This window comes from Chionomys nivalis, chromosome 6, assembly GCF_950005125.1.
Source record: "Chionomys nivalis chromosome 6, mChiNiv1.1, whole genome shotgun sequence".
NCBI lineage: Eukaryota > Metazoa > Chordata > Mammalia > Rodentia > Cricetidae > Chionomys > Chionomys nivalis.
The window spans coordinates 56,815,760-56,887,652 of record NC_080091.1 but is presented as its reverse complement, the minus strand read 5'-3'; the positions used below and the strand labels follow the sequence as shown (position 1 = coordinate 56,887,652).

Here is a 71,893-nt window from a genome sequence, read left to right as displayed (position 1 = left end):
TGGTCTACAGAGTGAGTTCCAGAACAGCCAGAGCTGTTACACAAAAAAACCCTGCCTCAAAACACAAAACAAAAAAGAAACAAATGAAAAACCACAAATTTGGTAAGTTACAAACCTCTTCTTTGAGGCTGTTTGAGGCTGCAGAGATGGCTTGTCATCAAGAGTGTTTGTTGTTCCTCCAGGGGATCTGAGGAACACGCACGTGAAGCAGTTCACAATCACCTGCAGCTCCAGCTCGAATGAATCCAACATCCTCTGGAATATGGGGCGCCCACCCACACATAGCCGATACTAACACATACACATACGTATACACACTCAAACATAAACAAATAAACCAACAAGTAGACAAACTATTCTTTCACAATTCTGGAGGCCAGAGACCCAGTACATCAAGGGCTGGCACCCTGTCTTTTCCCATGAAAGATCCGAGAGAGAAATTTCCATTTCCTCTTCCGGTCTTTGTGGCTTCAGGCAGCCTTTGGCCTACGACTATATTACCCCGGTATCTGATTCTGTCTCTACAGAACCTTCTCTTCTGCTTTTACAGGGACACTTGACACTGGACTAAGGTACTTATCTGAAGAGTGAGACAATTGCATCTGCAAAGGTCACACTGACAGGAATTAGCATGCGAACATATTTCGAGGGCCACAATCTATCCCTCTACCAACACTAGTCATTTTGTGTGTGTTTATTTTTTGAGACGTGGTTTGTATCCCAGGCTGACCTTGAACTCCTGTGTATTTGAGGATGACTTAAGCTGCTGACCCTCCTCTTTCTGTTGGGAAATATTGGAAGGTGTGTGATTTTTGTTTATGCTCTGGGAAGCTGTGATTCTTTGTCTGAAACCTGGTGGTCTAATAAAGAGCTGAATGGCTAATAGCGAGGATAGGAGCAAGGATAGGCAGGGCTGGCAGGCAGATGGAGATGGAGACATGTGCAAGAGAGGGCAGGAGAGTACAAGGGAAGGAGTTCAGGGGCTGGATGCCCAGTTACCCAGCCAGCCAGCCAGCCAGTCAGCCAGCCAGCCAGCCAGCCAAGTCAGTCATGGAGTAAGAGTGAAAGTTAAGATATACAATTGAAGAAAAGGGAAAAGCTCAGAGGCAAAAGGTAAAGGGGATGATTTAAGATAAGAAAAACTGATAATTTAAGATAAGAAAGGCTGACAAGAACCAAGGTAAGCTAAGGTGAGGCATTCATAACTAAGAATAAGCCTCTGTGTGTGATTTACTTGGGACCTGGGGGTGGCTCTCCCAAAAAGCCAAAAGAGTAAAACAGGGCACAACATCTTTCTACTTCGCAGGTGGTGAAGTTGCAGGTGAGTGCCACCACACCTGGAACACAGTTTTTGTTTTGAATGTTATACCTTTGTTGAGGCCACTGGGATGATGACCCTTTGGCTTCTTATTTCCCCTTAACTGTGAAGAACTACCTTACATTCTTGAGAATGCTGTTCTTCACTTTGGAAAGGGCCACCAGTTGGGAGGGATGTAGCATAAATATTAAATACAGACACCACCTACTAGTTGCTAAAAGTCCCACATGGCAGCACCTAGAGGCGACTCTGCAGAGAAAGACAGCAGCGCATAAAATAAACTGGAGCCTGTGACACCGACCAGCACATACAACAACACAAAGCGCTGCTCAGATACAGCTCCTTTTCGTCCTTGAGCCTCAGAGTGGAGACTCTCATGTTCCTTCAAGTATTGCAACACTGTTATTTGTTCCTCTTCTGGGTGATAGCAGTTGGGAATACAATGGCTAGCCAGCAGGACCATGGTCCCTTCCAGTTATTAATCCCTCCCCCCTTTATTATTGTGTGAGTGGAAGGCACTAATTCAAATAAAGGGTCTCCTATAGTAGTTGTGGCATTATTACTAGCCTTAAATTCTGTCCGATCCAAACATCTAATTATAATTAATATAGTATAATTATAGTAGGATGCTTGGTCTTATCTGTTGGAGATCTCCAACTCTGAGGTGGCCAAGGGACTGCTGCTTCTTACAGTCTGTTATTTCTTCTGTCCTCATCTATCTTTGGTAATTCTTCACATCTGATGAATAATTTTCAAGTCCCTGGATTTTCAAAGCCAAAAGAAGGAAGGGGTTCGAAAGACACCCTTTCCTTTTTCCATCTCATTCTAGTGCCCCTTGGTTAGTGCATTCCAGAAGAGACTTGCCTTGTCTTGGTGTTACTGAATATCATCTACACATTGGATAATATGCTTAATCTAGAATGTCAAAAACAAGGGACTGGTGTCCTTAAGACTCAAAGAAATTCCAAATTCTAATTCTAAAAATGGGCCAGACAGACCTCAAAGTCTCTTGGACAAGAGGTGTTCTTTATTGGGTGTTGGGGCACCATTGTCTAGATCTCAAGATTAAATTTTTTTTTCTGTGAATGACTGTTTTGCCTCTATGTCTGTGGGTATGTGTACCACCTGCCTGCCTGTGGAGCTCAGAGAAAGGCATCAGATCCCTTGAAACTGGTCGTAAGCCTCTTTGTGGATGCTGGAATTGAACTCCCTGGTCTTCTGCAAGAACAGCAAATGCTCTTAACCATGAAGCCATCTCTTTAGCCCTAGGTCTTAGGAGTTTTAAACCCAAACACAATTGCTTCCTCTCCTTTCAGCTAAGGTCAAGCAACCTTCCAGTTCTTATCTGCTATGCCCTCCCTCCAAGGGCAATATAATGGAAGGGCTAGAAAGACTTAGGCTGATACAGATGTTATATAATGTTTTCCAGAGGACACTGTACCTATAAATACACTCCATTTTGATGTATAAGTTTAAAAGAACCCAAATGCAACACAGTTCCACATGGGCTTGGAACTCTCTTTGATGTGTATCACTGGCTTATGAGCTCCTGCCACATCCATGGCCTCTGTATGTCAACTCCACTCCCCTGAACATGGAGAGATGTTTCTAAGCTGTAAAGAACTTGGAATGCAGTTTTCAAAAGTACACTTTCCAACGCTGAAGAAATTTCGTGAGCCTTATGGTTTGCCTAAGGGCAGATGATTTAAAGATCTCTCTGTGATCCGTGAGTGACTGGAAAGCCGATTCACGAGTCCGACACTATTATTCCATAGAGCTGCTTCAGAGGAGGAAGCTGCTGGGGGAATGTTTTCCTCCGAACGTTTTATGCCTGCTGAAACAAGTCAAAACACCCAGTGTTCTTTGTGTTCGAAGGTGACACTGGTACCAGCATGACTGTCAGCTGCTGTCAGTCCCCAGCTTTGGAAGCAATGTCACCATGCTTTAGTTTGCTCAGCATGTCTTTGAAGCATCGCTGGGTTGTCTCTTCCACAGCTCGTCGTTCAGCCAAATTGCACTATTTCAGCAGGAAGTCAGCTAAATACTTAAAAGCTCGTGGGACAGTCTTTTCCTTGTTGAAGATTTCAGCTTGTGCTTTTCAAAGTGTTTCTCAGAGAGATGGCATCAACATCCCCTGGGGTTCCCAGTGCATCTGCAAATTCCTGTACCTCATCATCAGACCAATAGACCAATAGGACTGCATTTTAGACACCATCCCACGGTGACCCCTCTTCGCTGATGGATTTGACGTTTGAGCTGAGGGGTTCCACACTCGGCACCCATACTTAGCTGAGTTGACGCATCTATCTTTGTTTACATGTGGGTCATCAACAATCTTCAGAAGCTAGTTTGCAGGGTGTCTCCACAGGGAGGCACATTCATCTGACGCCAGCTTTCCTTCCAAACCCTTTCAGTGACATCCTGTACAGTTAAATAATGTCTTCCTAAATGACTAGGCAGCCCCTAAACAAAGAAAACGACCAAATTCATAATGTAAATGTATTCTGGAAGAAGACGAGTTTGAATAGTGGGAGCTGAATTACATGTAATCTTCAGCAGTCAGAGAAAAAGCCTCCAATCTGACTGATAGATGGAACCCTTTCTGGTATATATTAAGAAAACACAAACAATGACCCACTGGGATCTTCCTTCTGAGATCAGTCAGTTACAGGTCCAGTCAGGGCACATTGCTCTGCCCTCCAGTTTTTTTAGATACCATCCTGCTGGCTTAGAGCACCAGTCCCAGCCATAATTCTGTTCAACTAGTGTGTGTGTGTGTGTGTGTGTGTGTGTGTGTGTGTACACATACACATAGAATTGGGATGATAATCTTGACAATCTCCAGATGTATTCTACTTTTTTTTTTGCTTTGCTTTGTTTTTGTTTTTTTTTTTGTTTTGTTTTGTTTTGTTTTTGGACCGCCTCTCTTGGCTGCCTAGCAAATCCTACATCTTTGCCTGTCCATGTCTCCCCAGTGTTGGAGTTTTACGCCTGTGCTACCATGGGTGACTTTTTACATAAATTCCAAGGGACTGAACTATGTCCTCATGCTTGCAAAGTAAGCACTGTACTGACTGAGCTACCGTTCTAGCGCCCTTGGATGCTCTATCTTCTGATTTTGAACAATTATAGATTTGCAGGGAATCTCTAAACAACAAAATCAATAGTGTTTAGAGAGAGTTCATATACCCTGCATCCATCTTCCTCAATAGAAATTGGTGTGACTATAGTATATTAGATTGGGAAACAGATACTGGTCATTAGAATGATCCACAGGGCTTATGAGTGTTTATCAGTTTTGTGTGCACTGTGGGTATGGCTGGTGTGTTCTTTGCTGTGCATTTTATCGCAGGTGTGGGTCAGGAGATCCACTAAAAGGTCTCCTTCATAGTCATGCCCATCCTTTCCCACCCCCATGCTTAGCCCTAGCAATGATAATCTATTTTCCATCCCTGTAACTTCATACAATCATTTTAATAGCATTTTAATAGCCTTGAGGCAAACTCCAACCAAGCAGCGCTGCCCTCCTGGACCATCCAAGCATCTCTCAAGACACCAATTACTGTTTTGGTTAACACTCTAGTTACAAAGTTGCATAAAATTTTACTGGTCAAACTATAATCCTAATTTCCTAAAAGTGTTCTTTTTAATGTATGATTTTGCTGAGTGTGTGGTTTTTTGCAATATCAATTCTGTGTCACGGGAGAAATATTTGCATAGCAGCTGGAATAATAGAAGTTTAGCTTTTACTCAAAAGAATGGAAGGAAAATGTTTAGTAAGCATTTTGTCTTTTTTTTTTTTAAGTCAGGATCTTATGTCTCACTTGTTGTGTAGCTGGGGCTGGCCTTGAACTCATTATCCTGCTTCCATCTCCTATGTGCTGAATTTATAGGGGTGCACCACTGTGACCAGTCATGGCAAGCATTTGTTTTAAATTACAATTCTTGTTCATAAACTTCCAGACCTGCTCTTTACTATGGATACAGACCATTAGACCATTTTTGTTACATTAACAGAGTATCAGAGACTGGGTGCCGTATATGGAATGAGGTTTATTTTTGCTTGTGACTCTGGAGGCTGGGAAATTCAAGGCTGAGAAGCAATGCATAGTAGGGACTGATGTTGATGCACTGTGAAGTCCAGACACGGCAAACAGTATCACATGGGCAGTGGAATGCATACAAGCGATATAGCTGAGTTGGTGTTAAAACAGACCCCCACACAGATGACCCCTTGACCCATTAATCATTAATCTTCAAATGGATTAATCTATTGATGGGCAGAGCCCTCCCAACCTAATCCTCTCTTAATGGGTCCATGTCTTAATCCTGAACAAAAGGGATTTCATTTTAAATATGAGCGGTGGTGGAGGCATTTAGAGCACAGCAGTTATCATTAGCTTTCATCACAAACTCTACCATCACTTTGACAACCTCACAGATGACGACAATCTGCAGTTTTCATTTCAGCAGAACTTCGCACGATGAATCTTCACTGAAGAGTGTTTCTAGCCAGGTGGTGGTGGCGCATGCCTTTCATCCCAGCACTCAGGATGTAGAGGCAGATGGATCTCTGTGAATCTGAGGCTAACCTGGTCTACAGAGTGAGTTCCAGGATAGCCAGGGCAACACTGTAAAATCCTGCCTCGAAAAACAAAAACAACAACAACAACAACAAAAGGCTTAGGGTTGGTGAGGTGGCTTGTGGGGTAAAGATGCTGTCTGAGGATGAGGATACAAGTCTGACAACCATAGTTTGATCCCCAGAATCGACCTAAAGGTGGAAGGAGAGAGCTGACTCCACAGAGCTGCCCTTTGACTATGTGCTCTTGTGGCAAGTGCACCTCCCACCCTCACCCCCACAAATAATGTGATTCTTTTTTTAATTGCTAAAATCCTGCACAGGGAAAGTAATTTTACTTTTTGGTTTTCATTAAAAGTTCTTAAGAAACACACATGTAATTTTTCAAAGAAAAGGTAACTGTTTTGTTTCTTTGTTTGAGGCAGAGTTGCTCTGTGCAGCTCTGGCTGTCCTGATGTCCTGAAGCTCTCTATGTAGACCAGGCTGGCCTTGAACTCACAGAGATCCTCCTACCTCTTCCTCCCGCATGCTGGTATTAAAGGTGTATACTGCTATGTGCAACTTTTTTGTTTACTTTTTGCTTTTTTTAAAAAAAATTAAAATTATGGTAGGGAGCAAGGGAGAAGGGGATACCTAGGCATCGAAGCAGAGATGTCTCATGAGAAAAAAGGATGAGGTGAGTACTCAATATGGTGCTGATGGTATTTTAGAGATTAAATATTGCTTGTCAAGCTGTAATAATGGCAAAGAAATTCATGAGATCATCACAGAAGGGGGGTGGAAAGATTGTAAGATTGTAAGAGTGTGTTGTGGAACAATCCTTTTCTACACAATGAATATGTATTGCTCTCATTGGCTAATAAAAAGCTGACAGGCCAGTAGCTGGGCAGGAAGTTAGGCAGGAAAGTCAAACAGAATGATGGGAAGAAAGAGGGTAGAGTCAGGAGAGATGCTAGCCAGCTACCCAGGAAGCAAGACATGCTAGAGGACAGGTAAAGCCATGAGTCACTTGGCAATGCATAGATTAAGAAAAATGGGTTAATTTAAGTTGTAAGAGCTAGTTAGTAATAAGCCTGAGCTATCAATCAATCATTTATAATTAATAAAAGCCTCTGTGTGGTAATTTGGGAAGCAGCTGCCTATTATTTGGAACAGGCAGTCGGGTCAGGAAGCATCTGTTTTCAAGCGTGGATGTCTGAGGTGAAACAGTATTTGCTGAATGTAACAGCACAGTTGCACACGTGAACTCACAAACTGCATGCACAAGGTCAAGCCACCCAAAATTCCAGTGTGGATTGGTGAAGGCTCGTGAAATCTTACCCCCAACTGAACAGCCATTGGCAGTTGATGACTGCTAGGAGAAAGAGAGAGTCAGTTTCTTCAGGATAAAGGCCCTAAGATGCTATTCATGCTCTGGTAGGTGGTCCTACACCCATATACATACAGGCAGCATTGCATGGACTCAGTGGGTATTACATTTAAAAGTCAGAGAACACATGAACTTGTGTGGTAAAGTATGGGGATGAATAAGGGAGGAACTGAAAGGTAGGGAATGTAAGGTGGAATGGATCCAAACATATTATATGCCCATGTGAATATCAAATAAACATTTGATATAGATAGTGAGGATCTGCAGATCTGGAACGGGGCCCAGCTCCTCCGTAAGTTCTTTGTAATGCAGATAGCTTGAGTAGAAGGCTGGAATAGCATGAATTCCTGCCATTTATCCTCAGCAATCATGTGTCAACTTGTTCATTTTAAGGCAAATTTACATCGACAATTATTTTTTTTTTTTTCGAGACAGGGTTTCTCTGTGGCTTTGGAGCCTGTCCTGGAACTAGCTCTGTAGACCAGGCTGGCCTCGAACTCACAGAGATCCGCCTGCCTCTGCCTCTCGAGTGCTGGGATTAAAGGCGTGCGCCACCATCGCCCGGCGACAATTATTTTTAAAGAATCTAATATGATCTGCCTCAAGTTTCCTAAGTCTGCAGACATCTGGATAGCATTTCCCACTCGCTCCTGTTGCTCCCCTGGCCACACCTTTTCACAGTTACCTGTAATTGGCAAGCTTTATGGGTGAATATGTATGTGTGTGTCTGAGGTATTTGTGTGTCCAATATTCATGTGTGGGTGTACTGTGTATGTAGATATGTAAAGGTCAGGGGTCAAATTTGGGCTTCTTCCCCAACCACTGCTTCCTTATATTTGTTTTGAGAACCTGCGACTTTTCCATGAACTCATCTAGACTACCTCTGGCCAGCAAGCCCCAGGGAGGCCAGCCTCCAGCTCCACAGCCCTGAGATTACAGAGGCTGTCACCACGCCCAGCTTTGCAGATAGAGGTATGAATTTAGGCCCTCAAGCTTGCATGGTAAGAATTTGACTGATTTGAGCCATCATCCAACACCCCTTAGCAACCTTTCAACCTTTAGGTACCCTAAAATACAGTGGCTTAAAATGACCACCATTAATTTTGGTCACAGTTCTTACTTGGGCTCAGTTGAGCAGCTTTATTGCTCCTAACCAGGTTCAAACTAGGTTGCTTTGTCTGTGGGTGCTGGCTGTTGACTGAGTCATGACAGAATTCAGGGTCACATGTTTCTTATCATTGAGCCATCTAGAGCAGGGCTGTTCCCATGGTGGCAGAAAGATTCCAAGCGGAAGGGCAGTGTCAGCCCTTGTGGGCAAGCTCTTTGTTCAAGTCCGCTTTCATCCAGTTGGTCAGACACAATGACACGGCCAATGCCAGGGTCAGGGTGGGGACAGGGAACAGAATTGCCTAAGGACACCCATGCTGCAAGCAGGAAGCATTGGCTGGTGCTTTTGAAATCTGACTACAGAAGTCCACGCTGGCCTTTGAAGCTGGCCCAGAAAGGTCTACCAGGCTTGTTTTTATCACACACAATGGCTCTTTCACTTCCCTCTTCCTGGAACTTTCTTTTTCCATGTCTTTGTCCAGAACTCTAGTGTGTTTTGAAATGCTTCCTCTATACTGTGTGAGAGCATTTAGCCATGTGCCTTGTGAGCTACCTGCGTTTATTCTCCTACAGGACACCACTCTGTCTCAAGGGACTTGCTCATTTTTGCATACCTATAAGGCCAAGCAAATATTAATTGCTACTGTTTTATTTTTATTTTTTGATATAATATATTTTGATCAGTTTTTTCCATTTCTTCAACTCCTCCCAGAACCTCACCTCTTTACCCACCCAACTTTGTCTTTCCATCCGTCTGTCTTTGTTTTTCCTTCCTTCCTTCCTTCCTTCCTTCCTTCCTTCCTTCCTTCCTTCCTTCCTTCCTTCCTTCCTTCCTTCCTTCCGATTGTCCTGGAGCTCTATAGACCAGATTGGCTTCCAACTCACAGATTTGCTTGCCTCTGCCTCCTGTGTGCTAGGATTAAAGGCGTGCACCAACACCTGGCTTCTCTAGCTCTTTCATAAAAAAAAAAAAAAAAAAAAAAGACAAACTAACAAATAAAACAAAGCAAAAAGAAACCCACAACCAGGTGTGGTGGTGCACACCTTTAATTCCACTGCTTGGGAGGCAGGGGAAGTTGGATCTTTGAGGTTGAGACTAGTCTGGATCAAAACCTACAAAGAAAGCTTGTCTCAGAAAAGAAAAAAAAAATCAAATCAAATCAAAATAAAACAAAACAAAAAAACAAAAACCCCAGAGTAAAAAATCAAAACAAACAAACAAACAAACAAATACCAGTAAGAAGAAGCAAAAAGAAAGTGGAAAGTCCACAAAACAACAACAAATAAAAACAAAAACAAAACCACTATGCAGCAGGAATGGGGCCTCTCGTGGAATGTGTTTCATATGCCCTGTGAGGCTCCATGGAAGAAAATGGATTTGCTCTTGGCTGGCAGATATCAATTGCAAACAGCATCTTGCTTAGGGGTGGGGCTCCATGTCCATTTCCCCGCCTCTGCCGTGGACCTCTGCAGGCCGTGTGCATGTCGACTCCGGTGCTGGGAGTTCATAGGTGTACAGTTATGCTGTGTCTGAAGGAGACCATTTCCTGGGGCTCATCCATCACCTCCGGCTCGTACAATCTTTCTGCCTCCTTCTCTACATAGATTTCTGAGCTTTGAGGGGGGCAGATTGATGAAGACATCCCATTTAGGACTGAGTGCTCCAAAGTTTCTGACTCTCTGCCTGTGGTTCAGCTGTGGGTCTCTGTGTTAATTCCTACCTACTACAAGAAGCAGCTTCTCTGATGAGGCTCGAGTGAGGCACTGATCTATGGGTATGGCAGTGTGTCATTAGTGGTGACTTTATGGCTGTTCCTCAGCAGAATACTATTAGGTTTCCCCCTAGGGCCTATGACCTATTTGGTCTTGGCTTGATGGTAAGGTCCTATTGCTGAGGACAACACTTAACTTATGTCATGTAGACTCTTCACTCCTGCTGACTAATGTTCATGGTGCTGGAAGGTACTCTTCATGCTACCAGAGGAGGCATGTAATCATCAGTGTCACCTAGCTTCAAAACCTGTGACCTATAGCAGTGACTTGCCTGTAAGATGTACTGGTGAAACAGTGCACAAATGTCATGGGCTTAACGGTGATGGCTAAAGAAACCCCATTTTATTCTAAGCGTCCATCTTGGTACCCACTAGTCATTTGTCTCTGACTCAGTGTCCCTCATCCAAAAATGTCCAGCCGTGACTATCTACTCTTTATGATATGATTACCTGCTGTTTTTGACTTCCGTAACTTGCTTACACAGATAGCCAAAGATTGTTTTGAATCACTTAATTTGGCAGAACAGGTCAGTTTTTGCTTGCTTGCACAGACATCGAATGTCTTCTTGTGGTTTGCCCTTTAAAAATTTTTCCCTTATCCCTCTTTTTACAGCAATCTCAAATTTGGCTCAGAGATTATTCATTCTGCTAGCAGCTAATCAAAAATCATCTAATTACAATTGGATTGATTCTATGCTCTTTCCCCAGGGGTTACAAACTCCATAACAGTAACCGAACACTTTTTACTTGGACTTAAGGCCCATTCCACAAGATGGAACCCAAGATCACGAAGCTAGGGCATCAGGGCAAGCTTTGCACCCCCTAAGCTAGGACATCAGGGCAAGCTTTGCACCCCTATCTTTTGATCTTGACACTGTTAAATTAGTCAAGAACTAATTCCTACTAGTTATTTAGGCTTGTTATTTTATGCACGTTTAGCTGCCACATAAAGAAAGTTTTCCCACTGATTCCTTTAAAGGACAGGGAACTGAAGCACAGAGACATGACGTCACTTAACCAAGATCACGAAGCTAGGGCATCAGGGCAAGCTTTGCACCCCCTAAGCTAGGACATCAGGGCAAGCTTTGCACCCCTATCTTTTGATCTTGAGCCTGGCTGTTTCTCTTAGGCATCGACTTGAATGAAAATAATTGCTTTTGAATAAGCCTCATGTAGCTAACTAAGAATTGACCAAGGGGGTGTGCTTTTGTCTGTTTTGACTGCTGGTCAGGCTTTATGAGAGTAGAAGACAATTGAGGGTTAGTGAATTCCCACTTCAACCTCAGATTTTGGATTTAGATTCATAGTGTAATTAGGGTAAAGCAAGAAGTTAGGGAATTGGGAAAGGGGGGCAGATTCTCAAAAAGACAGCTGAATGCTTTTAAATACTAACACATTAGCAAGCAGTTCTCAAACTGCTTGTCACTGCGTAGTTAAAAACAAGCAGCTTGGGCTGGATGGGACACATCTTTAATCTCAGCACTCAGGAGGAAGAGGCAGGTGTATGTCTGAGTCCTAGCACAGCCTGGTCTATATAGTGAATTCCAGGCCAGTCAAGAGTACAAAGTGAGACCCTGTCTGAAAAAGAAATAGACCACACACACACATCCAACAACAACAACAACAAAACTAATAACAAACAAACCAACCACAAAATGAAAAAAGACACAGCTTAAGAGTTTAAGGTAGCTGTGGAACTAAGAGAAACTGGTGACAGCAAATACAAGTGCCTTGCTGGTCAAGGGCACTGAAGCTAGAAGGTGAAGTGCATAGCTCTCTTATCTCAAACACCAACCTTAGTTTGGAGCCACAGGGAACATCCTTTAGCTGTCTGCAGCAAGAATAGAATGTAGTTAAATTTTTCTTCCTCGGTTGATTGGAGAGGCCTGGGCATAACTTTTGCCATTATCCACTGTACAGTTTTAGTTTTAATAAATGCTTCAGTGGGCAAAGACTCAAGGTAGCTCTTTCTTATTATTTTTTTATTTCTTCTAATATTTTAGGGTGGCTCCTTCTTTGTCCTTCCCCAGCTTACCAGCTGTCCTTTCTTCTATGCTGTACTATCATTTCCCCCAGTTTTGGTTTCTTTAGAGGTTTCCTTAATCTTCTAGTTTCCCTGACATTTTGTACGGGAAGGCACTCTAGGGCAGGTGCCTTTAATCTTAAACCACTTCACCCGAGGATTGAAGTGATTTTCCAATTGTCAGGGAACAGATTCACAGATTTTCCTTGGGTACCTTAGAGACCTGCAGGCTCAGCTGAATTGAATCTCTACAACTGACATTGCAAAGGGCTCAAAAAGAAAACAGAGGGCTAATAATTGATGTAAGAAATAAAATAGAAGTGGGCAATTTCCAATATCAAAAGTGCCCTAATAGACTTAAGTTTACTGCATCGCAAACAAGCTGGAGGCCCCTGGTCCCTGGCCCCTCCCCTAGCTGATGCCTGCCCTCTCTGCACTTTTATATTAGCTCAGGTCGGGAAGGGCTCAGAGGTAAAGAGGGCTCATTGTTTTTGTAGAGAAACCTATTTTGGTTCCCAGTGCCCAATATGGTAGGTTCCCAATTTCAGTCACCCCATAGATTCAATGCATTCTTCTGACCTCTGGGGGCACCTATAAATACATACCATGCATTTACACAGACAAATACATATTCACACAAATAAAAATAAATATTAAAAAAAATACGTCCTCTGTGACTGAGCCTACTACATGTCTGAGAGAGGGGAGGGGATCTCAAGCCCCAGGAGGAGGGGGTGTTTGGGGTGGGACTACACTATATGCTGAGCAAGCACCCAGCCACTGGGGAAGAGAACAGTTTCCCCTCCCTCCAGTCCTCCCATTCCCTCCCTCACCCACCCCCATCCACTCCTTTGTTTCCATTTTAAAAAATTGAATAGACCTTGGTGGCCAGCTTTAGAATGTGTTCTAACAGTTCAGCAAGAAAGAAGGACTAGGGGAGGTCAAAGCCTACCGGAGTGCTTGGGTGTGCTAGAGCCCTTCGGGGTCCTCTCCAAATGGAAGGTGGATTCAGACTGGGACACAGGGAGATACAGGGATGAGGGAAGTGGTCACTCCTGACACAAGACTGGAACCAAGGCTTTATATTAGCGGGGATACATATTTGAATCCCAACTAGTCACCTCTAGGTGGCAAGGCTTTGGCCCATTACCCTATTAAGATTGTTGAATTCAAATTCAGAAGCACCCTTGGTCTGATCAAAATTGTAAGGGTCATTGCTTCTTTTCAGGGAGGGATGGACACAAGCGAAGTGATTGTGCCGAATCGCTTATGATTGCTTGTTCTCATAGCTGCGAGTGGCAACACCAGTGGTTTCGATTCCCTCTGCCTTTTTCATAAGGTTGAAATTGCTTAGGTGTTTTAATCATTGGGGCTAGTGATAGATGGTCCATGTAGCATTCACTGTGACTGAGAGAAGTGAATGGCGTTCGATTAACTTTGTCCTGGCCTATACCGATGCAAGAATAAAAAGAAAAGAGGCCAAAAGTCAGGGTCTATCTAAATGAGAAGGATGTGAGCAGACTTAATAGCTAAAACAAGCAGATGGTGACCTGGGTTAATGCCTGGAAAGGGAACCATCTACTTTGAGGTCCCTGGCTTGTTGTGAAGGTCCTGTGTAGTATACAGCTTTAGAAGATGGGCTGTTTCTGAGAGATCTCTTTAAAATCCTGTTTGGAGTATCTTGCCAGGTTAACTTTTCATTCTGATAGAATTCTGATCTGCTTTCTTAATTGAGCTCTTAAAAGATGTCAGTACGGGGCTGGAGAGATGGCTCAGTGGTTAAGAGCACTGGCTGCTCTTCCAGAGGTCCTGAGTTCAATTCCCAGCAACTACATGGTGGCTCACAACCATCTGTAATGAGATCTGGCGCCCTCTTCTGGCATGCGGGCATACATGAGGCAGAATGTTATATACATAATAAATAAATAAAATCTTAAAAAAAAAAGATGTCAGTACACGAAGAAGAGAGTTTCATTCTGGTATTTCCATACATACTTTGTTCTTGAGCCCCTTTCTCTCTCCTTTCCTCCATCTCTTGCCTCCCTCTCAGTGTTCCTTTCCTTCCCCGAATAGCTTGCTTGCTTCATGTTGCATGCATTCTGTTAGCCTCTCTCCACCTCCGTGACAGGGCAGGACAGTGTGCAGGTTCACTCATCTCCTGCTCTTGCTGAGGCCATATCAGGTTTGACTGGAAAATCCTAGGGAAAATTATCTGAGTCTATTTCAGGTACTTGAGGCCAAGATGTCCCAGCTAATTTATCTTGGCTTCTGTTAAGCTGCCTGCTTGTGTAAAACCTCCCCCTCCAGCTAACCTCTTGTCTTAGCTTCTTTTAAACTGCTTGCTTGCACAAAACCTCCCACTGCAACTGCCAAGCAAAATAACACGAGTTGGTTTTTGCCTTTTAAAGTTGTTTGCTCTATACATTTGGGGCTACACTTGGGTCCCACATACCTGAGTGTAGTCCCAGACAGTTGGAATAAAGACTTTTAATTGACTATACTGTATCTGAGTGGTCTTCTTGAGTGGTCTCCCCATTACACCTCCCCCTTAAGATTTCTTTTTCTCAGTTTCACGAACCCTTTCTTTGTTCTGTATCTACCACCTTCATATATATGTATATGTATTAAAATCTATGATCAAATATGAAGAATATGCCAAATTTATCTTTCTGAATTTGGCTTTTTCCCTCCCTGAACAATAGTTTTCAATTTTATCCATCTTCATAAAAATGTTATGATTTAGCTTTTCTTTATGCCTGGATAAAATTCCACTAGGTATAAATACTTCAAATATATTTATCCATTTATTTCCTGATGAACATATAAGCTGGTCTTTAATTTCCTAAACGTTATGACTGGTGCAGCTATGATGTGGATGTTCAAGTGTCTGGGTGGCAGCCCTACGGTACTACTTCTAAGGCTTTCTTTGCTTTTGGAGACAGGGTTTTACCACATAGCCCTGGCTGGTCTGGACTTTACTACATAGACTGGGCTAGCTTCAAACTCACAGAGATCTGTCTTTCTGCCTTCAAGGGCTGGGAATCAAAGACACATGCTCCTTGGCCCAGCCTTTATTTTTTTTTATTTTTTTTTTTTAAAGATTTATTTATTATGTATACAACATTCCTTCCATGTATGCTATTTCATTATAGATGGTTGTGAGCCACCATGTGGTTGCTGGGAATTGAACTCAGGACCTTTGGAAGAGCAGTCAGTGCTCTTAACCGTTGAGCCATCTCTCCAGCCCCCCAGCCTTTATTTTTAATTTTTTGAGAAACCTTTCTGTTGACATCTGTAGTAGTTGCTCCATATTGCTTCTCTGATTGTGAAAGAGTCCAAAGACTAACTCTCTGAAATTTCACTCTTGTATTTGATGTGGACTGTACCTAATAAAATTCATTCCAGTGAGGCCCAAGAACAATATTCCTGTATCCTCCCAAGACATGAGCTTTCTTTGTTGAAGATCACGATGAAGAAAGCGGCTGCTTGGGAAGATGCAGGAATACTAGGACAGTGGTCTGGCAATATGGCTACGTACTGAACACAAATTTTGTGCAATTTCACTATATCTATGTGTGGTAGGGCAGATTCTATTACTAGAGGTGAAATCTCTAATTATGAGACTTCCAGCCAAGGATTCATAGGAAATAACCTATGTATCTTTAGAGTAATGAAGTACACAGTCATATAGATTTATGGAAGTGGTGCTTACCTTTGGTCTAGAAAGTTTAAGGATGTCTTAAAGTTTTGCTGATTTAAATGTGAGGATATTATTCACTCATCAAAAAGAGTTTCAAAGGCAGTGAAGTTTCTGTAAAGATTACACAGTCTTCACAATTGCAACTGAGTAAGGGATAATACCTTACAGTAGAATTGCATGATGTATGTGTCTTGGTCATTACTGAGATTTTCTTTTTTAATTTTCAAGACAGGGTTTCTCTGTGTGCAGCCATGGCTGTCCTGGAACTCACTTTGTAGATCAGGCTGGCCTCAAACTCACAGAGATCTGCCTGCCTCTGCCCTCCTGAGTGCTGGGATTAAAAGTGTGGGCTATCACTACCTAGCAGGATATTTTTCCCTTCCTTCCTTCCTTCCTTCCTTCCTTCCTTCCTTCCTTCCTTCCTTCCTTCCTTCCTTCCTTTGACCCAGGTTAAAACAAAATCAGATAACTTTCAGTGACTGTCCAGGTTGTTGCTTTTGGCAAGGAAATACGGTAGACCACCCTGAAAGCAGACATACAATAGCTAGAAGATATTTTAAAAGTCAATCTAAAAATGGTATAAAGGCTAGTGAGGTCACAGTTCAGCCCACTATTTAGATTTTTCCTAGACTATGTTGTAGGCAGGTTACACATGATCCTCAGTTGACCTCAGTGATATTTGTACAGCTTCACAACTAATGTTGACTTGGGAGAGGGACCAGTTTGTCTATGTTACAATGAGTGACTTCATAGAGACACGTGATATCCTTTGAAGATATCTGATAGCCTCAAGCAACTGCCCTTGGAGGCCCAGGATTAACTCAGTAAAAGGTCCAACTACACTTCCCCTACTTTTTCTTTTCAAAGGCAAGGGATGAAACACTGGTACTGTACAATGAAGTCTTTGAATGGCAGAAGAGCTGTGACCTTTCTATGGTCAAGGATTATTAATGGGTAAAGATTCTGGTTTGGCACCAAGACCTCTCAGAACATTTTCGTTATTTACCACATATCCCCTCTTTTCAAATGGGCCTTTATTTTTGTCTGGCTGTCAACCTAAGAAACAGGAGTGCATCATAGAATCCCTGACTTCTAGTCCATTTTGGTTGTGGGTTCCAACAGAGATGAGAAACTTTTCTCCCCTCAAACATCTCAGAGTCATGGGGAATTTATAGGCCATGTTTGCTGTCTTGCTCACACCAAATACGTATGTTCTGCCATTAGTGAATTCTTCCATTGTGTAGAGTACTACATTCTAAAGATACCCTTATGAGTGAGTAGTGTTAGTACAAGGTTCTCAAAGGAATTCTGTAGATCTAAATGAAGTACAGAAAGCTTTAGAACTCAGGGAAAGCTGGGCGGTGGTGGCGCATGCCTTTAATCCCAGCACTCGGGAGGCAGAGGCAGGCGGATCTCTGTGAGTTCGAGACCAGTCTGGTCTACAAGAGCTAGTTCCAGGACAGGCTCCAAAACCACAGAGAAACCCTGTCTCGAAAAAAAAAAAAAAAAACAAAAAACAAAACTCAGGGAAGACACTCCCGAGGCTCTTCTTCCAATAGTAGGGTGATGGATTCTATTACTGCAGATTATCACATAATTTGAAATGAAAAAAGTACCACGAGATAAATTCACCATAGGAATAGGTAGGGCTCTATCACTTTGTAAGGTTGTCAGGCAGCAGTAAATGTTGAAACATATCAAGGCATGGATGTAAGTTTCTGGACTCTGACAAAGTCTGGGGACGACTGAAACAACATGACTGGAGCGGATCAGAAATCTTCATTTCTTAAGGATTCCACACAATGACACTTCTGCTTTCTCTGCCCTCTCTCAAAGACCTAGCAGTGCTCCTGCCTCTGAGAGAGTTTACCTAGCCCAAGTCAACGCTCCTTTCCTCCGGCCTGAAACCCGCTAAACTTACCAACTCCCTTAGGAATGCTCAAGGTCTCCAACTTCCAGGGTGATGGTGGTGGGGGTGTGTGTGGAGTGTGCGAGGTGTGTGTGTTTGGGACGGGAAGGCAAGTGCTCGGGTAGTCGACTTTGCACGTGTGCGGAAGCCGAGTCCGGCGGCCTGGGGTATTTTGGGTCCACGGCCGCCCCGTACCGTTCGGGCGGCGCGTTGCATCCTGGGCCTCGGCGTGTAGTTTGTGGGAGCTGTCATGAACCCCGAGAGCTTCGCGGCGGGCGAGCGGCGAGTTTCGCCGGCATACGTGAGGCAGGGCCGCGAGGCTCGGCGTGCGCACGAGCACCTCATCCAGCTGCTTCTAGAGCAGGTATTCCCCTGCCTCGGTGCCCTGGTTCTGCGTCTCCGGGGAGGAGAGGGTGGGGCGGGACGGCGCGCTCCTCGGTGTCCACGGAACTGCCAAAGTCCGGGTCTTCGCCAGCCTGGGCCGGTCGGGGAAGGCACGGTCGGGAAGGCACGGTGTGTTGTTGGTAAAAGCACTCCACCCGGCAGCTTTCCGCCCCGACCTCTCAGGCGGGCCTCGCTCCTGGCCGCAGTGCTGAACTTCAGTGCCCCCGAAGTTTGAAAACTCCTCATTGAGGGCATCGCCTTGACCGTTCCGTAACTTAACTGGGATTTAAGAATCCTAGCAAACCTAAGTGTCTGGATTCCATCTATTCTCAGTCTCTAGCTTGTAGTCAAATAGAATACGAACGTTTGGTCAGCTGGCAGTTTCTTTATAGTTGCTGAGTCTATTTTTGATTTGGGGAGTCAAGGGGCATAACACAAAACACATTAAAAATTACAGTCCATCGGTGTGGGGTTTTAGGGAATGATAATTTTCCTGAGTATAAATATCTTCATTTTTTTTTTTTTTTTTTTTTTTTTTTTTAGGGCAAGTGTCCAGAGGATGGCTGGGATGAAAGCACACTTGAGCTCTTTCTGCATGAGCTTGCAGTCATGGATAGCAACAATTTCTTGGGTAATTGTGGGGTGGGAGAAAGGGAAGGGAGAGTGGCCTCTGCTTTGGTTGCTCGTCGTCATTACAGGTATGTTTCTTATGCCAGTTGTGAGAGCCTTTGGGCCCCTCCCCCAGGTGGAGTGGGAGGAACTTAAAAATGGTTATGGTATTCATAGTAAATTTGAAAGTTTCCACTCACAGTTTCTCCCCGGACATGGGAACCAAGTGAAACGAGGAGATGGGAACACTCTGAGCAGGTGCTTCTCATGCCAGAGTTGGAGTTCTAATATGTGATGGTTTCCCCTTCAGACACTTCATGGTCAACAGTGCTGTGTTCTGATAAATATTTAAACTAGGAAATCTGCTTGGTTCTAAAAACTTAATGTTGTCAATACAAAAGACACCGAGTTCCTCTCGAGATACTAACAAGTGACAGGTGACACCAAATACCACGTTGTGGTGTAACAGTTTCATGAGCTTTTTATAATGAAATAGTCACAGAGCAAAGAAAATACTAAATCATAGACCAAGACTTTCAAAACACACTGGTAGAAATATGGAGGTAGGCCAGTTACAGCAAAGCAAGGCAATCCTAGTATTGCCTAAGGATCAGATAGCCTCTGGGTAGGTGGAATACACTCCAGGGTCTCTGTACGTTCCAGAAGGATTTCCCTAATAGTCATGAAGGTGACAGCCCACACACAGGGGAGACATTTTGGTTCTGAACCTGCACCTTGCCAGCTTACCCCAATCATAGTAGGTAAGACATAGAATCATAGAGTGTTTAATGAGGGTGAGACTTTTTTTTTTAAAAAATTCAGTTGACATAAATCATAGTTGTCTTTCTTTTGACAAGATAGTCTAATTCTCTCTTTGATTTTCAAAGACAGAGTCTCACTGTGTCACTGTGGCTGTTCGGGAACTCTCTTTGTAGATCATGCTGGCCTTGGATATATAGAACTCTACCTGCCGCTACCTCCTGAATGGCAGGATTAAAGACATGTGCCACCACACCCAGTCATATTTCCTTCTTAACTTGCAGGTTTTATTGGAGGGTAATGAACTTGAGAGCATAGTTTATCAGTATCTGAATCCCACTTTATAAGTACTTCTTTTTGTTGTAATCGATGGAGGAATGGGTGTATTAGATGATTACATTATTTGCATTAGTTTTGAAAGTTTTTTTTAACCCATCCTGAAAAGTGGTTTAATTTTTCTTCCAGACCTGCCTCTTAATCCTGAGTGCCAGAATTTAAGGCATGAGCCACTACCTCCTGCAAAAAATTCTTTAATTATTAATTGATAGTGCTTTTGGATATGATTGCTTATTTCCATCTTCTACCCTTTCTGTGAGAAATATGAACTCTTAAAAACATTTTTTTTGATTTTTAAATCAAAGTGCAGTTTTAGAGGCATACTAAAATTTGATTTTAACATGAACTATGATAATGAGTATGGATGTAAGTTTCCTGTCTAACTGCCCTGGTAACTTGGTTCATATATAATATATGTAGAAGACTCACACATAAAGTGTGCTCATAGGGAGGTACAGCACTAGTGCTCTGTGATACGCTCCTTTTACACAGTTTCTGATCTACTTGACTGTAAGAGATTGAGTTTACAGAAGAATTATTTCTTTATTTTAAAGAACATTCAAAGGCATCTGTCAATGTGTGTATAGGGCCATCCAAGACAAGTAGATTTGTACACTCATTTTCAAGAAACATAATTAAAAAAAATTAGAACAGTTTTTGCCAAGGGTGGTGGTACTGCCTGTAATCCCAGCACTTAGCAGAAATGGGGAGGGTCTAAAGTATAGGGTGGTCAGTGCTACCTAGTGGGATCTCATCTCAAAAGGCCACTGTCACCACCAGCAGCAAATCAGGGCAGTTTCTGAAGCATCTCATTCAGGTCAGAATCTGTCCCGCTGTGGTGGAGGAAGGGAAGAGGGAATAGGATGTTCCCTGTACCATGGTTTTAAGCCGATTACTCCAAAGGTTAATGGCTTAAAATGATGACTATTTCTTCAGTTCTGTACATTAACTGAGCTCAGCAGCTCAGTGTTTTGGGTTTCTCGTGTAGTTGTCAGATGTTAGCTAAGAGTGTAGTTTTGTGGAAGGTTAGAGTCGGCAGTCTACTAAAGATGACTTGGTTACGTGGCTGAGGGCTCAGCTTGTCTCTTCCCGTGAGGATTTTGAGACACTAGCAAACTCCTCAAGAAATCTGATGAAGACTTTAGTGCTTCTTATGACCTTCTAGAACTTAGAGGCTCCAGACAGTAACTTCTGAGTCAACCAAGTCAGTATGAACACCCCTACATACGGATTTAGATAGGTGAGAGGTTAGATTGTCTGTTGGTGTGGACCAACAGGAAAGCAGAAATTGATATGGTGGTCCTTGGGGATTACTCCACATTAGTCATTCATGAAGTGTGCGTGCAATAGTGGAAGACCGCCACTGCTAGTTTTTGGTTATTTAGTTGTAAATATGTGTATTAATTACTTGAACACTGAATGTATTTGTACAGTTTTTGGTCCATTTTTTGCTTAGGTTCATCCATGGAATTGGGCGGTCTGGTGATATTTCTGCTGTGCAACCAAAAGCTGCAGGCTCTAGCCTCTTGAACAAAATTACCAATTCTTTGGTGCTTAATGTCATCAAGCTGGCCGGTATGTATCATGTCAATCATAATGTGACTTGTGAGTAGACAGCACACTAGTTTTTTGTATTTATATCTCTTAAAAGCAACATGAATTTGCATTTTTAAAAGTGCACACATGTAAACCTGTTTCAGACAGGATAGAAAACCACCCCAGGGATGACCTTTAACCATGGCTTTCATGAGAGCAAATAAGAAAGAGAAACACCAGGGTTACAGTCCGTGTTATTTTATGAACCAAATTTATCATTTCTTCCAGAAGGATGTTGGCTTTTCATTGTTTTGTTTTGTTTATGAGATAATAAATTGCTTTATTTCTTATTTGTAGGTGTTCATTCCGTGGCCAATTGCTTTGTAGTTCCTATGGCAACTGGTATGAGTCTAACCTTGTGTTTCTTAACATTGCGACACAAAAGACCTAAGGCCAAGTATATCATATGGCCGCGGATAGACCAGAAGTCCTGTTATAAGTCCATGGTCACTGCAGGTAAAAGACATGCAGCATATGTAATGTTTTAAACATCCAGTGGGAAACTCAGATTTTTATATAGAGATAGGTAAATGAAAAATTAAATGTACTCCATATTCATGCTTTAAAGAAATTTTAGTAAAGTATTCATAAAATTTAGCACATATTTTGTTTTAGCAATTTGTAAGCTTATGTATACTTATATTTACCATTAAAGTTTGCATAATTATTTGTGGCGTCATCTTTAATTATATGCTAGTTAAGTGTAATACTTCAGTTAAAAATCTGAAGGACTCTTGGGCCATGAGATGGGTCAGTGATCTCCAGGTGACTGAAATTTATAGTTTTCTTTAGCAGTAAAACACAAAGTTTATGGGTATGATTTATTTATTTTAGCATTTGAATTTTATTATCATTTATGTCTATCTCTGAAAAACATAAACTCAAGTGAAATTGAAATGTTCCCAGAGAATGAGTAGAATGAGTAGTCTTCGTTCTTTTTTTATTTATTTTTTTTTTTTACAGAACTTAACTGGACTAGTAGTCTTTTTGGTTATCAACACCTGAGCAATTAACTTCTGTAGGCTTCTGGTTAACATGTGTTTTCCTTATTTTATAGACTCCATTCCTTTTCATTTCACAGTGCTAAAGATCCAGTCTGGTTGCTGGTTGTTCTTCACACCCTTTTGACTTGTTTCTGATTAATGTCAGTTCTGATTGTCTTAGAGTTTCTTTTGCTGTGAAGAGACATCATGACCACAGAAACTTTTAAAAAGGAAAACATTTAGTTGGGGTGGCTTACATTTCAGAGGTTTAGTCCATTATCATGCTGCAACATGGTGGCATGCAGACAGACATGGTGCTGAAAAGTAGCTGAGAGTCCTACGTCTGGACGCCCAAGTAACAGGAAGTGGTCTGAGATACTGTGTGAGGCTTGAGCATAAATAAGACCTCAACGCCTACCCACAGTGACACACTTCCTCCAACAAGGCTGTACCTACTCCCATAAAGCCACACTGCCTAATAGTGCCACTACTTATGAGCTTCTGGGGGCCAGTTATATTCAAACTATTATACTGAGCCATCTTTTTTACTAGAGGAAAAGCTTGTCAGTGAAATAAATATTTAGAGTTCTTTTGTACAATTGCCTTGCTTCTTAGAGTTCTAGAATCATCTTGCATTTAATTGACACTAATGTTTAGATTTCTGGTTGACTTGGTTAGGTTTTGAACCAGTGGTGATTGAAAATGTGTTGGAAGGCGACGAGCTGCGTACTGACCTGAATGCCGTGGAGGCTAAAGTCCGGGAACTCGGGCCTGATCATATTCTGTGCATTCATTCTACTACATCCTGTTTTGCTCCAAGGGTCCCTGATAGGTAACTGACTTGTGAATATTGGTCTTTAGATGCTCTTTTGAATAAACTTTGTCCACTAATTCCCAAGCACGACGAGATAACACTTGGTAGTGAGTAGTGAATGTACTGGCCTGAGAGAATAAATCAATCCTAGGGATACTTATTGTAGTGGTTTGGAGAACTTTGATGCTGAAGGAAAAACAGCTGATGTGAAGGGGGAGATCCCTGTATCCAAATCTTAGTACACCTTACTTGTCTGCTTTCTTGTTCTTGCTGCTTTAAGTCTCTCACTGTTGTTGTCCTCACTGCTTCAGCCTTTCCAAGTGAATTGCTGGCTTAGTAGTTTTCCCGATCACTATTTCTTTGGCTTTACAATTCATTTACTAAGTAGGAACGATCGTCACTAACAGATTATAAATAAAGTATTTTAGGATTATTTACATGTCTTTGATTGGGAGATTAAGCTAGATATGTAAAGTGGTTGATGATAATATAAATTAGAAAATTAAAACCATGGGGGATGGCAGATGTTCATTTTTCTAAAGGATAGCCACAGGTTTTTTTTTTTTTTTATTTTGAAAATGTCATAGGGCTTAAGTTTATTGACAGGAATTTCTGTTTTTGCCAGAAGCTCTGGCTTGTTCTCATTTCAACATCTTTATTAGAAGTGCTAATAATTAATAAGAATTGTGTTGACTTTGGACTCTGGTTGCTAAGCTTTTGTGTTTGTGAACTCATGGTTTGTCAGTGATAGCCACATGTTAACTTTTTATTATTTTACAGGCAAATTTTGAAAGATCATATTGAAACCATACTCTTGAAAATTTGCCTTGGGTCATTTATGAGCCTATAAATTCTGTTTTAAAATTATATTGCATATTCTGTAGTAGTTTATTAATGACCAATCATTTTAAATTTCTTTTTTTTTAAGCTTTATTTATTCATACACAGTGTTCTGCATGTACGCCTGCCGGCCAGAAGAGGGCACCAGATCTCATTATAGATGATTGTGAGCCATCATGTGGTTGCTGGGAATTGAACTCAGGACCTCTAGAAGAACAACCAGTGCTCTTAACCACTGCTCCATCTCTCCAGGCCTCATTTTAAATTTCTAAGCAACAAGCGTGTGGATGTTTGTATTAGCTGAATTATTTTTCTCTGTGGAGTTTTGCTTCATTTTGAGTCATATTTTCAGTGTATGGCGCTGTATTGTTTTACACATATGCCTGATAGAAAAGATTCCAGAGAATTTAGTAGTTGGAAAGTTGTCACTTGTTGCTTTTTGTTGTGTGATGTAATGATTGCTTTTGGTGAGTGAGGTTATGAAAATGGCAGTATAAAGTTAGTGTATTTGATCTTATGATTTTATAATCTTATTTTTAGTGGTATAGTATTTATTTTGTTTTTATTGGTCAATTATCGAAAAGTATTGAGTAGGAAATCCATGTAAAAGAAATATTAAAAGAATGTCACTTTTGATAGCTATTAAAATTAGCTTCTGATTTAGAATACAGTGGAATTCACATGGAAAATCTGTTTCCTGCTTTTCTTTGGCTTTCATTTAATACCTCTTTTATGTCCTATTAAAACATCTGATTAATGTAGATCATTTAAAAGCTACTTACAGGTTTGTCGTGTTTTAGATAACTTTAGTGTTAGGGACCTTATTTTCAGGAAAGTCACCCTCTCACTAGAGCACACACGGAAACATGCCTTTCATCTTCTGAAGAGTGTATTTATGTGTGTTCTGTAGTAGGAGGTGCAGGCGGGCCTGCTTTTCATCCGCCCAGCTTCTGCACGGCTAGCTTTACACCCGAAAATAACAACACAGAAACTGTATTCTTTTAAACACTGCCTGGCCCATTATATCTAGCCTCTTACTGGCTAACTCTCACATCTTGATTAACCTATTTCTAATAATCTGTGTAGCACCACAAGGTGGTAGCTTACCAGGAAAGATTCAGCATGTCTGACCTGGCGGCTGGCTCCATTGCGTCTGACCAGAGAGGAGAGACCTAATTTTCTGTTCTATCAAAGGGCCAAGGCAGTTTCTTTATTAACCAATGAAATCAACACAAAACAGAAGACCCTTCCACATTAGTGTTCCAATTCTATTTTGTTAGTAACAGAAGAAATCTTGGTATTGATTGTGAGACAGGTGTGTGTGTGTGTGTGTGTGTGTGTGTGTGTTTGTGTGTGCCCCAATGGTTGATTTTAGGCATCTTCCTCTATTACTCTGCACTTTATTCTTTGAGACAGGGTCTCTCACTGGACCTGCAGCTCCCTGTTTCAGTTCCAGTGGCTAGCACTTGAGCCCCAGCAATCATCCTGTCTCTGCCTGCCTAGTGCTGGGATTATAGGCACACACTGCCTTGCCTGACTTCTTAATGTGGGTTCTGGGGAATTGAACTCAGGTCCTCATGCTTGCAAGGCAAACACTTTACTGACTGATTGATCCATGTCTCCATCCCTAAAGATTGTTTTATTCATGTCTTAGTCAGTGTTCTATTGCTGTGAAGAGACACCATGACCACAGCAACTCTTATAAAGGAAAACATTTAATTGGGGTCTTTCTTACAGTTTCAGAGGTTTAGTCCATTATCATCATGAAAGGAAGCATGGTGACATGCAGCTCTAGACCTGGTGCTGGAACAGTAACTGAGAATTCTATATCCAGATTTGCAGGCAGCAAGAAGAGACACTGGCCTGGCTTGTGCTTCTGAAACCTCAGAGCCCATCCCTAGTGACACATCTCCAACAAGGCTACACCTCCTATTCCTTCTCAAGTAATGCTACTCCCTGATGACTAAGCATTCAAATTTATGAGTCTGTGGGCCCATTATCATCCAAACAACAGTTCATAATACTTAAAGGAAGCAAATTGAAAGTTTCTGGCAATGAACATGATCTTATTCCCATTTATAGTTTTAAAACATACTTGTTCACATCTAGGAAAAAAGATATCTCATGCATACCACTCCTTTATTTACTTACTTGAGACGGTCTTGCTATGTATCTCTGATTGGCCTGGAATTTACTGTATAGAATTAGCTGGCCTCAAGTTCACAGAGATCCATTCGCTTCTGCTTCCCTGTGCCATGTATTTTAAATATCTCCGTTTGGAAAGAAGCATAGAAATGCTTTGCTTCCAAATTCTATTTGTGAAACCAAACTTCTTTTTAGAAATCAATTTTGTTGCATCACAGTTATAGTTTTGCAGTGTACTGATGTTATTTTATAGGTGACTTTAGTCACAAGCAGTATTGGGTTTTGAGAAGGAACCTCTGCTGTATTGTGGTTCATTACCATATTTAACATAAATTAGACTTTTAAATGTCTTTTTATGAGAAGTGTCAAATGAAAGAGTAAAAAGGATAGATTTTAAGCCAACAGTATTTTAAAGGATGTATCCAAGTTGTTAGACAATGTCAGTGAGTTTTGGTACAGGAAGGTTGTAGTTCCCTCCCCCCTCCCCCCTTTTTGTCTTTTTAAAATTAAGGTTTACTTGAAAGTGTATTTTTTAAAATTTTGTGAGATTTCTTAAGGTTTCCAGATATGCTTATTTATTTTCTCAGTACTAGCTTCAGTATTGTGAGTAGTCAAAGCAGTAAGAAGGGGAATCGCAGCCCTTTGTGAAGCATCATCTAATCTCTGTGCTTTGTAAGAAATTTGGAAATTACTGAAAAGTTCCCATCGTAAACTTCCGTTTTGTTTTGTTTTTCTTTGAGACAGGGTCTCACTATGTAGCCTGGCTGGCCTGGAACTTGCTGTGTAGACTAGGCTGACCTCACACTCACAGTGCCTCCGCGTATCAAGTCATAAGCTTTTCAAAATATGTTTTTCCTTCATTTATTAGTAACATTGAAAGGCTTTCTAAGGTTTTCTAAAGTGCTTGCTGTGTATTTCCAGGCTGATGAATTACATGCAAAGATACTACAGAGGGAATTCAGTTTGTCATCCCCTTCTCTCTTTCTTTACTATACTTTAACACTATTGATAAAAACTTTCCATAATTATTATAAAGCACAGTATGAGTATGTCTCTCTGTAAATGTTTATGTTTATAGATTAGAAGAACTGGCTGTGATTTGTGCTAATTATGACATTCCGCATGTAGTCAACAACGCTTATGGATTACAGTCTTCCAAGTGCATGCATCTCATTCAGCAGGTGATTTATTATATTAATATTATATATTATAGGATTATGACTTTTTTCCTACAGTCTAATACAGTGAAAGTTATTTAACTCTCTCTACTTTGGGGAGCATTACCAGTACTCTCTTGGTAAAAGTCATTGTTCCTTGGTAGTCTAATGGTAATTGAATAGTAACTTTTAAAGATTTGTTTATGCATCTATTTTGTGTGTATACACGTGTCTGTATGTGTAAGCGTATGCATACCTATATGTCTGTGTGTGTGTGCTTGTTCTTGCTGTGGGGGGCAAGAAGAGGGTGTTGAGTGTCATTCTTTTGTTCTCCTACTTCATCAAGGCGGAGTCGCTCTGAACCTGTAAATTGAATTTTCTCAAGCAGGCCGGAAGTCAGCAAGCCCCAGTGGTCCTCCTGTCTTCACCCTTTTTGGAGCTAGAGTTTTAGGTGTCCGTGAAATGCCTGACCCGTTACATGGGTTCTGGGCTTCAAACTCTTCTCCTCATGGTTGCACAAGTGTTCTTCCTGGATGAGCCGTTTCTCCTGCCCTGGAAATAGCTTTGATGGCCCTGAATCAACACAGAAAGATTTCAGTAGCATTCTTAACTTTCTGAGATTTTTTTAAACCCTGGATGCTCATTTTTCTAATGTATTGAATTACATTATTGTTGATTATATTTTATATAGAAGAAAAAGAAAACAGGAAGAGTAAGAGTGAACCATGTAAACACATAAACATATTTTCAAATCTTAAAAAAAATACAAAACATTTAAAAATACTAAAGGTTCTAAATACTCATTTAGTAGCTGCTGCTCTATGACCTTTACTCATTCACTCTTACCTTTCTTTTGGTGTCTTTTCATCATTCCTTAACTTTTCAAGGCGGCCTCACAGGTCTAGGTGGACCGTGTTTGGTGCGAATGGAGCAGAAGAAAGGGGTACAGTGTTCCGTGCTGGAACTGGTGAGAGCACTTTACATGGTGACTCACTTTTATTGAATTGCCCTCCTTTCCTCTTCTTCTAATTCCTAGGACTTAAGAAAATTACTACATTTATTTGTGTGTGTTCATGCTCACACATGTGTGCCGTAATGTGCTTAAGGAGGCCAGAGGACAACTTGTAGGAGTCAGTTCTTTCCTCAACCATATGTTCCAGAGCTAGAACCAGGGCTGTCAGGGTTGGTGGTGAGTACCTTTAACCACAGAGTCATCTCACTGCTCCTTCCCCCTTTGTATCTTTAACACTTTCAAAGTTCAAATGCAGCCGGGCGGTGGTGGTGCACGCCTTTAATCCCAGCACTTGGGAGGCAGAGGCAGGTGGATCTCTGTGAGTTCGAGACCAGCCTGGTCTACAAGAGCTAGTCCCAGGACAGGAACCAAAAAACTACGGAGAAACCCTGTCTCGGAAAAAAAAAAAAAAAAAAAAAAAAGTTCAAATGCATTAGCATCTCTAAAAGTTAATAAAAGGAAGGAGTGGGTGATCATAGCTATCTTTATTTTTAATCATAGCTATCTTATAAGTACTGCTAGTCATTTATAATGAACATTTTTCTGTTTCCGTGAATGTACTGTTTTCACATAGTTTTAGATACTGTGTATATTTAACAAAAGACGTTAAGCCTTGTTAGTTATATGTTTATACTTTCTGCATGCCTATATTTGTTTTCACACACATCATTTTAAAGATTTATTAATTTATATGTGGGAGAGAGGTGGCCTGAGGAGGTCAGGAGAGGCATTGCATCCCTTGAAACTGAAACTGGAGTTTAAGGTGTTCGTGAGCTGCACAGGTGGGTGCTGGGGTCGGTGTTCTGCTCTTCACACTAGAGCAGCTGTGCTCTAACTGCTTTGCTATCTCTGCAGCCTGAGATGAGTCATTTACTCAGATGTTATTCCCTGATTGAGAATTGCTTAGGGTTCTGGGGCTCACAACATACTTTTGAACACTTGGGAGTAGAGTGATAGTGGTATACTAATGGAGGGCCAAACTGAGGGGAGCAGTTGAGGAGCTGATGGGAAAGGTATCCTTGGGGCTGCTCTTCCTGGCACACCACTTTGTCGTGTGCGCGTGCATGTATGTGTGTGATGTTTCTCAAATGCAGATGCTGTCTCGTAGGTATTATATTACTTTCTAAAATGGACTTGTCTTTAAGTAGTAAATAAACATTTCTGCAGATTGGCCTGCATGAGGAGAGGGCATGGCACTGTTGGTTTAAACAACATAAATGTGTAAGTCTTGTTGAGTTCTGACTGCTATTTTGTGACATTCTAAGTAGAGTTAACTTTCACTCATAACTGTCATAATACAGACAGCTTACCAAAGACCTACCATGTGTGGTAGGCATCCGGTCAGGCTGTTAATGTTTTAAAACTAATCCTATTAAGATGTATTTTCACTGTTCCTGTTTATATATGAGGAAATATGCTTAGTGGTTTAAGCGTTTGACCTGTGTCTCACAACTGCTGAGGAAGTTGTATACCAGTCTGCCACCAGGGCCCCCAGTTTACCTAAAACAGAACAAAGCCCCAAGAAAGCAATATCACAGTAACCATGTAATTAGTGAAGAAAACTGTTATACCTGAAATGTCTTAGCACTTTTAAAAGATGTCCCAGAATGACTTGGTTCTGAGCAGATAAGATACTCTGTTAGTATGTTTAATCTCAAGAAGTACACTTGTGGTTCTGTTTGCTGAAATGCCTAATGTGAGATGTCAGGACAGATTGGTAGAGGCATGTAATAGAGCTATAGAAATGTGTGTGGGACCGACGGTTTAGAATGGAAGGTGAAGTTCCAAAATGTGGGAAGCAGCGACTTCACTTGTTAAGAACTGGCGCAAAGTAGCTGTTACTGCTACTTACCCACACACCCGATTGTTTCATTCAGTGGATTTTCTGACTTCTCATTAGTATGTGAGCTACCATAGTATGTGCCGGGGACACAGCGTTGCAGCCTGTTTCCCAGCAGCCTCCATCCTGCTAGGTTTTTTATTTTCTTCCTTAGTGGCCATTTCTGAATGTTTTTTGTGAAGGAGTGTGCAGTCTTCATGGTGAAAGGGTGGGTGTAGCAGTCTGGAGTCTGCTTACCCTTTCTCAGACCGCCCACTCCCAGGTCAGGCTCATGCTCCTCTCAGAAAGCCTAGACGGTATTTCTGGACACTTTCAACCTGGCACCACTTGCTGTGCTTTCTCTTCACTTATTCTGTTGTTTATGCTGTCCCCTCCTTCTGAGATGGGTTTCTTCTGTTCATAGTCTGCTAGGAAATAGAGTCCCGGCAAGAGTAAGGCTGAGACAGTCGCAATGGTCTCTGACTGTCTGTTCCCCTCCGTGGCTTCTATTGCCTCTACCTGTTGCCTGAATCTGGTCTCTCAGATTAGACCAGCTATCTGCGATTTCCATTCTCCCTGAGATGCAGAAATGGGGAAGAAGTGTGAAAACGAAGGTCAAATGTGGTTATAATACTAATAGGAATGTAGATTGTGAATACAGATTGAAAATCTGTGGCTGCAGATAAAGAAAAAAACTATGTGAGTTGAAATTTAGATGGTATCTCCATTTTTAAGAGGAGAAAATTGCAGCACATTAGACAGAAGGTCATAGCGTGTCAGATGGGAAGCAGAACTGGGCCCCACATTTCTAGCAGGTCTGTGTCCAGCTGTGCTGGGTATTAGACTTCCATCTGAAGTTCACTTGCCTCTGAATGAGACCATCTAAGATCACATGTTAAGGATCACAAGTTATGGAGAAACACTGATTTTGGAACTTCCAGGAATATACAGATGAAATTGCCATTGGTTGATGATAAGCATAGAATTTGGCTTTTCTCTTTTGTGATCAGAGCCGTCATGAAAGTAGAGCTTGTTTAAAGGCTGGGCTTGAGCTTTATGCCTGGTCTGTATGAAGCCCCTGGGGTTAATCTCCTGCACTGTAACACAAACAGACAAACCCAAAAGATAAAAAACCTTAGTAGATTTTCCTAAGTATCAGAGAGAGACACTTAATTTTCTAGCTGCTTGGTTGGCACTTTGGGCAGCTGTAGTTTATTAGATTCTGATGTTAGGTATTTAAAACTACTTATCACCATAGACCTTATAAAAGTCATAGGTGTGGGGCATGGGAGAAATGCTTTGTCTCATACTCAGTTTTAAGGTAAAAAGCTGTTTCAGGGGAATTCCCTCTTGCACTGGTAATGACACCCCACCTGCTTTATGCAGGCTGAGTTTAGTGATTAATCTGTGAAAGCCGATGTCCACTGCAGTGTGCTGGGTGTTGCGCGCCACCCAAGCTGGAGTTCAGTCTGTAAACCCTGGACTTGCACTGCCACAGAGAAAATTTCATCCCTTCACCTGCCTTTAAACAAATGTTTATGCACTGTTTCTCATTTTTACTTTTTAATTAAGGTAAAATTAGCCTTTGTAAATGTGGGAATGAAATTAAATTGTATGTATCATTTTGTACGACATTTTTGTTGTGGCCTTTGCTTGTTAATAGAAGTTGTTGTCTGTCCTAGCGACTGACATGTGACCCATATGTTGTTTGATTCTAGGGGGCTCGGGTTGGTAGAATCGATGCTTTCGTTCAGAGCTTGGACAAAAATTTTATGGTTCCAGTAGGTGGTGCTATAATTGCTGGCTTTAATGAATCCTTCATTCAGGAAATTAGCAAGATGTATCCAGGTAAATAGATAACTTGTTTTTTGGAAAAATTAACTAATGAACAAAAATATATGTGCATATATTTATAGTCTGCTGTGATGAGTTGATTTCTCGAGTCTCCCCCATCAGTCCTCCTGCATATGCCCTGTCCCTCTGTTTTCAGGAAGAGCTTCAGCTTCGCCATCCTTAGACGTTCTCATCACCTTGTTGTCACTGGGCTGCAATGGCTACAAGAAACTGTTGAAGGAAAGAAAGGTGAGGCTTGTTGAATGCCGGTGTTCTAGCCTGTATATCTCACTTATGCAGGAGCCACTGTGGGGTTTCCATCTCTTATTCGTCCTGTAGAAGCTAATCATCCCTTCTGTCCAGATTCTGAGAAATAGTTCAGATGCATTATTTTACTATTAGTATTTGTTATTTAGAAACATCTGTATTGGGAACTATTTGTTCCTTTATCACCTAAAGGTAGAGGGGCTCTCCTATTTTGTTACTAATTTTTATTAAATAATTTTCTTTTGCATTTATTTGTGTGCTCACGTGCACGTGCCATGGCACGTGTGGTGGTCAGGGTCAGTCTGTGGGTACAGAGATTGGACTCAGGTCATCAGGAGTAGGAGAGTCGCCTTGCCTTTTACCTGCTTTGCAGGCTTACCAGCTCTGCCTTTTCTTTTAGGACAGGGTCTTGTGAGGCCCTGACTGACTGGAGCTTGCTTTATGTAGACAAAGCAGTCCTCATACAGTGGGCAGTCCTCCAGCCTCTGCTTCCTGAGTAGTGGGGCTACAGGCATCTGTCACCACTTCTGGCATAGAGGCTCTTGAAAGAGTAATGGAAAAGTTTTCTTTTGAGTGATTTGGAAGCCTGAAGGCTTGTTATGGTATGAAGGACTAGTCCTCAGTGGAAGAGCCAATAGGAGTCAGCCACCTCCTTATTCTAAAATAATAAATCCCTCCATCATTGCTGAAATGCTGGACTTATGCTGGCCTTGAAAAGAAAAGTGATGAACTTTGTGGTTCCAGCTACTGAGGAGGCTAAGAAGAAAGATCACTGAGCCCAGGAATTTTTGGTCATCATAGTGAGAGCCAGTCTTTTAAAAGAAACTAACAGATGCTTCATTCGTAACAGTTCTCACCTTCCACTGTGAGTACCAGGGACTGAGCTCAGGTTGCCAAGCTTGCACAGCCGGCTCAGCCATGCCACTGGTCCCCTGCTAGGTTCATTGTATCCATTCTTTGGTGTGCATCAAGTTCATTTGCAGGGATTGTCTCCATTTTGCATATGAAATTGTGATCTGGGAAGATGAGCTTGCAGAAGGATTGACTGGCCACTTTCAAGTCCCAGAACTGCTGGTGAAGACTGAGTCTGGGTGCTGCTCAGGCCCCTATGTATGCTGTCTGAACCACTGTCTTCTCATGTTTGCAGTTACTTCTACAGCACCGAGGGAGTGATCGATCCTTCTTCCTAGGCATTTGAGCCATAAAGATGATGATTGATCTTGTGACCCTCCCATTCTATCTAGAGGAGGTATTTAAACCCCAGAGGCTCTCAAATGCACTAATTGATTTTATTTAAAATTCTTTGTATAGAATTACTTAGAACAAAGCCTGTCTAATGGAGTAATTTCCAGAATACTAAAATACTGATCTGAGAACTCTGACACTGCATGAAAAATAATTGTTCTTTAATGTCTCCACATAGTAGGTCTTCCTGCAGAAAATGTGTGTGTCCTCCATAAGTACAACTGCGTAAATGTAGCATAAATATTGTTTTTTTTATATTGGATTTGGTGCAGAAATGTAGCCTTTTTTTTGTCTAAATGGACTCTCTCTGCTGTGAACATCTCATCATGGTAGTTTATTGGCTCAGCTGTGGAGAAGCCGAGGCAGAGCTATTTTGCGCCAGCCCGAGCTATTTATAAACCATCACTGAGAGCGCCTTTTTATGTTACTGCTGCTCTGTGAACTAAAAGAAGGGTGTTAAAGGAAAACTTGGGATTTCTTTTTATTCTGTGCCCTTATTCCCCACAATGGTATTTTTAGAGGTTATTTCTTCCAGCAATATCTCTTCAGGAAAGGCTTTACCTTTGTCATATTGAGCAGACAAGAGCTCAGCTGGAAGCCATTCCTTTCCTCAAGCTTTCCTTTTTGAAGGGTGAAAGGACCAGAGAGTGGAACTTTGTATGTGAATTGAGCCTCTTTGCCCTTAGCCCCTTCCTGATCAGTACATCTACTTCATAGAGGGAGGAATGACCAGGAGTTTAACGAAGAGGCCTCGAAGAAAAGAGGTTAAAATACAAGCGACTGTTTCTTTGAGTTTTCTTATGCAAAAAGAAAGATCAGCCTTAGAAGTTTGTCCACTTCTGCCTTGCTTCCAAAGAAATCCATTATCTGCCCAGCTCTCCTTATAGAAAAATACTTTGCTGACCAGGGTGGCAGACCGTCATTTATTGTTGCAAGTATCTGCTGAATTGGGCAAGTTCAGAAGAGGGGTGTAGTAGAATGGCTGTTCTGGGGCTAGAACTTGTGAGCTGATGCTTAGAGGATAAACCATGTTCTAGAACACTAGATTGTAACAGCAGTGGCTTAGCCAGAGCTAAATTTGGAAGAAGGAGTTTGTGTCCTGAAAGTGGAATTCTTGAATCTCTTGTCAGTGTCTGATTTGGGGCCTGGTTATGAGACTTCAGCACCTTGAAAGCAGTGTTTTTGCCACTGAGGCAAGCGTTGTTGAACATGTGTCAGTCCTTGGTGGCAGCCACAGTGAAGACCACAATATTTAGTATCATTTTTTTCAGCTGTGGATATCTCTGTGTGTGGATGTGTATCCATGCTGTTGTCCATCTGTCCACGCATGGTTCCTTACCTTCTGAGACAGACATGGAACACCATTTTCTCCTACCCCATCACATGATGTAGCGTGTTGCACAGACATTTTCTTGGAAGTTTGATGAACTATGCACATCTGGGTTCTAGTGAGGGATAGTCTGGATGTTGGGTTTCAGTCTGCGGTCCAAAGCCTTACAAAAGATAATGCGTAATATAATTCAGTTCCTTTTTTCATGAAAAGTATAAGATTTTGTGTTTAAATTCTAGAAACATAGCTGACATTAGCATTCAGGTATTCAGTTCTGTTTATCTGTAGTGAGAGTCTTTTAAAATTAAGTTAAATACAGCGCAAAGGACATAGAAAATCAATATTATTTCATTTCTTGAAAGTAAGATCTTTCTATACACATTTGCTTGTGCTGCTTATAAATCTCTCCTGTTACAGAAGTATTTTATAATAAATGTCAGTTATAGATTTAACTGTAGCAGAAAATAGTACAAGCTCTGGAGCACCTTCATGCATCAGGTAAAACTGCTTAGCTCAGTGTTAGTGTAGGATCGCCATACGATACCCTGAGAGATGTTTTAAAGTGTGGTGATATTAATAGGACATCAGGGCTCTACTCCGTGGCCTGTGTGCAGTTCAGTGTGCTGCAGTGAGGCTAGCTTACCTCCCACAGCCTCTATACGCAGTAAAGACTGTAAATATTTGTTGTTGAGCATGAGCTTCATTCGAAGATAGGTTTTAAAAATTGAGTTAAACACTAATGATATATGAGACTTAGTTACCTTATGATTATCTTTATAGTAAAGATTTCTCTCCTTATGTTAGTTACAGAAAAGCTGATTTCTGGCTAGGGGTGGAGACATGTACCTGTAATCCCAGCACTCGGAAGGGTAAGGTAGTCTAGGCTTCATTGCAAGACCAGATCTTAACAGATAACTCTGAACCTCTGACTAGCCAGTGATTGATAGAACTGATTGAAAGTACTTTATTAGTGGATTAGAATTGAACATGCACAAATTCAGTTTTCTCTCAATGTTTTATGTGCATGATTACATTTGCAGGTACCCTCTAGGTAACTTTTCAGGAAAAGTTAGCTCAGGTACAAATTAAGTTCTCATTAGGGTCCACTCTACGGATGTGACAGCCACACTAGATAGGAGATTATTTTAAACTGGGCTTCTGCACTGAAGTACATAAACTGAAGGACTTTGTTTCTTTAACAATAAATGAAATGAAAGGTGAAGGTAGCCTTGTTGCTAGGGGGACATAGGGATCCATAAAGGACAATTCTTGGCAGCTACTGAGTGTTAGACATACTGATGAAAGTTAGGATTTTATAGATAAAGAGACATTATCATCTCGTATCTATGTGGAAATAAGGGACTGTTGGTTTTTTTTTTAATGCAGAGCATTTAAAATTAGCAACTTGTGTACTTTGTAGTAGATGAAAACACACACAGAACCCGTGAATTCTACTTTTAGGGATTGATGCCGTGGTAAGAGATTGTGAATTTTTCTAGTTGCCATACAGTTCTTGGTGTTTTTACTTTTATTTGATTCTTACGTGTGCTACGTTTTGAAGGAGTATTAGAATATTGATTTGAGGATAATTCAATAAAATCTTTTTACAAAATGTCCAATAAAAGATACCTTTTTCACATAACTTTGTCCCATTTGTGAAAATGACCACAGTTGTCTTTAATATTTTTCAGATTATGTTTAATTATAGTTTGATGAAGTTATAAATTATACAGGAAAAAAATAAGTAAGCAGAAACATTTTTTCCATAAACTTTTTGGCTACTTGTATAAAGTAGAATACTGATCTTTCAATATGAGGCAGATTTATGGGAGTTGTATATGATAATTGTTGCTGTCGTTATCAAGTGTAGCTTGCACAAAGGGATGTATTTGGAAATACAGGCAAACACTGAATGTTAATAAATGTGCTCAGAAAAAAATAATCCATTAAAAATATTAGTTACTAGATGAATTACTGCCGAACACAGCTCTGAAAATGTAGGTGCTGTTGAAAGTAAAGTAATGAATAGAAAGACTTGAAAATAAGGACTGAAGAGATTCTCTTCCAGAGGACCTGGGTTCGATTCCCAGTACCCACATGGCATCTCACAGCCCTCTGAAACTTCAGTTTCAGGGGCTTTCAACAGCCTCCTCTGGCCTCCACAGGCACCAGGCACACAGGTATACATGCAGACAAAACACCCATATTTTAAAAAATAATGGAAAATGTTGTATATTTTCAATAGCTCATGATTATGATAATATATAAAACATATTTATAAATATAAAATAAATATATGTATAAATATATAATATATTTTTATATACATTTTATTATATATTTATGATAAGAGGATGTCTTACCACATCTATCAGATAACAATAACAATTTTTTTTATAAAAAGAACTAATTTAGTGATCTAATATTTTTTATTCTGACATGCTAAGAATTGTTCTTATAAATTTAAGAATGGTGATTAGTATAACATTTTAGGCGAGAATATATTGTCAGCAAGGTAAGGCCTTTGTACCTGTAAGAAACTGGTAATTCATAAAACTGGACAGCATTCTCCCTCCTCTCTTAGTTTTTATCTGTTACCAGATAGTGTTGCTCATCTGTGGACTTTAGACCCGAAAGCTGCTGAGAGAGCTACCTTAGGGAGAAAGCAGAAGCAGCTTTTGTGGCCTTTGAACTCGAGAAGTGTCATTTCTGCTGTTAGCCTTGGAGTCTCTTTAGAATTTATGTTTAACTGTGGATGGAGGTCAGTAAAGTAGACTCATCCAACTGCAGATGGATTTGGGTAGGTTTTCATTTTTGCACCTTTTCAAAAGCAGAAGCAGAAGAAAATAACTTTTCAGTTGAAATAGCTGCTGACTCCGTTATACTGCTGTGTCTGTGCGTGTGACATTTTAGACTCAGAAACATTTATTACACTTTCTGCTATTGGCAAAGTAGAGTAAGTTTTAGTTTTGGTTATTGTAGTCCTTGAGATAAGAGAATTGTTCATTTTAGCTATGTGTACCTTAAACAGAATAGATTTGTGGCTGGGGATATAGCAGAGAGGTAGAGCACTTACCTAGCATACACAGACCTCTAGTTTGACCTGGGGACACACACATGCATGCAAACACACAGGCAGTATACTTTTTAAACTTCCACTTACTATGTAACTTGCATAGTAAATGGATCCATCTTAGCATTGGAGAGATTTTCTTAGTAGTTACAGGAGGAGGTCATCTGAGAAGAACAGGAACTAGTGGTGTAGAAGGGCCTCTGTGTAGAACAGTGCAGAGGATGAAGAGTTGTGCTGGTAGCGTGTGCAGAAATAGATGGCTGTGTCAGTATATACTTAAATCCCAGCTACTTAGAAAGCTGAGACTGGAGGATCAGAATTTTACCTCTTACCTGGGCGACAGTGCAATATGCTGGTCTTCCCATTAAAAGAATTCTGAAGTATCAACTCTGAAAGTTCTGCAGAGATGCGATATATTATAGTTCAAGACCAGCAGTGGGCTGGGCTGTCTTTCCCCCTGTCTGCTGTTTGCAGTGGTTCTGAATCTCACTGTATTGTGGCAGAGGAGAGACATGGGAGATGGTAGATAGCATACATTTCATACCAGTCAGGTTTTGTATTAAGATTGAGTTGTATTTATTTGCGGTATTTTTATTTCAGGAAATGTTTGTGTATTTGTCCACCCAACTGAAGAAGTTGGCTGAGGCCTACAATGAAAGACTGCTACAAACACCTCACAACCCTATATCTTTAGGTAATTTTCTTCCTTAATAAAAGAAAGTATGTCTGAAATATTCTTAGGAGGAAGTTGTCATTTATAGAAATAATGAACTTGTTTTGATTATGCTGATATTTCTAAATCCATCCCAATATTAAGTGATAACTTAAAACGTACTTAGCCTTTAGAAATGTTTTAATGTTTCTCTAAGGTAAAGCCTGTTTAGTGAAGGAATCAGAGTTAATAGTAAATATAACGAATATACAGATAGTAATTTAGGGCTTACCTCTTATAATGAAAATCTGTTCAGTTAACAAAGCTCCAGCATCCAGCATAGCATTGTCAGTGCCTTTGCTTATTTTCCTCAGCCTCTGCTGTCATCAATTGATCTGCTGATATAAGAACTAATGTTTCAGTTATGCAGTTCAGGTGCTATTGAAGAGACTAGTGAGCTAGAGGGGTTTCCAGTGGTTAACATGCTGCTCTTCCAGAGGATTTGAGTTCAGTTCCCAGCTCTGTCAAGGTCAGCTCACAACTGCCTTTAACTCCAGCTCTAGGGAATCTTAACACCCTCTTGTACATGCCCCAAAACAAACACATAAATAAAAAGCATTTTTAAAAAGTCAATAATTGACTTTTACATACCTAAGTATTTAAAAGCGTCATAATTAGTTTGTGAATATGTTTTATATTTCTCATCCAGTTCAGAAAAGTGAATCATTTATAACTGAAGCCATTTTGGAATGTGCATTCATGGAGAACCATATGGGTACCAACACCTAATAACAAAGTCCCTAATTTTTTGTCCACATAACAGGTGGTGTTGGGAATATCAGTTCTGCCATGTTTTAGTTGCCAATCCCTTTTCCCTATCTCTAAGATAGAGATAATAAATAATCTATCATGCAAGATTGCTTAGGAATGGTTGAGACCATTGTTTTAGGATTTCTATTGCTGCAATAAAAATACCATGGCCATAAAGGAAGTTGGGGAGAAAAGGATTTATTTGGCTTACACTTCTGCATTGCTGTTCATCACTAAAGGAAGTCAGGACAGGAACTCAAACAGGGTAAGATCCTGGGGGCAAGAACTGATGCAGAGACCATGGAGTAGAGCTGCTTTTTGGCTTGCTTCCTGTGGCTTGCTCAGCCCACCTTATAGAACCCAGGACCACCTGCTACGGGATGGCACCACCCACCATGGGCTGGACCCTCCTCCATTGATTCCTAAATGAGAAATGCTTTACATCTGGATCTCATGGAGACATTTCCTCAAGTAAGGCTCCTTCCTCTTTGATGACTCTAGCTTGTGTCAAGTTGGCACATAAAACCAGCCAATACAAAAAGGGTTGTAAAGTGTCTAGCTTGGCAAGCCAGTCTTCAATAAATGATGGCCATGGCAGTGGTGGGAGCCAAGGACGCAGTTTACCATGAGGTCTCAGAATGACAGTTGTACATTTGTGTATGTAGGAGTTAGTCCTACTAAGATAATATGCATACATATTGCTTAAGTCCTTCCAACTTGGTTGGATTCAATTAGCAGCTCCATTGATCATGGTGATACGGAAATTTTGTCCATGGTTTGTAAACTTGTTTGCTTAAATTGTGCTTGTCTGATATGGAAACAATCCTTGCTGTAATTTATCAAATGTAGTAAAGTGCTCTTATGCTATGGAACAACGAATGAAAGTAGTTTATCATTATTTGTCTTGGGTGGTTTTTGTGATCCCAAAGCTTGTTGAATTGTCCTTGTTTTGTTTTCTCCTAGCCATGACACTCAGGACAGTAGATGAACAGCATGACAGAGCTGTCACCCAGCTTGGTTCAATGCTTTTTACCAGACAGGTTTCTGGAGCCAGGTGAGTAGCTTTAAGAGATGAGTTTATTTGCTTTCGTTGTCACCTCTAGGCATATGCGTCTGCCCCTCAGCCCGCAGGGACTTGTGTAGTTTTTTTGACCTGTTTTGGTTTCATCGTATGGTTTTACTAATGGATTTTCAAGGTTTTTGTAATCTTAATAACTTCAAAGCTCCACTTTCTGCATTTTAAGAACTTGAATGTTCAGATGGAAGGAACAGTTTATATGCATGCCAACAAGTGAAAGCCTGGTGATACAAGTGTTGTCTGAGACAAAGGTGCTGTCATTTTGACCTTGGTACCTTCTGGGTTTTGGGGCTTGGATTTCTACTGATTCCAGTTTCTTGACTTTTCCTTCTTCAACTCTTCTTGTCCTTTTCTGTCCTGCATGGTGATTTGGTAAGATAAATATTCTTTTGTCTGACTCCTTAACCCCACCTTACACCACATAAGGGTTTCAGGTTCTATTGTAATAAAAGTATGTTGACTTTTCTTTCAAAAGAAAAGTAAGTTTAATCAAGGACTTCTCTTCAGTAGTCCTTCACTGTATACTGAGCCATGCCTGAGGCTTCACTGTGGCCAAAGAACAATTAGGTAATGAACCTGTGAGACTGTTAACACCCCACCTCTGGACTCTGGTCAAACTACAGGAAGACAGGAGTCTTATTTGTTTAACTACCTCTCTGGATGAGGAGTCGTTACAACTGCTGCTGCTGCTCCTGCAGCTCTAGAGATTGAACCTAGGGCCCAGGGCATGTATGGTAAGCACCTGACTACAGATACATCCCCAGCTCTCTTTCTGTTTTCAGACAGGTTCTCACTAAGCTGTCCAGGTTGAACTTGAACTTGCTATTTGGCCTCGAACTTTCAAGACTCCTGTCTTGCAAGGTCCAGCTTCTATGTAGATTTTTGTCTAATTCTTTGTTAGCTGCACTGTCACATTATAATAGTAGACTAGAAATAAGTCAGTTTCAAGTGGGAAAGTTGCTAAGGAAATAACTGTTTTCTAATTGTTGTAGTTATATTTCTGTTGCTGGGATTAAAACACTCTAACCAAAAGCAAATTGGGAAGGAGGGTTTCTTTAGCTTATATTTAGAATATATTCCAGGTCATAGTCCATCATTGAGGGAAGTCAGGGTAGCATCTCAAACAGGAACTGCAGTAGAAACCATTGAGGAAAGATGCTTTCTGACTTGTTCATTAACGTGTTCATTCAGCTAGCTTTCTTAAATAGTCCAGACCACCTGCCTAGGGATAATATTGCCCTCGGTGAGCTGGGCCCACCTACATTAACTAGCAGTCATATTAATATCCCATTGAGAAGCCCAGAGGCCAATCTGATCTGAGGTTCTCTCTTCTGGTTGACTTTAGGTTATGTTAGGTTGACAATAAAAACTAACCAGAACACTAAACTAAAAGAGTTATGCTTTTCCTCATCAAGTACTATCTTGGAAGCATACATGTACATGGGCGTCAAAATCAGGTGTTTTACATTAGAGAAAAGTGATGGATCTTGCTCTAAGTGCTTTCCATCACATCTCTATGAAAGCATTTTACTCTGACTAGCAGTCTTAGCCAGTTTCTATTGCTAGTGAAGAGACACTATGACAATTCTTAGAAAGGAAAGCATTTAATTTGGACTTGCTTACAGTTTCAGAGGTTTAGTCTATTTTCATCATGGCAGAGAGCATGGTGACAGGCAGGCAGAAGTGGCCAAAATTCTACATCTGATCTGTAGGCAACAGAAAGGGAGAGAGAGAGCCACTGAGTCTGGCTTGGGCTTCTGAAACCTCAGAACTCCATCCCTAGTGACATACTTCCTCCTACAAACCATGCCTACTCCGACAAGACAACACTTCCTGATCCTTCTAAGTAAATCCTTCTAAGTATTGTTGCTCTGATGACAAGCATTCAAATATATGAACCTATGGGGACCATTCTTATTCATGTCTCCACACTTCAGAGAATAAAATGCCTGTGTTAAAGGACTTGGTTTTTATTTGTACTTTGATTAGATCTTCATGGAGCTGGAGTCATAGGCATGTTATGAACTAGCTGATGTGGGTGGTGCTAATGGAATTTGGATCCTCTGGGTCTTCCGTAAGAAGAATGTGAGCTCTTAACCACTGAGCCATCCCTCTGACTCCATTGTTTTGTTTTGTTTTGAGCTAGTAGTGTCTAGCTATGTACTCTGATGGGCCTCTGGATCCTCCTGTCCCTTCCAGTGTTAACCACAGCTGGAGTGACAGCTTGTTCAAAGAAAAAACAAATGTAGGTCAGTTTAGCTTTTTGTTTATTTGGGTTTTTTTTTTTTTTTTTTTTTTTTTTTTTTGCGACAGATTTTCTCTGTGTAACAGGCCTAGACCCAGCTGTCCTGGAACTTGCTTAAGTTGCCTTGTAGACCAGGTTGGCCTCGAACTCACAGAGAGCAGCCTGCCTCTGCCTTTTGAGTGCTGGGATTAAAAGTGTGTGTCACCAGGCCTGGCTGGTCAGTTTAGCCTTTTACTTGTGAAACTGTCTATATGCTGCATAGTTTTGATGCTTTTAAAATGGTTTTGTAAGAGGCCACTTTTTATCTCTATGAGTGGGTTGATCTTAATTGCTTGCTTGCTTGCTTTTGTTGTTTTTTTCTTTTTTGGATTTTCGAGACAAGGTTTCTGCAAAATAGCATTGACTGTCCTGAACTCACTCTGTAGACTAGGTTGGCCCCCAACTCACAGAGATCCCCTTGCCTGTGCCTCCTGAGTGCTGGCTTAAAGGTAAGTGCTACCACTTCCCGGCCTATAATTGTTTTCTTATAAAGTAAAAGATTAGAAATCTGCTTATGTCTAAGAATGTTGTGGAAGTCAACCTTAAAGGTGGCTTTTGCTGTCTGGTGACCTCCATCCACTGAAACAGTTACATAGGTCTTAGAGCTCACTGTGAGCAACCGTGCTGATTGCATGATTAGAATTCTCTTTTGTTGATGGTGAGGTAACAGTAAACCAAAGCAGTTTGGCTTACACAGTTGAGGTCAGAGTCTAGATTTGACACAAAACTAAATTTCTTATTGCTTCTTGAAGAAGATGTGAAAATGGTGGGATTCCTTAGGGTTCCTGTTCTCTGTTATAGAGGGTGAGTAAATGATCATCGCTAGGCAGGACTCTTCAATTGTATTTTACAATTTCATTTTAAGCAGTTTGTTTGCGTAGGTCATGATTTATGCCGTTTCTCAGCGTCTTAGTCTGTGGTTATATGACTAGTGAGACAGGTGCCCTGTTTCTGGATGGTATCTATTAGCGCCATTAGGCTGATGAATCTTTTCCCTTTCAGGGCTGTGCCTCTTGGGTCTGTGCAAACTGTGAGTGGCCACACTTTTCAAGGCTTCATGTCCCATACAGATAATTACCCTTGTGCTTACCTCAATGCGGCGGCAGCCATCGGGATGAAGATGCAGGATGTGGACTTGTTCATAAAGAGACTTGAGAAGTGCTTAAACACCTTAAGAAGAGAACAAAATAGAGCAAGTGCTGTGTCTGTAGCTGATGACTGTAACAGAGCTGGAGATGTGGACATTGAGGAAATGGCTTTGAAACTCGATAGTGTGCTTGGTGACAAGGACCAACGACCTTCATGACACAGGTTTCTTTTTGCTATGGTTCATACAAGCACTTTAAAGGATATATTTAAAGTTTTGAATTGAGAATTTTATAGAGAATGTTCTGTCAAGGAAGAGACTGGTCTGAGGGTAGCTGTTGGTGATTGCTGTCTTTTTATCCTTAGAATACCTCAGTCCTTATGATTCTTAATAGGTTATAACATGCAGTCACAATGAACATTATCTGATTGTTATATTAGTTAAACAACACAATTCAGATGATTCTTACTAATATAAACTGTAAAGTTACGTGTAATTCTTATTGAAATACAGAGTGCTTCTTCTTAGTTGTTCTCTGGCATTCAAAGATTTTTTTTTTTTTTTTTTGTTTCTGATCACACAGATTTGAGAAAGATGTTCCCAGTGTTGCTAAATACTAGGTGCTTGTTTAGCTGTCTGTGCCTGTAAGAGGGAGTCCTCAAGGGAGCAGAGGCAAGACATAGTTTAATGTAAACCTAAGGGCAGTTGTTCTCAACTAGACTGTCTTGATTATATAAGCAACATATATAAGACCCAAAGTGGGTGTTAGTGACATTAAATGGTAGAAGCCAGTGGTTCTGCTCAATATCTTACTTACTGTCCAGCACATGGTTTCCACAAAAGAATTCTCCAAATGTCAGTAGTGATGTGAGTCATGGAAGCAAGCCCCTCAGTAAAGTTGCTTTGTGTGGCAGCTTGCTCCTGCGCTGCCTGATGGCATTGCTGTTCATGGTGGGCTGCTCATTTTTCCATTTGGGCAACTGAAAACTATTTCCCATACTGTCTTGGCTTTAAGCGGCCTTTGTGAACTGACTAGTTCACTCAGGTATTGTGCACAGCCACCATCAGGACTGGCTTTGAACATGTTCTTGCTAAGGAGGTCAAAATTATACAGTACTGCAAATGTACGTTTTATATAGGCAGAAAGAGTATTTAGGTTTTTAGTACTCTGTGTGTGTGTGTGTGTGTGTGTGTGGCTCAATAGCTCTAACAGTGATTTTTGTTAATTTAAAACAAAAAACAGACTGGGGAATTAGACTACTATGCCAAAGCTATATTTCTCAGACCTGCTCTGTGGAGTGTCATTCTACTCAAGACATACTCATGGGGAAAAGGGTCTATGGAGAAATAATTTGGGAAAATGGCTTTGTAAATTTGCTCATAGTATATTAAATACTGTAAGAGGATTCCTTTAGTAAAGGTTGACCTGCTTTTCCAAAGAGGAGCCAGTTCTCCGAAGTGAAACACTCATAACGTCTCCTCAAACATACTCTTCCAACACAATGGGCCAAATGCATTGGCCTCTGGATTCTGTTGCTTGTATTAGTTGGCACTGAGCTGTTTATGAAAAGGGGTCTTTCATAGAGGGTTTGTAAAGTTGAGTTCAGCCAGATGCTGAGTGTGTAAGTTGGGCCATGTGAGCCACTGATACCCATGGAAGTGAAGGTTTGCTGGCTGGAGATAAAGAACTCCCTTGAAGATATCTAGGTGGTTCCTAAATACATTCTACACTCAGTGGACCAGACACTGAAATGGCTCTTGAGTAGCTACAGTAACCCGTTACATGGGAGTAAATTCTGGATTGAAAAGGCATGTGCTGTTTTCTTGCTGGATTCGGGACTGCCCTGTAGACCTGATGAAGCTACAGAAGCCCAGTCTCCATGGAGCCCAGGAGGGTCAGATGCTGCTGCCAATGGAAATGCTGGCAGTGCAGCTTCCTATGCATCAGGCCGAAATGATTTTCTAGAACAAGTGATTTATATTGTGTGATCATCATTTTGCTTAAGAAAGGCCAGAGTCCAGAGACTGAAGATGCTTCCTCATCTGCCGAGTATCAGCAGTTCTTGGGCTTCAGCTGCTGAATGGATAGTAATTCTAATTGAAGATAAATTACATGAGCCCACATGTGAAAGATAGCTATGGTATAACATTTATTCCTGGCACATAAAATCTCTTGCAGTTTTGGTTATTAACCCTTTCCCTTTTAAGTGGTTTTCAATTCCAGTTCTTCTTCCTGGCTCCAAGTTTGACCCTAAGGTTGCTCAGTTTTGTTTTGTTTTGTTTTAAAGAATAAAATAGTTCTTTGTCATAGGCTTTTCTTTTTCCCCAGCCTTTACCTAGCTCCCTCATGTTCACATATATGTGTTCATAGAACTATACCCAAGTGTCTGCTGTGAAGCACTTACCGCTTGGATGCTTTTCTGCTCTCAGACTGTGGCAGTGGAGAACATTCCAGGCATTGCCTGAGACACTACTACTATCTTCCTGGCCCAACTCCTCTTATGAATAAGGCTGTAAGGTAGATTTTGGAGGTTGGTTTTTAAAGTCAATGGGCTGGAGTAGTCTGCTTAGAGAAGAAAACTGAATCCTGTAATGTTTGATCACTAATGCAGCTTACACACACTGCTGTTGCGTTCTCACTGTCGGGAAGACATGGCAGCAACCTTGTAATCCAGTGTTAACTCTGAGCTTCCTATTGGCTTATGGTAGTAGTTGAACTGAGTTACACAAGATGAGCTATGTAATCCAGCTCTGTTCCACCAATGGGCCCTTGATGTACAAATGGTAAATTTAAATATAATTTAAATTAATTTTTTTCTACTACCTTGTCCCAGCACATTGAATTGAATAATGACTCCATTTCTTTAACCACAGGACAGTAAGAACTGTCATTGAGGTTGTAGCTATAGAATATGTCTGTGCCAATGGATTCCATAGATTTTAGTGGGACTTATGAAAATGTATTCACATTTTAAACTGGTGATAATATTGAATTAGTGACTTCATCCTGACAAGTTCAATTTTATATCTTTTTACTGAAGTAGGTGACCAACATTTGAAAACAGCCATGAAAAACATTGATGAATCCCATTCATATTGTACTCAGAGAAAAGTTTTACATATATACACATTTGGTACTTATAAAAATTGGATTTGCTTTGCCTAGAAATCTAAGATGCACTGATTTCTGCCAAACCAGAAATGGTTTTGTGTTATACATTGATGAGACTGACCTTACTTATATGGAGTTGAAACTTTCCAATTTTATATGCACAGAAGTTGGTTAATTTCAGAAATTTCATAATCTCTGAATAATTTGCTAAGAACCAATTGGCTACACTAATAGCAGAAGTGTGTGTGTGTTTGTGCATCTGTGTATGCATGCATGTGTATCTGTGTATGATTGTATGTGCATGTGTGTATACATGTGTGCATACGTGTGTGTGTGTGTGTGTGTGGACTGGGAGTCATCCAGACAGGTGCATGGTGCTTTCTTGTCTGTCTGTTGGTTCTACTCTTTGGATAGCCTCAGGCCACAGGTCTGGCTTGCTGCCTCCTTTAGTAAATTGCCTTACATTTTACTTTCATTTTGGCCTCATGGTTGGTCTATGTGACAAAAGATGATGATTTTATAGATTGAATACATCTTTGTAATTTACCTGCTAATAGTCTGCAGTTCAAGCTAAGGCCTTGGACAAAGCCAGATTGTGTTTATACCATTTTTTTTTTCAATCAAGTGGTGACAGCAAGAACTTTTGGAGAAAGGTAAAGGAAGGCTGACTTTAACTGTGTAACTGTGGGGATTGGAGTTATGAGACTTTGATGCAGACCTGTACCAAAAGGAAGAAACACTTCCAAAAATATTTTTGCTATAGACTCTTTAAAAATAAATTGTATAATTTATTACATGGAATAAACTTTTAATAAATCACTGACAGAACCTTATGTAACTGAAGCATTAAGATAATCTGAAAGTACAAATAACTATACTCAATTCTTGCCCTCTTTCTTAATTCTGTCGTCAGTATCAGCTTGCCCAGAAGTCAGCAATGGGAATCATGTGTCATAGCTATTGACTGTAGAAGGTTGGCACTTAAGAGTATTTAATCAAGGGCCAACAAGATGGCACTTGCCACCCAGCCTTCCAACTCTAGTGACCCACATGATGGAAAGAAAGAACTGACTCCTGCAAGTTGTCTTGACCGCATACACACCATGTGCATGTTCACATTCAAAATAAAAGCTAATAAATTTTTAAGGAATCATTTATTCAGAAGTAAGAGATCCTATCAACTTCAGATTTTATTGTTGACCTGTGCTTTTTAAAATTGGGAGTTTGAGTCTGTTACTTCCCATGAACTCATGCTATAATGTCTCCAAGTCTTGGTCACACCAGATATAGAATGCAGACCACCCTAAAGACCGAGGAGCAAGTGGATAATAAATGCAAATAGTGTTAATAAATGTTTTGGGGCCCAAAGCAGCATGAACTGTAAGTACTGACATTCTGCATGGAGCTCTATTGTATTGAATTGTGCTAGATTTACATGAAAATGTGTTCTGAGGGGGGTTGTTGGATTTTTTTTACCCAATCTCAAGTGTGAAATCTAAAAACTGATTTGATTTTATGACTTTTTTTTTTTGATTTTTCAGGGTTGTCTTATTTTGGTTTTTAATGAGTTTTATAGTTACATTTGAAAACTAAAAAAAAAAAATTAAGGTGTACTGACTTTTTTGTAGCTGAAGTTATATATTATAACCTAGGGGAGACGTTGCGAGCAAGCTCATGTCACAGTGACTTCTGCAGAGATGTGGTTTGGTGGAGGCAGCAGGCTTACCAGCATGACTTGTGCAGTACCGACAGCCTGTTTTTATATGACTTCATGTGGAAGACAGTTGGTCATGGTTCCTACATTTAGGCCTGAAACAGGCCTTTCTGAATCCACTTCTAGTATATATCTTTTGGATACACAGTAGTTCTTTTAAGGCAGTTCTTAGATTTTTCCTGAAAATGTGCTCACCCTCAGCCTTCCCACCTCAGTTATTCACACTCCTTCCCACCGTGTAGGCCAGAAGTCTGGGAGCTAACCTTGACTCTCACATTCTGTATTTACAAAGTTATATGAAACTGGGCAGTATCTAACATTCCTACCATCCTGGCAATCAGAGACTGAAACAGGAGGGTTGTGAGTTCAAGACTGCCCTGGGAAACAAATGATGGGACTCTTGCCAGTCAGTCGAATAAATATGTAATAGTCATATTGTACCTACTTTAAACAATTCCCCCAGGATCAAGCCTGTGTCTTCCCCTGTAACGGGTTTGGACTGTCTCACCTCACTCACGTTATAGGACCTCCTTCCTGCTCCCTAAGGGGCCTCTTACTTGACTCTGCTCTCCAATCTTCACAGCACAGCAGCCGTGGGACCCGGGAGCAGCATACTGTGTCACTCAGCTCGGGCTTTTCTAACAGTTCCCTGTATCATTTGGGGAGTAAGCAGTGCATACTGACCACAGAGACCTTACCACATCTGCCGTCTCCAGCCCCTCCATCTTTCTGACTGTTCCCCTTTGTCCTTTCCACTCACTGTCCAGTCAAACGTGGTCAGCTTGCTGCTGCTTTCAAACTCCCAGAACATCTTACCTCTGAGCTTTGTCCCCGGCTCCTCTCTCTGCCTGGGAATGTCAACCCAGGCTCCCGGTTAACTCACTATCCTTCTGTTTTGATTAAATCTACTTCTCAGAGAGATCTGCTCACATGACCTTTTAAAGCGATAGCTGTCTTCTCTCCTTGTCTTCAAGTGTGTGGACTCTGTATTGGTGTCCTGTGTATGGCAGATTATAATTCAGTAGGGGCTTGAGCTGTGTGTAACACAGGCCTCTGCGATAGCTGCCCTAGCGGTCCTAGCCTCACGTGGTTGGCCGTGCCTCATGCTGAGCAGCAGAGATCTAACACAGCATGTAATTTCAGGTTTGTTAAAGTGGGTTTCCCCTACGCCCCTGGCTAGGCCATCAGCCCCACCAGAACAGCCTTCTCTTCACTCATATTCTAAGCAGCTAAGCAGCAGCTGCCACACGACACTCAGCTATTTATTGTATGAAAGAATAAAGAAGGATTAAATATTTATGCAGCTGTGAATCCCATCATGTCTGATTGAAACTCTCCAATAGTTCCATCTCTAATACATTCCAGAATCTTTCCATGAGGTTCAGATGCAGGGGTCCTGCTCAGCTCTCCTTGTGCAAGGGGAACCTTACACCCTCTCCCCGCCAATGCAAGGAATGGCCCCACCTGACAGCCTCCTTGCTGTTACAAGGTCGGCTTTAACCTGTCAAATCAAAATCAAAGTCACAGTCACTGGCCAGTGTCTGAACATGGCAGTGCCACAAGGCTACCCACTGCTGTGCCTCCTCTAACAGGCAGCAGACTTTGCCTGGGGACTTCCACCTGGCTGACAAGCACATGTCAGTCTAATGACTCCTCTGCTTTGGCCTGTGCGCTCGCTCCCTCTCTCTCTCTCTCTCTCTCTCTCTCTCTCTCTCTCTCTCTCTCTCTCTCTCTCCTCTTTCCTCTCTCCTCTCTCTCTTGACAGGTGCTTCCCAGTAAACCTTTTTAAAGGCGTGGCTGCCTTATCTGCACATAGGGTCTGACCTTCAGTCCTGTGGGCTCCATTTCCTGTCTACCTTTCTTTCTTGCCCTTCTTCGCACTAAACCAACCCTAGGGCACGCCACTTACAGAATTCAGATAGTGCTAATCTATATAGTTCTTTAGCTGAATGAATCTCATTTGGTAGCCCTTGCACATATGACATTGTTTTAGTTTCATGTGTGTGAGGGGGGTGCACTAACTTGTGTGCATGTGTGCAGGTCAGAGATTGACTTTGGATATCTTTCCCCATCACGCCTATGTTTTGAGGCAGGGCCTCACTGAATCTGTAACTTGCTATTTTGACTAGACGGGTTGGCCAGCTAGCCCTTGGTATCCTCGCCTATCCCCGTCCCTCAGTGCTGCCATGCCCGACTTTTATGTGGATTCTGGGGATCTGAACTAAGGTCCTCATGCTTGCATAGCAACCACATTCCCCACCGAGCCTCCTTCCAGCCCTTATAGACTGGCTTCATCTTGTAAGTTATGGCTTTAAAACCCCAATTGTTCTTTTAAAACTTATGTTGTCAAGTCTTAAGATTTAGCACACTTTTGATAAAGTGACCCATTAGAGTCTGGTAAAACATCCAATGGCGACCCTCCAGAAAGGCTTTCCGTCATGGTCAGATAATGGCTACCAAGTGAGAGATCACCTTGAGCCTAACCCTGCCACAAATAACAGAATGGCCTGGTTAGGTTTTATTGTCAACTTGATGATGCACCTTTAATTACAGAATTGCCTCTGTCAGATTGGCATGTGGCCATGTCCTTGAAGAACTGTCTTGAGAGATGATTGATGTTGGAGGGCCCAGGCCACCGGGGGTAGCACCATCCCTAGGCAGATGGGCCTGGGCTGTATTAGAAAGTTAGCAGAGACTGAGCTAGAAACCACCGTTCCTCTAGAGTTTCTTCTTCAGTTCTTGCCCTGCCTGCCCACCATGATAGACTGGTCTTGAAGTGTAAGACGAAATGAACTCCTCCTCGACATGGTCTTAGGTCAGAGTGTTTTTATCGCCACAGCACAAAAGCAAGCTAGAACACTGGGCGGCCTGACCTTCCAAAAGCTAACTTTTGACTCCTCTGAAAGGATAACAAGACCTCCTGGGATTGAGATAAACATCCAGAGAAATTTCACGCGTGTGAAGTAGCTAAGGGAGGATGGATACGTAGCCCCTGGTCCAGCAGTAGCTGTTATTAACACAGCACACGGCAATGGAAAAGATCTCTAATGAAATAGCATCGGAAATGGGCTTTATGCCGTGCAGCTGTGTTGGCTTGGCATTTATCGTGTCCTATCTGTCCCAATAAAGACGGAGAGTGCAGCTATGGGAGATGAGCCCGTCTCGGAGCTGGCCTTCCTCCCGCCTCTTGCCTCCCTCCTGCTGCTGGATTCGCTTCTTTGTCTTAGGGCATTTCTCTGCTGTTAGAAACACAGATGCCTCTGGAAATAGCTAACTGTTTACCCTTATCAGTTAAGGACTTCCTACTTGGGGAGAGTTTATCAGATGTTCCCGAAGAATAGGCTTTTTAAAAAGTTAAAAAAAATAACCCAAACTTTAGTGCACAAACTTTCAATCTACCAGCAAGCTGTCTAGTGCCCACCAGCATGTCCTAACCATGTGACAAGTCCCATTTTGTTTCACTGGCCCCACTAGCCTCACCTCTCTGGTTTGTGGATGAGCCTCACAGCCACACCCAGACATAGTCTGGTGACTATGATGAGGGAATAGTGCCCACGCCCTCCAAACTGGAGGCTGAACAAGATATTACTGAGATAGTCCCAGCCCTCTTGTTGCTTTGAGACAGGGTCTTGCTAAGTTGCCCAGGTTGGACTTGAACCCATTCTGTGCCACAAAGGGACCTTGAATTTGATTGGATCCATGCCACTGGGTAGTAGTAGAATCCCAATGCCAACTCTCCTAAAAGAACCCCTGTAGAACTAGGCTTTTAAGGTGGGGTGGCGGCGGCGTTCCAGCTACAGAGATCACCTTTACACTGAAACAGATGGAAGGCGAATGGAGTTATGGCGGGCTTCGTGAGCAGTGGCGTGTGCACACCTCAACCAGCCATTCAGAGGGAAAGAAGAGGAGAAAGGCATGCGTGGGAAACACGAGAGAGAGGAAGAATCCTTCCTGTGTCTCCTGGGCACACTATAGCAACAGGAGTGCTGAAGAGAAGCTTGGCACTTCCAATCAGACCAGAACTGAGAATATTCTCTTCTCCCTTAAAAATAAAAAAATAATAACTTGGTCATAGGCCATTAATGGGTCACATGCCCTAAAGAGTGGAGTTCAGTCTCCAGGCCCACATAAAAAAACTGGGTGTGGTGTGGTACATGTGATCCTAGACTGGGAAGCCAGAGAAAGGATGATCCCTAGGGATTGCTGGCCAGCCAGTATAGTCTACCTGGGGGTTCCCTGGTGCAATGAGACACCCCATTTCAAGGTTACTGAGGAGTGATACTGAAGGTTGTCATCTGACCTTCATGTCTATCCATTTACACACACACACACACGCACACACACACAGAGAGAGAGAGAGAGAGAGAGAGAGAGAAAGAGAGAGAGAGAGAGAGAATCATCAGAAGAAAACTAAATCAGAACCCCCCCACCCCCCTTTGGAAGAGTTTGCCTGGAAATCTGAGTTCAGGATTCTTGGGCATCAGTGAGCCTGCTGGAATTTCTCAGTACGAACCCAGATGTAGGGCACAGAGGCTGGTCCTGGGGATTGGAGCTACTCATGGGTCATGCCTGGGACCTGAGAAGGTGCAGGAACTCATCAAGATAAAATTTGACAGGCCGTGGCACACACCTTTAATCCCATCACTTGGATGCAGAGGCAGGCGGATCTCTTTGAGTTCGAGGCCAGCCTAGTGTACAAAATAAAAGTTGCCCAGCCCACTTAATTTTTGTCACTGTCCACTGCCTGGAGACTCACCTCTTCTTGGGGGCTGGATGCAGCGGGACAGGGTCAGGCAGAAGCCTTTTGGAACAATGACTTCTGCTGTTGCCAACAGCCAGGGAAAATACGCCTCTGTTTTTATTTACTAACTCCAAGCAAATGAGCCTTTTAACGCTGGGACATTCAGCATGGTTTGGTGTGCATTTATGATCATTGTCTATTCCTGTTTATTTCCATTTATTTGCAGCCACCGTGCTTTGGGCCAAGCTGGTTTCTGCCAGTCCCCACGGGAGGAGAAAAGAGAGAATAAAGTAGAGCTCCCAACCAACCGCGCTGTTTATAGAGCCATCCTCATGGCGCCCAGTGCTCCCTAGGCATGAAACTGACTGACGTGGGTAGGCGGCAGGTGCGGGGCCACTTGCTGCCTTTTTTTCCCTCTGTGTTTATAATCAGTAAACGGCTGCGGATGTTCAAATGATTCCCTAATACTGACGGAGAGTGGATGCCATCACAACCTGAACTTGTATTGCGCACAGATGGTAGGAATAAACATCCAATTCGGCACAGTTTTGTTTGTCTCACTTTTAAGAGATCAGCTGAGCATCAGACATCCTTGGTGCCGGGGGAGGGGGGGCAGAGAAGCAGGGCACCTCTGTCCCTGTCCTTCCAGACTGGCTTTGTATTGAGGGAGGAGGAGAGGGGCACTGAAGCTTCCCCTGTGAGGAGGAGGGGGAGTTCACTGCAGCATCTGTGACCCCTGCCCCCCTTTGCAGTATCAAAACCTGTCTCCAGGACACACAAAAGTCCTGCTGCCCTGCCCCCTCCCCAACCAACACACATCGCAAAATGATCCCACCCCAACGTCTCCCGGGAACTTGGGGTGTGCTTCTTTCAGGATCTTGAACATCTTGCCACATGGTAGTGCCCACCACGCCAGTTCCGCTTCCCACCTGTCCCTCAGATTGCCGCCTTGCTGGGGTCTGTTGTTCTGCTCATGAACCTTAGCAGCTGTGTTCTTCATGCTGTTACTAGAAGCGATGGCGTCAGAGCTTACTGCAGAAGTAACTTTCACCAGGTTTGAAACAATAGGATGACATTTTGTGAATCGGAGCAGGAAGAGCAGGGTGACTCAAGAGTCAGAGACCCTTCCTAGTTCCTTAAGATCCTCTCAAGAGTAACTGTCCCTTGATAGGCCCACAGCCATCCCTGGGTGTGTCTTGTACCCTTTCCTCAACCTTTGCACCTTTCTATCGAGAACCTGGTACTTGAATCTATATTTAAATGTCTTAATAAATTCCAGCTCTGCTTTAAAAAAAAAAGTCTGAGAGAGGAAGCCCATCTCCTAGAAGACCAAGACTGGGAACACTCCAGGTCACTTCAGGGCTGGAGACAGGGACACTGATCCCAAGCATTAGTGTTAAAGCAGCCATTCATCCTGCTGGGAGAATGGCATGAGCGCTGCTGCTCAGCCAGTGTGGTTTGAATGAGATGTCCTTCATTATCTAGAGCATTTGAATACTTGGAGCCCAGTTGGTGTTATTGTTTAGGTAGGTTTGGGAGCCTATCACTGGACCACTGGGGATGCGTTTTGGGAACTTAAAGACTTGTGCAATCTCAATAAATAAATAAATAAATAAAAATTAAAAAAAAGACTTGTGCTATTTCTAGTTTGCTCTTTGCAGATGTGAGCTCTCAGCTTCATGCCTTCACTCCGCCATCATGGACTCTAACCTTCTGGAATGGTAAGCCCAGCTGAACTCTCCTATAAATTGTCTTGGTCATGACCTTTCAAATCAGCAACAGAAAAGTGACTAATGTAGTTAGCTAGCTTTTTTCTTTCCATTCAATTTGGGACCCACAGCCCATGGACTACATTAAGATGGGTCTTCCCACCTCAACCTAATCTAGAGACTTCTCATAGGCATACCTAGAAATGTGTCCGCTAGGTGATTGTGTACCTGTCTAGGTGACAATATTAGCCTACCCAGTCTGTGTACTGACAAATCATACAAAGCAGGCCAGTGTGCTCCTCATCTCCTCCAACTGATACTTCTTTTCTAGACTGTGAAAGTGCTACACACAACACTCATATGCATCTCCTAACAGCCTGGACCTGTGACGGGCTGGGATTATATCTTAATTTTGCAGCTAAGTACCAGTAATGTTGGATGACTGAGACGGCTTGTTCAGAGTCACGCCAAGGGTAAGTGCCATGCTGGCTTGTTCTCTGTTGCTAGAGACTGGGTGATAGAAACCATTTGGCCTAATTGTTTGTAGGCCTAAAACAGCCCCAGTGGTGGGGATGTTTAGGAGTGGGTGTTGAGCCAGCATCACTTGGCACCTCTATCCATGGTGGGAAGCATTAACCAGAGAGCCAACATGCAGCCTGCTTTAGAAAAGCTAACTCTGTGCTCACTAACCCAGGCCTAGAGACCAAGAGCAACTCCCAAAGCTGCAGCCCCTCTTGAAGACACCCATTCCCACCTTGTATTTCAGCATCGAGAGAGGCTAACAAACTCAACAGTGATGCCTAGAGGGCCCAAATCCCATTCACACTGTCAGGAGCAGCAAAGCCTGGACTCAGACTGACTGGCCCTGGAGCTTCCTTAGCTATATTGCAACACAGGATTAGGATCCAGTGCTTTGGGATAGTATTGTCTGAAGATGTTTTCCCCGGAGGGCCGTGTGGCAGATTAGAGGCCACTCTGCTGTACCCACATGAGAGAGCCTTAATCTAGAGATGAAGAGACTCAGGGCATCCTACTGAAACCTTCCTTGTGGATGCTGAAATAAGAGTGCTGAAATGTAGCAGTGTCCTCTCAGTTTAAAGCCTTCCATCTTGGAGGGAAGCTTCTTAAGACAGGATGCAAAAGGAAAGTTAAATGTGGCAGGCTATTTTAGGACAGAGTGTTTACAAGAAGATGAAACAACAGGATGTTCTAGAAAGGGGAGGTGAAACACCCCATCTCTAGTAAGATAGGAAGCAATCAACACAAAATAGCTTCAGGAAGTCCCTGAAACTGACTAGATTCACTAGACACCTTTCCCCCAAAGCAGTAAAGACTACTGCTAGTCCCTCTCTGTGGTGGTTTAATGAGAATGGCCTTCATTGGCTCATGTTTGAATGTCTGATCCCTAGTTGGTAGACTGTTTAGGAAGAATTAGGAGGTGTGGCTTTGTTGGAGGAGGTATGTCACTGGGTGGGGCGGAGGGGCTTCAAAAGTCCTTTCCAGGCCCAGTCTCTCTCTGCCAGCAACTTGTGGGTCAGATGTGAGCTCTCAGCTGCTGGTCCAGTGCCATGCCCGCCTCCCTCCTACCATGCTCCCTGTCATGATGGTTATGAACTCACCCTCTGAAATTGTAAACAAACCTTCAATGAAATGCTTTTCTTAAAGATAAGCCGCCTTAGTACGGTGTGTCTTCACAGCAGTCAAACAGTATTTAAGGCACTCTCCAACAAGCCAAGCTGCAAAGAAGACTAGCCACCTAAAAGGACTACCTCCTGCCTGCAGTGTGAGCAGTGTGCTTCAGGTGTCCAGCTTTTGTGAACTGTTACCCATGATGGGATGGCTTTGGCAAGGTAGCCATCTTTGAGTCATTTCTGCTTCTTACCCATATTCCTGTAAGCCCCATAAAACTCTTTAGTTCTCTGAGTTGGACTGTGGTGGTGGCCATGTTTTCATCTGTCTGAGGTGAGTAGGTGTGTGTGTGTGTGTGTGTTGCATTTCACAGGAAAAGTGACTCTCACAACAATCTCCCATGATTCTCACAAGTCACAAAATGCTCCTCTTGGTTTTCCTTTTCCAGTCATTTAAAAGCATCAAGTCTGTTCTCAGCTCATGGGCCATCTAGAAATAGGTATCTTTTTAGTGGGCTAAGCTGGTTCCATCGTCGGTCCAACATGCCGTCTTAAGCAGGTCCCATGGTTTAGCCTTGAGGCCCTCAGCTACAAGACAGCACAGTACGGACTGCTGCAGCCTTCTGGGACAGGAGAACCAGAGGCAAGGACTCAGATGTAGCCCCAGGGAGATGGGTTGGTAGGGATTGGATCACACTTAGTTCCTCAGAAATGTTTGTCTTCCCCAAATTCACAGATTGGACATCTTGGCACTTCTGGTCACCTCAGCCTTCCTGCTTCTGGTGCTGATGGAAAGGCAAGGGGGACATTCCAGCTTGCGCTCAGCACGGAAAAGACTGCCTTCTTCTAAACCTAAGACAAGCTTCTAAAAATAACTCAAGAGGGCCGAGAGAGGCCCCAGTGAGGAGGCACGTTGTACCTGCTGACTTGGAAGGAGCTTCTACACTCTGGTCTCACTGTTCCCATCTATGAGAGCAAGATTTAGGCATCAATTCTTTCCAGGAGTGACCCATACCTAACACCCAGGTGCCAAGGAAATCACCGAGAGACCTACAGCCAAGTTCACATCTGCAATGTTCTTGCCACATCAGCCAGAGGTGTCTCCTCTTCCCCTCCCGTAAGCGTCAGCTTCCCTGCAGGTATCATCTTCAGGAGAAAGTCGTTTTATGCCTCGATTTCCTCATCTGTAAGATGGGAATGGTGACAGTTTCTACAGTGCGGTGCCGAGGGGAAGGTGAGGCACTGGGTGCAGTGACCTGCTACCACAGCAAGTCAGCTGCTGCTTTTGGGGTCCAGCTCCTCAACTCACCTCTCAGCTTCTGTACAGACTGTTGGTGGTGGAGTTGTCTTAGAGACAGCCAGGCAGCCAGACACACACACACACACACACACACACACACACACACACAGTTCCCATTCCTGAAGACTGAAGGGGCCGGGCAGCCAGACACACACACACACACACACACACACACACACACACACACACACAGTTCCCATTCCTGAAGACTGAAGGGGCCGGGAACCGTAGAAATCTCGATTCCCAGCTTGTAGGGAACTCAGTCCCAGACCAGGGTCAAATTCAGAGGCCATCATTGCTGGATAGAGAAGGCCCAGACTGTGTGCATAGGAAGCTGCCAGATCAGGGGCCCGGGGGAGTTCTGGGTCCGTCCACTTAGAAAATGGGGACTCAGCTGGCCTCTTTGTTCACACTTGAGAGGTATAAGCTATGGTGTGACACCTGCTTCTGGAGCCCCGGTTCCCAGCTGTCTCAGGAGAGTCTTCATCCTCAGACCTCTGGGCCTGTGGACCTGAAGGTTAGAACAGCACCCATGGGACCCAAGCAGCCTGTGAGCACTGCCCCAGCCGGAAGTTCCTCTGGTCAGCAGGATTCTGCACCTGCCCAGAGGACTGCTGGCATCCTTACCATACAGAGCTGCAAGATGACAGCCGGCATCCCGTGGGGCTGGATGGTGACAGGTCATCAAAGCAGTCATGGCAGCCTTGCCCCAGCTTCCCCCTCACTGGGCATCACCCTGTCTGCCACTCATTCCTGTGGGGTCTTGGGCTGTTCCCTCTGGCAGTGGCTTTGGGATGGAGAATGGCTTTTCCTGCCTGGCCTGCTTCCTTTCCTTGGGCAGCAATTGAATTCTCACTCAATCATATTGCTTTCTTCCTGCTAACACCAAGTCGGGACCTGCCACAGTCAACTGTGGTTTGATCTGCTGTGCTATGGGACCTTGGGGCCGGCTGGAAGTCCGGGGTTGCTGGACCATGTTTCCTGACGTGAGATTCACCCAGCCTGGCTGGAGACTGGCTTCTCCTCCATGTTCCCATCTGGGGACTGTGCTGGTGAGCTGAGGACACTGGACAGGAGAGGTTTGAAGCAGACAAGCTCATGGAATGTACCCTGCTTCAAAGTCTCCTCCTACTCCCTCTGTCCACCAGGCCCTCTGCACAGAGCCTTGGTAGGGGCCAGGGCAGCTGTCCCGGAAATGAAGGGGAAGTGAACAGATGCCACTTGCTGAGATTTCTCTTTCCTTTAGAACCTGACAATGTATTCCTGTAAGGCCTTGGACTGGGTTGGGGGAAGGGAGCAGACACGTGATCATGAAGTTCTGGAAGAAAGTAGAAGATGCTCCAGTCTGGTTCCTCCAGGCCTCACTGCTGTTCATAGGTTACTGGCCAGCTGTGGGACCCCTGGGCCGGTAGCTGGCTCTCACCACACTTGCCTTCAGTTTCCTGTGATTTTTCTACATGTGCTTCTGGGTCTAAAATTCCCTTTTTATAAGAATGCTAGTCATGTTGGATGGGGCTCACCATACTTGTGTGCCCTCATCTTAGCTAACTACTCCACAGTCTGTCAGACTGAGGTCATGTTCTGAGGTACTAAGGTTTGGGGCCCTCTGTGTGTTCATGGGAGAGGCATTTACCCCCTCATAGATCCTTTTGATGTGGGAAGGGATTTAATCTTGGCTGTCCACTAGGTTGTAGGGCCAGTGGCCTCTGTAGACACCAGGGGTCTGTGAGCCTCCTTGGGTTTCTGGGTTAAAAAGATTCAGGAAAAGCAGGGTGGTGGTGGTGCACGCCTTTAATCCCAGCACTCAGGAGGCAGAGGCAGGCAGATCTCTTTGAGTTCAAGGCCAGCCTGGTCTACAAGAGCTATTTCTAGGAAGGCTCCAAAGCAACAGAGAAACCCTGTTTCGAAAAACCAAGAAAAAAGAAAAAGAAGATTCAGGAAGGATTCTTTCTCAGGGTGAGTCCTCAGAGGCTAAGAGATGGGGACGTGGGTATCAGCCGCATCTATGAAGGCTTTGAAGACAAATCACCCAACACAGAAAAACAGCTGAAGAGTGATCATTCACCTTCTCCTCATCTCCAATTATAGAGAGCTTTCTGAGATAAGCCCAGAGAAATAGACAGACTGGACAGTTCTGTGAGGGTGCTATGATCTAGGGTGAGGGCGCCAAGAACCTCTGCCCTTGTTAGTGTTCCAGTAGAAGTTTTACCCCAAGCTCCTCCCCGTTGCCTCAGTCCAGACTCCACCCCTGAGAAAGTCTGCCAAACAATGACCATTGTTAGACCATTGATTGAGAGTAACCCTGTAAATGCATGGGTGTAGGAGGAGGCTGCTTGTTCGTTTCCCAGCTGCCCAGACCCAAAATAATTGCACAGAAACTATATTAGTTGCAATACTGTTTGGCCAATAGCTTAAGCGTATTTTTAGCTAGCTCTTGCATCTTAAATTAACCCGTTTATATTTTTTTATATTTACTGCGAGGCTTGTGGTTACTGTTAAGGTTCCAGGCGGGCGGGTGGGCAGGCATCTTTCTCCTTCAGTGGCTAAACTGCATCTCCCTGACTCCACCTTCTTTTCTCCTCTATCTCTGCTTGGAATTCCCTTCTTGCTCTATTCTGCACTGTCATAGGCCCAAAGCAGCTTCTTTATTAACCAATGGCAATAAAACATATTCACAGCATACAGAGGGGAATCCCACATCACATGGTCACTCACTGTGAGCAAGTCAAGGCAGACCCACCACGTCTCTTTTGAGAGTGGGTAGCCTGTGGATTAGGGAAATACTTATGGTTTGGTGAACTTTGACCTTGTGGAAGTTTGTCAGAGACCCTTATGATAGATAGGAAGGAGAAATGGGTCATACACAATGGGGCAGTTTGTCTTCAGAAGCGGCAGGAGTGTTGGGGTCTCTTTCTTCTGGTGGAGAAGGTATTCAGAGGCTTCTCAGCAGCTCCACCCTGCTTCCCCACAAGCACACTCCCCGATTCTCTTTCAAGCCCCTTCCCTCTGAATGGGAAGCTTCCTAGTTTGGTTGTACTCACAGATTTGAATACTAACAACAAATGGAGGGTGGTTTTGAATTTGCTTTTTTGTTTCCCTTCAAATCTTCCCCCATTGGTGAAATAGTTCATCAAAATTCAGTTTGGTAATCACTTTGTGCTTTGCATAATATTGAAGGTTTTATGGAGTCCTGCTGATGAAGAAAGCTAGTTGGCCGACAGGCAATCTTTCTGCCCTTGTTTATATATGTGTGTGTGTGTGTGTATGAAGACATACAAATATACATATGTATTTCCTTGGGCATATATGTGTCTATATATTATGAATACAAATATGCATATATACATAAGTATTTACTTGGGCACATATGCACGCACACATGCGTTTTGATATATATGCCTTTGCATGATGCCAGCCACATGCCAGGCACTGAGCTAGCTGTGAGAAGCTTAGAGTCCCAATGAGAAAGAGCCTGCATTTTGAGCAGAACCAGCGATGCCTTTCCCATCAGGCAGGAAGAGCAGGTGTGCTGGAACTGCAGCCCGCTGGATCCGGCCTCTTCCTCCAAGGGACTTCAAGCTTCCTTCCTTTGTGCTGGAGTTCACTTTTGAAATAAAAGCTAATCTCCGGGGAGAGCCCGTAAAGACCAAATTACAGTTCAAGCAGCTATTATTTTTGTTTTCCAAGGCAGAATGATCAGGAAGGAATTCTGAAGGAAGAGGACATTTGATGAATCTCTGCCAGGGGTCAGGGTAATGTGGGGGACCTCTTTCCTTCCCGTAGTCACTAGAACCCAGCCATGCCCAGTTCCCTATCTTAGCCAGAGCTGCGCTGTGCAGTGTGCACGGCGGTGAGGGTGGGGAGGGGCAGCTGTGTGCCCTGTCCCCTCCCATTGTGGGGGAATTTGCTCTTGTGAGTCCGTGGACAGAACGTTGTCCCTGGCAGTGAAGAAGCTGATGGCTTAGAGCTTCCCAGGGCAACGAGGTGCTCTTCCTGCTTTTTTCTGTTTTAGGAAACAGAAAAAGTACAGCCCACATCCTCACATCAGCCCTTGGTTCCAGCAGACAGGTGGCGTGGGTGACAGCACTCCTGAAACACAGGCTGCCTGGGGGCTGGGAGCTGGGGAGGTCACTGTCACATGGTTTTTAGACAAGTAGCCAGAGAACTTTACAAAGGATTTTGTTTTGTTTTTTGGCTTTTTTTTTTTGAGACAAGGTCTTGCTGCGTAGCCCAGGCTAGCCTTGAACTTACAAACCTCCTGCCTCTGAAAGCTGGGGTTACAGGTGTGTGCTACCGTGCTCGGCAGCTTACAAGAACTTCATCTCACATGATCTTGCTCCTTAGCTCCTGACCCTGGCTGCCCATTTTGAGTGTCTTTGGGGTGTTGGGAGGAGGTCAGTGTGGAGCCACTCTTAGCAGGTGGCCTGGGAACTCTTGCTCCTGAAAACCTTTCCTGGTGGTCCTCAACTGCTGAGGCTGCAAACCCTGGATAGTGGGACTTGTACCACAGGCTACACATACACGCATGGAGACCAGAGGAGGATAGCAGCATCCTACTACAGTGAAGAGTATCCTCTTCACTTCATTCCCGTGAGATAGGGTCCCTCACCAAAAACTCACTCTTTCAGCTAGGCTGGTGGGTCAGTGAATCTGACTCTGACCCCCAGTGATGGACTAGACCTCCAGCCTAGCCATTGTTACATGGAATGTGCGGCTTTGAACTCAGGTCCTCTTGCTTGTGCATCAAGTACTCTGCCCCACCAAGCCTCTCCTCGGCCCACTGCTGACTCTTGAGGGGCCCCTAAGGATGAGACCTGTTCCAGTGACGCAGTCATCCCCACCATATCTTATGACTGGTACCCTTGCCGCAGCTTTGAAGGGGAGGATTTGAGGAAAGAGGATGGACCTCATTTCTCAAACTACAGCTGAGAACCAGAACACGAAAACTGAACCATGGGTCCCACAACCAACATCTCCAGGGACAGGACAGGTCCTGACAACTGCCCCAGGAAATCGCTTCACTCTCCAAAGCCAGACACCCTGGCTTGGGGCCATATCCTCCTGAAGGTGCCGAGTGAAAGGGAGACAGGATTAGGTTTACACAAAGTCAGCCAACCAGTGTGTCCGCTCTGTGCTTTACTGCCACACCCAGCCATTAGCCCTATTGTTCTGGTGACAGGCTGACAGCAAAGGCATCTGTCCCATCAGCTCCTCGAGGAACCTTGCCAACGGTGAACATTCTTTGTCTGAGGGACAAGGAAAACTGACCCAGTGTGGGTGGATCTGTTCTTCCCACACAGCCATCCAATTGCCCATGACTCCGTAGGAAGCCTGTTTGTGGCTAGTGTTAATCCCACCAGTCGCGAATAAGGCCACTACCACAATGTAAAGCCAACTTCGAAGCAGACTTTAGTTAAATACTGGTCAGGAGGATGGATCCCTGGCCAGGTCAATCTCTGGGTTCCCTGAAAATGGTCATGAGTCATGGCTTTCAGAGGTTAAAAAGGCAACCCCACAAGGCCACCGTATTTCCCATCAGGTCCAATAAGGGGCAAGCATACATCCTGACATATTCCCTGCCCATGTACCTCTTGCCTACGTATGATCAAGCATATCTGGTGCTTATGGTTTAAGCAAACACCGGACAAAGAGGAACTTATCCTTAACTGCAAACAGAACTCAACCTATAGAATGTATATTTTGTGTTTTGCTCTCTGAAAAGTCAGTATCCCAGAGGTGGGCACACTCCCCTACCAGTCTGTCTTCAAAGACCTTCCCCTTGCCTGTAAGGGACAAAGGTAAGGACAGTGGCAGCTTTTTGGAATCTTCCTGGGCCTCTGGCATGAGCTTCAAAGAGAGCCCTAAAGAAAGCTCAATACTGCTACCTGCCTCCTGGACAGTGGCAGGGCACAGGCTAAGCTGGAAGAGCCACGAGGACTTCCCAAAGCAATTGGTACTGTCAGACCGTGCCATGGACACAGGTGCCAGCTGTCCCGGGCTTGCCCTCTGAGGCTAGCTAAGCCCTGTGCAGGGCAGGCTCTCCTTCAAGCTGCTTTTGGAAATTCAGGTGAGGAACAGAGAAGTGGGAGGAGAGCACTATGTCCTCCCTAGCAACCTTCTCTACCTGTGGTCACTAAGCACCCAGTCTCTCCTTCAGCCCAGAAGCTACTCTGCCTCTGAGAACCTTCTTAGACTCACTAAGGTCAACCACAGAGTGTGAGGTCTTTCTTCACTGTCTGGATAGCCGTGGGGACCCCTATGTAGCTGAGAGGATGGGCAGGGTTGATATATAAAGCATGTCGAATGTGTTGTGGCAGAGGAAGGAACATTTCTAAACTGTTAAGGATATCATGTCCCATGCATGGGTATGTATACACATAACATGAAACATACAGTTACATGATTCATTGCCATGCAAGTATGATACATACACATACACAACATGGTAACAGTCATTATCAGTCCCACGTGTATTCATTAGGTACCTCTGTGCCCGTCATGGTGTTGGCCACTGGCAATGCAAGAAGTACAGGGAATGAGTGTAGGACAAAATACAATTACACCCCTCCCCATCCCATCCCATCCGTGTGAAGAGGTAGCACAGACACTCACTCCAACACAAAGATGAGCACAGTACTTTCTAAGCAGAGGGTGGTCACGGTGCTCAGGGAAAGGTCTGAGGAAGACATGGGAGGGCTCAGTGATCTAGAGAGCAGTGATAGCCCATGTGTCTGGTCTAAAGGGCAGTGGAAGCGTATGTGTATGTGGTGTGTGTGTGTGCGCGTGCGTGCAGTCATGGTCATGGAACCCCAGGCCCAGGATCAGAGGTTGTTGGGACCCTGCAGAGCATTAGTGAGCACTTGCTGTATGCCTGACCCTGAGTCAGGCCCGGACATGGTGTAGGGACCAAAGGGGATCACTGTGGCTTAGGGGGAAGAAGAGGGAAGTGTGGCATTGGCCTGATATTCCAGTTACTCAGGCTGTTGAAGCAGAAGGATTCCAGGTTAGAGCCCTACAGGAACTACAGAGAGTGGCCAAGACCAACCTGAGCAACTTTCTGAGACCGTGTCTCAAAATCAAAACTAGAAAGAAGAGTGGGGGTGTAGTTCGGAGGCAGAAGCACTTACCTAGCCTGTTCAAGGGCCTGGGTTCAATCCCCAGTGCTCCAGAACAGCAGCAGCAGCAACAATAATTGCATTGATGCAGTGAAGTAGAGGATGTGGGAATACCATCGGCCCTGAAGATCTGTAGGAGAAAAAAGTGCTAGAGGTGGGTTGAGAGATCTGAGGCCTTTGCCCGTTCCCTGCAGGCTGCAGGTTGAGAGGGTATCTTCAGAACTGGGAAGGCCTCAGTGCATTGGCACTCAAGGACCTTTGCTGCCAGCGCTCATGCTCAGGGGTAGCTGCAGGCCCATGAGTTTGCTCTCCACACCCCTGGATCTGCAAAGATGACCGGGGAGGTTGGAATAACAACGTTGAGTGGTGTTGTCCAGGCTTATAGCTTGGAATATTCTGGCTTTTCTGACCAGATGGGAAAATCCTAGAGAGAGAAAACCTTTTCTTTTAAAAATATCTCTAATATCACTGCTAAACATAAGTAACAGCCAGAAAACCAGGGGATAGGAGGAGTGGGTCTCCAACTGGACTGCATTCTCTGAAAGCCAGATCTACCTTTCTGCCCAGATCCTGAAATCTGAGGCCCAGAGCCTGGGGGAGATAGATCCTCTGAGCTTGTCTAGAACAGAGCCCTCAGGCAGGAGTGTGGAAGTCAGAGACGATTGGAGGAGTCAGAGGGCCTGAGAACTGCTGAAGATGAGCAGGGAGGAGGCTGACGAGGCCCTGGGGGTGAAGAACGTGCTGAAGAGGCTGGAGAAACAGTCTGTGGGGCTGGCCTCACCGCCCACATGCAGAGCAGGCAGAGCTGGGGAGTCATCGCTGAGTCAGTCTCATGCGCTTGGGGTGGCCCAGAGGACCCAGAAAGTCACACATGAGGAGACCGAGAGGAAGCTAAGCCTAAGCTGTTCTTCTGGGGCAGGCGAGGAAGGCATTCAAAGCCAGGGCCTGGACATAGGACTGTGTCTGGGCAGGGACCCTTGCTTCTGATGCCCTCCCTCCATTCTGAGTGCCTCAAGAAGTAAATGGAGCCCTGGAGAAGGAAGGGTGGTGATTGACATTTGCCTGACCTAGAAAGCCCATCTTCCTTTGCAATGTATTTTATTTACCTGGTTCCCTTGCAGTTAGGGGTCATATTTTGGTACAATGATATTTATGGAAAAGTCAGTGGGGAACGAGCACACACACACACACACACACAGTGTGGATTCTGAAAGTCAATAAGAAGAGAGTGTTAATTGAGTAGCTTACTGTTACTGCAACAAAGTGTCTGAGCCAGGTCATAAAGAGGAAATAGTTATTCCGGTTTATGGTTCCGGAGCTCCCAGGTCATGGTCCACTGGTCTTGCTCCTTTGGGCCTGTGATGAAGCCGCAAATGATGGAGGCAGGACATATCCGATCAAACTGTCCACTTCACGGCCAGGAAGTGAAGAAAAGGAGGGAGCCAAGGTCTCACAAGTCCCCTTGATTTGAGGTCCCCACCATCCCCCAAGAGCACCACCCCAAGGACCAAGTTCAAGGTCCACAGGCTTTGGCAGACTTTCAGGATCTAATCTATGGCACCTCTCAGGGCTGAGAGATGGGTACATCTTAGTGGTAGAACAGTTGTCTAGCCCATGTGAGGCCTGTGTGTTTGTTCAGTCTCCAGCACCAACAAACAGACAGATAATAACATCAACAAAAAGAAAACACCCTCCTCTGGCACCCTGGGTTTCTGTCTGCTTGTTTTGCTTCTTGCCTTTGAGGGAAGCCATAATGTCTACAACAGAGTGGCCGTCTTGCTATCGTGATATGATAAGTGTGAATATTAAACCTCTCATGTTTCGGCCAACATGCTGAGTCCTGGGGTTTAGAGTGTCTTTAGATCTTGCTCTGGGTCCTGGCTCCATGGGCAGCTACCGTCCTCAGCTCCCGTGGCTGTTCTTCCATATTGGCACACTTCCACATTGGCATTTTACACAGACCGTGTGTCTGGAGCCTTGCTGTAAAGTCTCTCACAGGACCTCCATCCTTCATCTTCCCTGCGATTGTGTCCTTAGCGCATCATCTTTGGTCCTTATCTGGGAAACTGTGAGAAAGTAGATTTGTGGAGGGACAGTATAGGGTTTGGTGGATGGGGAGTTTTCTCAGGGGTGTGATGACAAGAGGCATCTCAGTTTGAGAATGAGGGGTCTAGACCTGGCGGGGGGTGGGGTGGGGTGGGGAAAGCAAGTGAGATAAACAGGGAATAGTACAATGGGCCCTGCAAAGCTAGAGGCCTGCTTTCCTTCTGCTTCATGACCAGCCATCTGTTGGTAGGAAGGCCACACAAGCATACAAGTTGGGTTTCAGTATACAAGAATTGGTACACAACTTCTCAGGCAGGATGGATCCCTCCTGGTGACCTCTGAGGTGTGTGAGCCCATGCTGGGTGCAGATGTTTTGGTACAACATTTCCTAGCCACTCCCTGACCCAGCACCCATGTCTACAGATCCAGGTTCAACCAATGCTCTTGAGACGGCAGAATTGGCTAAGGTCGTCTCCACTCATCAGCCAGAGCCTGTCAAGGGCTCCAGATCTTCTTCCTATTTGTCTGCTCTGGACCGCGGGGCTCACAGAAGTGGATCATGGGGGATACAATGAAACGTGGGAAAACACGAGGGAGTGCCATGCATCTTGAAGACTGTGCGCCAGAGGTGATGTCCAGGGCACCCGTGTTCATCATCTTTCATTCTCAGAACGCCTAGCGCTGAGCAGCTGCTGGCCTGCAGGGCATGTTCCCTGCTGCCTAGGACTTCACCCGAGTGCTGTAAGGAGGGCAGGACTGTGTGCGAGGAAGCTGAGCTTCAGCAGGCGGAGGCACTTGTTCCAGACTCTCAAAGCTGGGGTGGCAGAGGGGGACTTGACCCCAAGATGACCTGTCTTAGGGGTCTGCACTGACAGATGTCCGCGGTTGTCCAGCTGCCAGACTCAGCAAAATTTGGACATATGTCTACTTCTCTTGATGAATCAGTAAAGTCGTCATGTGGGAAGAGAAATTTGGTTGAGGACGTGAAGAGGGGGGCTAGGTAAGACTGTCATGTCTGCAATCTCAGTGTTTCTCTCCCCCCTTCCTCTCTCTCCATAATATATCTCCATCTTTCCTCATCCCCCTCTCTCTATTCTTTTCCTTCTCTTCATCTCTCTCCATCTTTCCCCATCTCTATCCTCCTATCTCTTTATTTATTTATTTGTTTGTTTGTTTGTTTATTTATTTATTGTGTATACAATATTCTGTCTGTGTGTATGCCTGTAGGCCAGAAGAGGGCACCAAACCCCATTACAGATGGTTGTGAGGCACCACGTGGTTGGTTGCTGGGAATTGAACTCAGGACCTTTGGAAGAGCAGGCAATGCTCTTAACCTCTGAGCCATCTCTCCAGCCCCTCCTATCTCTTTTCAAAATTTATTTTATGGGTATAGTTTTGTCTGTACGTATGTCTGGGCACCTCATGTGTGCAGTGCCTGTGGATGTCAGAAGAGGGTGGGCTTTCAATTAAGGATGGCTGTGAGCCACCATGTGGGTGCTGGGAATCAAACCCAGGTCCTCTGGGCGAGTAGCGGGTGTGTTTAACTGCTGTGCCGTCCCTTCAGACTTCATTTCTTCATCCCCCCCCCCCCCCGCCGTCCTCCTCTTTGTCCTTCTATTTCTAATCTCTTTCCATGTCTACCGCCAGTGTGGCCCCTCCTCCCCACTTCAAGCAATCTGGGTTCGCCAGGGGGATAAAGCAGCATCAGGGCCACACATCTCTCTTGAGTTTGTTGTTTATTGAAATAACGTTGTGTATTACCAGGACTTGTTTACCGCGAAGCTGGCTGCTTAGGTTTTATGTGGCCATTGATCTTTAATCCGACTCCGCCTGGAGGTTTCCTATAACATCAGGACTCCCTGGTCCCAGATGTGATTGCACACCGGAGCGAGTGGCGGCCCAGGCTGCTCTTTTTCTCATCGGAGCAGCTGAAATGGTTGTGTGGTGGGTGGAAAGGGCTGAGGTGTGGGTTCTATAAATAGCTAGGCTCGGTGGCGCGGTCTCCTCAGGGTGCCGGGCGGCGCGGATTTGGGGATGAGGTGCGGGCTGCAGCCGCGGGGGAGGCTGCTATCTATAGCGCGCTATTTTTAGCTGCATCAGCCGAGGAACCTGACAGCCGGTTAATGACTGCCACCCGCCGCGCGTCTGCGCGCCCGGGCTCTAGCGCACCAGGAGCAGCTGCGCCATGCTCAAAGTTGTCGCCTCTGAAAAGGCCTCTCCCTGGGAAGCAGGGCTATTGGAGGGGTGCACTGGACCTCCCCACCCTGATCCTCAGGGGAATGTCTCCGTCCTAAACACGGCCCCTTCTTTACATGTTAGCGCAACCTGGAGGAAGGCTGGAGACTGGTGGGGTGTGGTAGTATGGAGGGTAGAGGTATGGCGGGACAGGGGTCAACAAGAGGCAGACCTGAGAGCCCAGAGCACTCTCCTTGAGCCCTGGGGAGGTCAGAGACCTGGCGGGAAGTCTAGGTGCAGGCATCTTGAGTCAGAAATCGTGATTTTCTAGAGAAACGTCCCGCAGTTTGGCAATTAAATGCCCTTCAGAGGTGTTCTGTCACGGTTTATAGACCTGGTGCTGTGTACAGGGAGACTCAGTGATCTGCTCAAGGTCACAGAGCCTGCCACTGTCTTTGTACCCTCTGCAGCTGCTGCACCCTGTCAAGGGCCTGGTGGCAGTGACACTCTGTGAACAGACCCGGAGAGCTGTTCCTTCATTGGGGTTCCACTGCCTCCAAGCAGGGGGCCAGTAGGCTGGCTGGCCACCAGCAAACCATTCAGATGGAGTGTCCTGAAAAGGGGCCTGACCTGGCTGGGAGTCCATGACCACTTCACGCAGGGAAGAGGGTTAACATGAAGACTGTACCCAAGGAGCCCCTCTGCTCCAGGTCGCTGACAGCTGATGGGTGTGGCAAGCAGCTGGGCCTGGTACCATTCTGAGCCTTAGATTATATAGATGGGCTCCGGGTCCTCCCTGCTGCCCTGGAGATGCAGGTGAACCATTGCTATCTTCGCTTGACAGATGGGGAAGAGAGGCCCAGAGAGATTAAATAACTTGTTCACCCAGTTAGGAAGGAGGGATTGAAATTGGGGTCTTCTGGCCATTTGGCCGGCTGTACCCTGGGAACCCCTGGACTCTACTGCTTTCACATCAGGCCTGTCTGAGCCAACATATTCAGTGTGGCCAGATTTAAAGGGTCTGGGATTCAGTAAGACTCCCCTTCTCCCGGTCCCCACCCCCCCAGAACTCCATAGCCCCAAGAACAGAACCTACACGCTGGTACACCCACGGTGGTGCAGGCCTTGAGATCCGCAGCTTGCAGATCAGCAGGGCATGGTGCAGCCACACGGGAGATTTGGGCTTTGTGAAGTCCCCAGTCACTCAGGCCCCAGAGGGCCATCCTCTAGTCACACTGCACTGTGGCAGATGGTGAGGGTGATTTGTTCCGATCTTTCTCATGCTTTTTGCTATTTAATCTAAAGACCAGAAGGCTAAGCACTTGGTTTCTCGGAAGACTACGCAGCCGGAAGTGGCCCAATAAATGTAAAAATAATGTTGTGTGCTACCAACTTCACACTATCTTTCTTCTTCCTCCCTGGGATAAAAAGTAGATATATGAAAGCCATCTTACACCACGAGGGGAGACCAGGAAATCGGCTGACAATTTTCTTGATACTATCATGCTTTTCTTTTTTTTTCTTTTTTGAGATAGGGTTTCTATGTAGCTTTGGAGCCTGTCCTGGAACTAGCTCTTGTAGACCAGGCTGGCCTCGAACTCACAAAGATCTACCTGCCTCTGCCTCCCGAGTGCTGGGATTAAAGGCGTTGCCACCACTGCCCGGCTGAAACTACCATGTTATAGAGCCTAGAAGTCTCCTATGTTTGGACTTGTGTTTTGGGGAAATGCATTAATCTTACTCTATTTCCTGTCTCTTATACTCACAATATTTTTTTAAGAATTTATTTATTTGTTTGTTTGCTTGGTTTTCAAGATGGGGTTTCTTTGTGTAGCCCTGGCTATCCTGGAACTCTGTAGACTAGGCTGGCCTCGAATTCTGAGATCCGCCTGCCTCTGCCTCCTGAGTGCTGGGATTAAAGATGTGTGCCCCCACCGCCCAGCTTCAAAAGCATTTCTATCACAAGCATTTATTCAAGTTTGAGGTCCATGCATGAGAAACCAATTTGCAAACTGTAAAGTGAAGGAACAGTATCCCAGTTAGGCTTGGGTATAATGCCAGTCTCCAATTTAGACCAGGGGTCCAAACCATACGATTGCAGGAAAAACTGGGCTAAGTTCTCAGAGGAGTGTGGGTGGCGGGACAGGATGGCCAGTTTATCGTTCCTGGGTGTAACACTGATGGTCTTCTGTCCTGGGAAACTTCCCAGGTCTGACCACACCAGGGTCATTGATCATCCTTCCTTCGTTCCTGTGACATGAAGGCCCTCCTTCAGCTCCAGTACCTGCTTGGGGGTCAGGCTGTAGTCACTAGCTATCCTTACCACTAGTAGGTCCAACTACTACTTCCCGCTGGACAATCCAACCCCTAAAGTGGCGAGCCAGCATCTCAGCTGTTGAAATGGACCAGCGGCTGCAGAAGCTGCAGCTGCCACACTTCCTTCTCCAAGAAGGAGGGGAC

At 43.7% G+C, this 71,893-nt stretch overlaps 1 protein-coding gene across 1 annotated transcript; it reads left to right on the top strand.

Moving 5' to 3' along the window:
* Positions 1-18,029: 18,029 nt before the first annotated feature.
* Sepsecs (Sep (O-phosphoserine) tRNA:Sec (selenocysteine) tRNA synthase) lies at positions 18,030-44,420 on the top strand. Its single transcript, XM_057772673.1, has 11 exons — positions 18,030-18,144; positions 18,708-18,862; positions 21,325-21,443; positions 21,762-21,920; positions 23,126-23,279; positions 27,325-27,427; positions 31,953-32,082; positions 32,225-32,316; positions 38,583-38,676; positions 40,408-40,498; positions 43,809-44,420. The coding sequence occupies exons 1-11, from the start codon at positions 18,031-18,033 to the stop codon at positions 44,110-44,112; spliced, it is 1,515 nt and encodes a 504-aa protein (XP_057628656.1). The 5' UTR covers position 18,030; the 3' UTR covers positions 44,113-44,420.
* Positions 44,421-71,893: the final 27,473 nt, after the last annotated feature.

Coding starts and splice junctions, on each gene's coding strand:
- Sepsecs (XM_057772673.1), top strand. CDS start 18,031: ATGAACCCCGAGAGCTTCGCGGCGGGCGAGCGGCGAGTTTCGCCGGCA. Junction 18,145..18,707: donor TCCAGCTGCTTCTAGAGCAG/GTATTCCCCTGC, acceptor TTTTTTTTTTAG/GGCAAGTGTCCAGAGGATGG. Junction 40,499..43,808: donor AGACAGGTTTCTGGAGCCAG/GTGAGTAGCTTT, acceptor TTTCCCTTTCAG/GGCTGTGCCTCTTGGGTCTG.